Below are 72,089 nucleotides of genomic sequence, written 5' to 3' on the forward strand. Positions count from 1 at the left end.
GTCGTTACGCACGCCGACGCACTTACGCGACGACGTAATGACGAGGAAGAAGAGCGCCGGTCATACAGGGGATCCCTGAACGGAGAAGACACCGAGGAGGCAGGTAAGGTCCCTCCCGGTGTCCTGTAAGCACTAACCCGGCTGTTCGGGACCGCCATGGTGAAATCGCGGCGGTCCCGAACAGCCTGACTGCACAGCCGGGTTAGTGTCACTTTCCCTTCAGATGCGGCGGTCAGCTTTGATCGCCGCGTCTGAAGGGTTAATACAGGGCATCACCGCGATCAGTGATGTCCTGTATTAGCCGCGGGTCCTGGCCGTTGATGGCCGCAGGGACCGCCGCGATAGGGGGTGTATTCGCCGTATAAGACGCACCGACTTTTTCCACCCAGTTTTGGGGAAGAAAAAGTGCGTCTTATACAGCGAAAAATACGGTAAACAGGATCCCCCTACACGGTAAAGAAGTGTTTATTTGTTTTTACTTTTCAAACAGAATTGACTTTTAAAAATTTCTAACCAAAAAAATATGTAAAATTTTGAATATTTGGAAGCAGCACGGTGGCTCAGTGGTTAGCAATGTTGCTTTGCTGGCATCCTAGGTTACAATCCCACCAAGGACAGCATTTGAATTAAGTTTGTTCTCCCCATGTTTGCATGGGTTTTCTTCTGCATAATCCGTTTCCTCACATATTTCCAAAACATACTGACAGGTGATTTTAGCTTGTGAGCCTCAGTGGGGACAGGGACCAATTTGAATCACCCTCTCTGGCACATAATTATTCAAAGCAGAAATTTGTGGTTTAATAGTAACCAGCATACAGCAGGAGGTTTTATAGTTTCCAGTGTACAGCAGAAGGAAGTGGACTGGTAAGAGTTGTAGTAGCCAATGGACAGCAGGAAGTATAAAAAATAAGGTTTTTTAAATGTTTTTAAAAAAAATAGGTTTTTCAAATTTTTACAGGCCTAGGCCTAGCTGGAAGTAGCAGAAGCAAGGGTGAGGGCTTCTAGTAGCCAGCGCACTGCAAGAGGTTTAAAATTTAGGCTTTTCAAATTTTGCCCTCTACGCCACTACGAACATAGTTTTGCCTCTGTATTAACCACTAGTCAAACCTCACATGGAGTATTGTGTCCAATTCTGGGCACCTCTATATAGGAAGGACATGACTGAACTGGAGAGGGTTCAGAGGAGGGCGACAAAGATAATATTGGTATGGGAGGATTGCAGGACAGAGATAGGTTATCACTTGGGGTTATTTAGTTTGGAGATAAGACGTCTTAGGGGGATCTGATCACAGATATATAAATGGACAGTACAGGGATCTTTCTAGGGATCTTTTTATATCTAGGCCGGTAGCCATGACAAGGGGCATCCTCTACGTCTAGAGGAAAGAAGGTTTCACCATCATCACAGTCAGATTCTTTACTGTAAGAGCAGTGAGACTATGGAACTCTCTGCCACATGATGTTGTGAAGGAGGATTCTTTACTGTAAGAGCAGTGAGACTATGGAACTCTCTGCCACATGATGTTGTGAAGGAGGATTCTTTACTGTAAGAGCAGTGAGACTATGGAACTCTGCCACATGATGTTGTGATGTCTGACTCAATAAACAAGTTCAAGGGGCCTGGATGTTTTTCTAGAGAGTAATAAAATTACAAGTTATGGATACAGATTTGTGGGGATAAAGCGTTGATCCAGGGATTTATTCTGATGCCATATTGTGGTTGGGAAAAAATTTTCCTCTGTCATGGGGCAATTAGCATAAGCCTCATGGGGGTCTTTGCCTTCCTCTGGATCAACACAGTAGGGTTCTGGACAAGTGGTGTCAAATGACCAAATGGATACATGATTATGGGGGCATTATGATGATTATGGGGGGACAATCTTTGGACAATAGTTAAGCCTGCCTCAGGTGAGACGCCCCACACCAATTTCCAAGCATATTAGACATTTTGGTTCCCGACAGGTGAGGACAAAGGGAGGAACCACATTTTGTGATAGAAAAAAAAATACATTTTGCCAAATGATTAATTTGATGAGATAAATGCACAGAGCTGCGTAATCCTGGGCACGTACTCAGTATGTCAGATGTCAACTCAATCATCCCTCAAATGGATGACTTGGGTGCACTCGCTTTATTATTATCCTAATTCCTTACATTGCCATCTCTAATGCCAAGAACAAGATTACATTTCTGTCTGTCTACAAATGTTTAACATTTCCTTAACCCCTTAAGGACTCAGGGTCTTTCCGTTTTTGCACTTTCGTTTTTTCCTCCTTACCTTTTAAAAATCATAACCCTTTCAATTTTCCACCTAAAAATCCATATTATGGCTTATTTTTTGCGTCACCAATTCTACTTTGCAGTGACATCAGTCATTTTACCCAAAAATTCACGACGAAACGGAAAAAAAAATCATTGTGCGACAAAATCGAAGAAAAAACGCCATTTTGTAACTTTTAGGGGCTTCCATTTCTACGCAGTGCATATTTCGGTAAAAATGACACCTTATCATTATTCTGTAGGTCCATACGGTTACAATGATATCCTACTTATATAGGTTTGATTTTGTGTAAATGACCTTTATTAACACTTTTTTTTTGCAATGTTATAGGTCCCATAGGGACCTATAACACTGCACACACTGATCTCTTATACTGATCATTATTATCCCATAGGAGACTATAACACTGCACACACTGATCTCTTATACTGATCATTATTACCCCATAGGGACCTATAACACTGCACACACTGATCATTGTTATCCCATAGGGACCTATAACACTGCACACACTGATCTCCTATGCTGATCACTGGCGTGTATTAAGACGCCTGTGATCAGTGTTATCGGCGCCTGACTGCTCCTGCCTGGATCTCAGGCACGGAGCAGTCATTCGTCGATCGGACACCGAGGAGGCAGGTAAGAGCCCTCCCGGTGTCCTGCAAGCTGTTCGGGACGCCGCGATTTCACCGCGGCGGTCCCGAACAGCCCGACTGACTAGCCGGGATACTTTCACTTTCGCTTTAGAAGCGCGGCCAGCTTTGACCGCTGCTTCTAAAGGGTTAATACCGCACATCGCCGCAATCGGCGATGTGTGGTATTAGCCGCGGGTCCCGGCCGTTGATGAGCGCCGGGACCGACGCGATGTGATGCGGGGTCGCAGCGCGACCCCGCTTCATATCGCGAGAGCCGGTGCAGGACGTAAATATACGTCCTGCGTCGTTAAAGGGGTACTCTTGTGGAAAACTTTCTTTTTTTTTTATCAACTTGTGACAGAAAGTTAAACAGATTTGTAAATTACTTCTATTAAAAAATCTTAATCCTTCCAGTACTTATTAGCTGCTGAATACTACAGAGGAAATTATTTTCTTTTTGGAACACAGTGCTCTCTGCTGACATCATGAGCACAGAGCTCTCTGCTGACATCTCTGTCCATTTTAGGAACTGACCAGAGCAGCATATGTTTTCTATGGGGATTTTCTCTTGGACAGAGGTGTCAGCAAAGAGCACTGTGGTCATGATGTCAGCAGAGAGATCTGTGTTCCAAAAAGAAAAGAATTTCCTCTGTAGTATTCAGCAGCTAATATGTACTGGAAGGATTAAGATTTTTTAATAGAAGCAATTTACAAATCTGTTTAACTTTCTGGCACCGGAGTTCCCCTTTAAGGCAGCTGAATAGGTTTGATCTCTGGTAACAGTGGTGTCGATCCTTCTATCCTACACAGATCTGGTAATGGTGGTGCCGATCCTTCTATCCTACACAGGTCTGGTAATGGTGGTGCCGATCCTTCTATCCTACACAGATCTGGTGACGGTGGTGCCGATCCTTCTATCCTACACAGGTCTGGTAATGGTGGTGCCGATCCTTCTATCCTACACAGATCTGGTAATGGTGGTGCCGATCCTTCTATCCTACACAGATCTGGTGACGGTGGTGCCGATCCTTCTATCCAAGTCTGGTAATGGTGGTGCCGATCCTTCTATCCTACTGAGGTCTGGTGACGGTGGTGTTGATCTTTCTATCCTACACAGGTCTGGTGACGGGGGTGTTGATCTTTCTATCCTACACAGGTCTGGTAATGGTGGTGTTGATCCTTCTATTGTACACTGGTCTGGTGATGGGGGTGCCGATCCTTCTATCCTACACAGGTTGAGTTTTTCATATCCCTTCCTATCACCCATCTATCCCTAACCCCCTCCCTGCCTTAAATTTTTTTCTACATATTAAAAATGCATTTTTGTCTGCCTGGCAGTGTGCTCACTACCAGGCAGACTTCCCCAGAAGGCACCACGTCACTGATGCCTGCTGGGGCCGAAACTTCTGCCCGTAGTTCACCTATACAGGGCGCCTCCAGCTTAGTTCACTGTTTTAAAATCACTTTTTTTAATTAAACTATATTAGAGATATGTTGTAGTACTTAAGTACTACAACACATCAATTTTTTGTTTTCATTGTTTTCATTTTGTTACAGTGCCCATTTAAGGACTGTCCTCTGCGTCCTCAGCCACAGGGAAACGCTCGCACCTAGGGTTTGTTGGAGAGGCCTCCCTAGGTGTGAATTCCACCTCTCTACACTTAAATCTGATGGTCCAGCTCAGGGGTCCTCAAACTTTTTAAACAGGGGGCCAGTTCACGGTCCCTCAGACCATTGGAGGGCCGGACTATAGTTTAAAAAAAAAAAAAAAACTATGAACAAATTCCTATGCATACATATATCTTATTAGTGGACTACCCCTTTAAGTATGCAGCAAAGCTCCCCCCACATTAGGTAGGCAGCACAGTTCCCCCCACATTAGGGTTGGCAGTATAGTTCCCCCACATTAGGTTGGCAGTATAGTTCCCCCACATTAGGCTGGCAGTATAATTCCCCCCCCCCCCCCACATTAGGTTGGCAGTATAGTTCCCCCACATTAGGTTGGCAGTATAGTTCCCCCACATTAGGTTGTAGTTCCCCCACATTAGGTTGGCAGTATAGTTCCCCCCACATTAGGTTGGCAGTATAGTTCCCCCACATTAGGTTGTAGTTCCCCCACATTAGGTGCAGTACAGTTCCCCCACATTAGGTTGGCAGTATAGTTCCCCCCACATTAGGTTGTAGTTCCCCCACATTAGGTTGGCAGTATAGTTTCCCCCCACATTAGGTTGTAGTTCCCCCACATTAGGTTGGCAGTATAGTTCCCCCACATTTAGTTTGCAGTATAGTTCCCCCACATTAGGTTGGCAGTATAGTTCCCCCACATTAGGCTGGCAGTATGTTCCCCCACATTAGGTGCAATATTGCCCCCCACATTACGTTGGCAGTATGTTCCCCCACATTAGGTGCAGTATAGTCCCCCACATTACGTTGGCAGTATGTTCCCCCACATTAGGTGCAGTATAGTCCCCCACATTATGTTGGCAGTATGTTCCCCCACATTAGGTGCAGTATAGTCCCCCACATTAAGTTGGCAGTATGTTCCCCCACATTAGGTGCAGTATAGTCCCCCCACATTAGGTGCAATATAGTCCCCCACATTAGGCTGGCAGTATGTTCCCCCCATTACGTTGGCAGTATGTTCCCCCACATTAGGTGCAGTATAGTCCCCCCACATTAGGTGCAATATAGTCCCCCACAATAGTCTGGCAGTATAGTCCCCCATATTACGTTGGCAGTATAGTTCCCCCACATTAGGTGCAATATTGTCACCCACATTAGGCTGGCAGTATCTTCACCCACATTAGGTGCTATATAGTCCCCCACATTACGTTGGCAGTATAGTCCCCCCACATTAGGTGCAATATAGTCCCCCACATTAGGCTGGCAGTGTGTTCCCCCACAGGCATACAGCCTCCAGCGATACAGTATGGCTGGAGGCTGTATGCCTGTGTACTGCCCCACTTCAGTGTTCCGACCACTGCTCCGGCCATAGCGGGACCGGAGGTTCGGTGGTCGGAACACCGAAGCTGACGCGCCGCTGACAAACACTTACCAACTGCCAGCGTGCGTCCTTCTTCTTCCCGGCTCCTCTGCGCTCCGTTGCCATAGGCGCATGCATGGGACATCAGTGACGTCCCTGCGTATGCTAGCTCCCAGCAGTCCCCGCGTTTTTAAAGTAGACGAGGGGCTGCAGAGACTTAACAGAGGCGTCCCTGTGTTCCAAAAGCATCTTTCGGAACACAGGGATGTCCCGAGGTAAAAACACCCAGCGGGCCAGGTAAATGCGCTCTGCGGGCCGCATGTGGCCCGTGGGCCGTAGTTTGAGGACCCCTGGTCCAGCTTCTTCTTCCTTCCTAGTACATAGGTATCATCTGCCGGTGTCCCGCCTCTTGAAACCACTGTATATCTCTACGATCAATGGAGAAAGACTGGACTGTACTGTGCTATATGCAAGTTGGAGTCTCCCATAGGGAGAACTTGTCCTTCTACATTCTCCCAAACTGCACTTCTCCTTTATTGCTTGGCCTCCCATGGTTGCAACTCCATGCTCCGCAGCTTGATTGGAAAACTGGAGAAGTTCTTCGCTGGGGCCCGCACTGCAACAACCATTGTATACATATACATGTGACTAAGTTGAAATCTTTGTCTAGTACTCTGCCCGGTTTACCTTCGTTCCTCCATGATTTTGCTGATGTCTTCAGTTAAAAGCAAGCTGAAGTCTTGCCTCCACATCGTCCATACGATTGTCCCATTGATTTACTGCCTGGCACCACACCTCCCAAGGGCCGAATCTACCCCTTGTCAGTTCCTGAAACCCAGGCCCTGTCAACTTACATTCAAGAGAACCTTCAGAAGGGATTCATCAGGAAATCCTCTTCTCTTGCCAAAGCCAGGTTCTTCTTCTTGGAAAAAAGGGATGGGTCATTGTGTCCTTGCATCGACTACCGAGGACTGAATAAAATGACAGTAAAAAAATCATTATCCCCTTCCTTTAATCTTGGAATTGTTTGATTGGCTGGGAGGTGCCATGATTTTCTCCAAACTGGATCTCCGTGGTGCCTATAATTTGATCCGTATAAGAGAAGGGGATGAGTGGAAGACTGCATTTAATACTCGAGACGGACATTTTGAGTATCTTGTAATGCCATTCGGACTATGTAATGCTCCAGCAGTCTTCCAGGAGTTTGTCAATGACATTTTTCGGGACCTTCTCTACTCCTGTGTCGTGGTCTATTGGGATGACATTTTCATCTATTTGCCCAATCTTCACACTCATCGTCTCCATCACCGTCAAGTTTTACAGCGTCTCCGAGACAACCAACTCTATGCAAAACTTGAAAAGTGTACTTTTGAAAAGACCAGTCTAACGTTTCTGGGGTACATTGTTACCAGTCAAGGACTTCAAATGGATCCTAACAAATTATCCGCTGTACTGGAGTTCTCTCAACTTTCTGGTCTGAAACCGATTCAGCGCTCCCTTGGCTTTGCCAATTATTACCAGCAGTTTATTCCCCACTATTCCACCTTGGTTGCCCCATTGTGTCTCTTACCAAGAAAACTGCCAATCTGAAGGCCTGGACTCCAGAGGCCGAGGAAGCCTTCAAGCACTTAAAGTCTGCCTTCGCTTCAGCTCCGGTGTTATCAAGACTGGATCCGGAAGAGCCGTTTACTTTGGAGGAGGATGCTTCTTCAGTTGGTGCAGGAGCAGTCTTGACACAAAGACCTTCCGAGGGCAGGACTGTGACTTGCAGATTTTTCTCTAAGACTTTCTCTCCAGCGGAGAGAAATTAAACTATAGGAGATCGTGAGCTCCTGGCTATTAAGTTGGCCTTGGAAGAATGGCGACATCTCTTAGAGGGCTCTGTGCCTCCAATTACCATCTACACGGATCACAAGAATCTACTCTATCTTCAGTCTGCTCAACGTCTTAACCCTCGTCAGGCTCGCTGGTCCCTATTCTTCTCCAGGTTTAACTTTTTTATTAATTTCCGTCCAGCAGAGAAGAATCTTCGAGCTGACGCTCTATCAAGATCTTGTGAAGTACAAGACCTGGAATCATATCTTTAACATATTGTTCCTCCTGATTGTCTTATTTCCGCAGCACCAGCAAGTATTCAGCATCTGCCCCCTGGAAATACTTATGTATCTCCTCATCTGAGACTCCGAGTCTTGAAATGGGGTCATTCCTCTCTGTTGGCTGGTCATGCCGGTATCCGTAAATCCTTGAAACTAATATCCCGACAGTATTGGTGGCTCACTCTGAAATGAGATGTCACAGACTTTGTTCGTTCCTGCCCAGTCTGTGCCTGGGACAAAACACCAAGTGCCAAGCCAGCCAGTCTTTTACATCCTTTACCTTTTCCTAACCTGCCTTGGATTAACATTGCTATGGGCTTTATTACAGACCTTCCTTCTAACGGCAATACGGTCATTTGGGTAGTTGTGGACCGATTTTCTAAGATGGCTCACTCACTAAGATAGCCTGGTCTACCATCTGCTCCTCAACTTGCATAACAGTTCCTTTCCCATATCTTCTGTCTCCATGGATTACGACACATATTGTTTCTGACTGGGCAGTCCAGTTCGTTTCTAAATTCTGGAGGGCACTCTGCTCACATCTTCGAGTTAAACTGGATTTCTCCTCTGCCTATCATCCCCAATCTAATGGTCAAGTTGAGAGGCTGAATCAGGTCTTGGGAGATTACATTCGCCACTTTGTTTCTGCCCGCCAAGACGACTGGGCCGATCTACTACCCTGGGCAGAGTTTTCATACAACCATAAGGATACCGAATCCACAGGATTTTCACCTTTCTTTGTAGTCTATGGACTCCATCCTCGTCCACCTTTGCCCTTGTGTTCTCCCTCCGGTGTCCCCATGGCGGATAAACTTGTACGGAAATTCTCCTCCATCTGGAAGAAGACTCGTCTCTCCCTTCTTCGTGCCATGACCAGTATGAAATTTCAAACGGACAAGAAAAGGCATCCTCCTCCCGAATACTCACCTGGGGACAAAATGTGGTTGTCATCTAAATACATCCGCTTCAATGTACCCTGTTACAAACTGGGTCCACACTATTTGGGTCCTTACAAAGTCAAGAAACGCCTAAATCCTTATTCTCCTCATCTCCCTTCCTCCCTTCGGATCCCAAATTCTTTTCACGTCTCCCTCTTGAAACCCGTCATCTATAACCGCTTCTCAAAAAAGGACGTTTCATCTACTCCCATCTCGGGTACCTCGGATGTATATTCGGTCAAAGAAATTCTAGACTCCAAACTCATCAGAGGAAAATGTTTCTTTCTTGTAGATTGGGAGGGGTTCGGACCAGAGGAGAGGTCTTGGGAACCACAGGATAACATCTTAGATCAGGATCTTCTCAAAAGGTTCTTGAGCCGTAAAAAGAGGGGGAGACCAAAGGGGGGGGGGAGTACTGTTATACACTGCACTGCAGTGTCCCTGTGTCCCCGACCGCCGGCAGGGCCGGGATTCACATTGCGGGACGCACCCGCATACAAACGCTGGCCCGTCACTCATCTAGTCCCGCTCCTGCAGCTTCATTTAAAGGGCCAGTACACCGATAATTAGTAAATGCACCTGACAGCACATTATAAGTTGTTGCACCTCCCACACACCCCTGCCGGATCTTCAGTGCCATTTGCCTGAGAGAAAGTATTCCCATTGCCTGTTTTTCCATTCCCGTGTATCCAGACCTTTGTTTTTTTACTACGAACTTTTGCCGCCTGCCTAGACCTTCTGCTACGTTTGACTACGCTACAGTCTTATCCTTCGGTACCTTGTCTTGCCCAGTTACCTGTGTAGTCGAGCCATGTCGGGGGTAGCGACCTGGGTGTTGCCTGCCGCAGCAAGCCCAGTCTGCCTTGCGGCGGGCTCTGGTGAAAACCAGCGGCACCTTAGACTCCGCTCCCCGATATGGTCCGAGTCATCTGCCACACAGGTGGAGGATCCACTTCCAGCTTCGTGACAGCCTACATCCAGGTGCGTGACACAGGTCTTGTGACTGTGGTGCCGTTCCTTCAATCCTACACAGGTCTGGTGACTGTGGTGCCGATTCTTCTATCCTACACAGGTCTGGTGACAGTAGTGCAGATTATTCTATCCAACACAGATCTGGTGATGTGGTGCCGATCCTTCTATCTTACACAGGTCTGGTGACGGTGGTGCCGATCATTCTATCCTACATAGGTCTGGGTGACATGGTCCGGTCGGATGAAAATGTCTCCGATCATTTCCAGAATTTTAGAAGATGAATGATTTATGTGTCCAGGTTGTGAATAAATAAGAAGAATGCTTGGATGAAGAGCTAGAGGTGTAACCAAGAGGGGGAGGATTGTGACCCAGCTGTGTAGAGCTCTAGCAGGGCCACATCTGGAATAACCGAGGTCTGTTCTGGAGACCTCACCAGCAAACATGGTGGAAACTCTTATGCGCAAAACACATCAGGAAAGCTCATATAGTGCAGCATGAGTTATTATTAAAGAATAATGCAGAGGTTCTTGTGTATACCTTGTGCTTGCCTGTTTAAGCTGATGAGGCAGATGTGGGGTTTTCAGCCATACTGATCACAATTCCATCACTGAAATGATTTCCTAATGCTGCCTACATTTTCCATGAATCCTCTTGGCTTCGTAAAAAGAGGGTGTGGAGTCTGATCACTGCATCTGTTCATCTCATTAGGCGGCTGGTGCTGGAGGTCAGTTCACATTGTCACGATGCCGGCTGGCAGGTAGTGGATCCTCTGTGCCAGAGAGGGATGGCGAGGACCGCGCTAGTGGACCGGTTCTAAGCCACTACAGGTTTTCACCAGAGCCCGCCGCAAAGCGGGATGGTCTTGCTGCGGCGGTAGTGACCAGGTCGTATCCACTAGCAACGGCTCACCTCTCTGGCTGCTGAAGATGCTGAAGATAGGCGAGGTACAAGGGAGTAGGCAGAAGCAAGGTCGGACGTAGCAGAAGGTCGGGGGCAGGCGGCAAGGATCGTAGTCAGGGGCAACGGCAGGAGGTCAGGAACACGGACTAGGAACAGACAAGGGAACGCTTTCACTAGGCACAAGTGCAACAAGATCCGGCAAGGGAGTGCAGGGGAAGTGAGGTGATATAGGGAAGTGCACAGGTGAACACACTGATTGGAACCACTGCGCCAATCAGCGGCGCAGTGGCCCTTTAAATCGCAGAGACCCGGCGCGCGCGCGCCCTAGGGAGCGGGGCCGCGCGCGCCGGGACAGAACAGACGGAGAGCGAGTCAGGTAGGGGAGCCGGGGTGCGCATCGCGAGCGGGCGCTACCCGCATCGCGAATCGCATCCCGGCTGGCAGCGGAATCGCAGCGCCCCGGGTCAGAGGACGTGACCGGAGCGCTGCCGCGGGGAGAGTGAAGCGAGCGCTCCGGGGAGGAGCGGGGACCCGGAGCGCTCGGCGTAACAGTACCCCCCCCCTTGGGTCTCCCCCTCTTCTTGGGGCCAAAGAACCTGAGGAAAAAAAAACTCAATTTTTTTCCGTGATGAGGTCCGATGCAAATTAGGAGGGGTTCTGTGTGGAAACGTACGAGACAGTCCAATCTTTTATTGTAAAAACAATAGATGTAGAGGGGTCTGGCGAGACTGGTCACAGGAACGTAGAACCTGTTGATGAGAGAGGCCAAAAAAAATTTTCCTGCAGATCCGGAATCCAAGAAGAGCATAGTAGAGAAGGAGAAGGTAGAGGCAGATATCCGCACAGGCACAGTAAGGCGTGGAGAAGCAGAGTTGACATCAAGAACTGTGTCACCTTTGTGCGGAGTCAGCGTACGTCTTTCCAGGCGGGGAGGACGGATAGGACAATCCTTCAGGAAGTGTTCGGTACCGGCATAGTACAGGCAAAGATTCTCCATGCGGCGTCGTGTCCTCTCTTGAGGTGTCAAGCAAGACCGGTCAACTTGCATAGCCTCCGCGGCGGGAAGCACAGGAACAGATTGCAGAGGACCAGAGGAGAGAGGAGCCGGAGAGAAAAAACGCTTTGTGCGAACAAAGTCCATATCCAGGCGGAGCTCCAGACGCCATCCGGAAGAACGCATGTCAATGCGAGTGGCTAGATGAATGAGTTCATGTAGTTCAGCAGGAGTCTCTCGTGCGGCCAGAACATCTTTAATGTTGCTGGATAGGCCTTTTTTAAAGGTCGCGCAGAGAACCTCACTATTCCAGGACAACTCGTAAGCAAGAGCACGGAACTGAATGGCGTACTCGCCAACGGAAGAAACACCCTGGGCCAGGTTCAGCAGGGCAATCTCGGCTGAAGAAGCTCGGGCAGGTTCCTCAAAGACACTTCGAATTTCCGAGAAGAAGGAGTGTACAGAGGCAGTGACGGGGTCATTGCGGTCCCAGAGCGGTGCGGCCCATGACAGGGCTTTTCCAGACAGAAGGCAGAACACGAAAGCCACCTTAGACCTTTCAGTAGGAAACTGGTCCGACATCATCTCCAAGTGCTGGGAACATTGCGAAAGAAAGCCACGGCAATACTTAGAGTCCCCATTAAATTTGTCCGGCAAGGACAGGCGGAGGCTAGGAGTGGCCACTCGCTGCGGAGGAGGTGCAGGAGCTGGCGGAGGAGAAGATTGCTGGAGAAGTTGCGACTGAAGTTGGTGCGAAATGGTGGACATTTCCGACAGCTGACGGGTTAGAAGGGCGATCTGTCGGGCTTGCTGGGCGGCCACCGTGGTGAGGTCAGCGACAACTGACAGAGGAACTTCAGCGGGATCCATGACCGGATCTACTGTCACGATGCCGGCTGGCAGGTAGTGGATCCTCTGTGCCAGAGAGGGATGGCGAGGACCGCGCTAGTGGACCGGTTCTAAGCCACTACAGGTTTTCACCAGAGCCCGCCGCAAAGCGGGATGGTCTTGCTGCGGCGGTAGTGACCAGGTCGTATCCACTAGCAACGGCTCACCTCTCTGGCTGCTGAAGATGCTGAAGATAGGCGAGGTACAAGGGAGTAGGCAGAAGCAAGGTCGGACGTAGCAGAAGGTCGGGGGCAGGCGGCAAGGATCGTAGTCAGGGGCAACGGCAGGAGGTCAGGAACACGGACTAGGAACAGACAAGGGAACGCTTTCACTAGGCACAAGTGCAACAAGATCCGGCAAGGGAGTGCAGGGGAAGTGAGGTGATATAGGGAAGTGCACAGGTGAACACACTGATTGGAACCACTGCGCCAATCAGCGGCGCAGTGGCCCTTTAAATCGCAGAGACCCGGCGCGCGCGCGCCCTAGGGAGCGGGGCCGCGCGCGCCGGGACAGAACAGACGGAGAGCGAGTCAGGTAGGGGAGCCGGGGTGCGCATCGCGAGCGGGCGCTACCCGCATCGCGAATCGCATCCCGGCTGGCAGCGGAATCGCAGCGCCCCGGGTCAGAGGACGTGACCGGAGCGCTGCCGCGGGGAGAGTGAAGCGAGCGCTCCGGGGAGGAGCGGGGACCCGGAGCGCTCGGCGTAACACACATTATGTGCTGTCTTGATACATTTTAAAATGCATTTTTTAGAGAAATTTGGTCATGAGAGAAAAGTAATTTGACCTTTAAAGGGGTACTCCGGTGAAAACCTTTTTTCTTTTAAATCAACTGGTGGCAGAAAGTTAAACATATTTGTAAATTACTTCTATTAAAAAATCTTAATCCTTCCAGTACTTATTAGCTGCTGAATGCTACAGAGGAAATTTCTTTTTGGAACACTGATGACATCACGAGCACAGTGCTCTCTGCTGACATCTCTGTCCATTTTAGCAACTGTGCATTGCAGATGTATGCTAAGGGCAGCATGGTGGCTCAGTGGTTAGCACTGCTGCCTTGCAGTGCTGGGGACTTGGGTTCAAATCCCACTAAGGACAACAATAATTAAAGACTTATTATTATTATTATTATAATAACGTCAGCAGAGAGAAATGTGGTCGTGATGTCCTCAGAGAGCATTCCAAAAAGAAAAGAATTTCCTCTGTAGTATTCAGCAGCTAATAAGTACAGGAAGGATTAAGATTTATTAATAGAAGTAATTTACAAATATGTTTAACTTTCTGCCACCAGTTGATTTAAAAGAAAAAAGGTTTTCACCGGAGTACCCCTTTAATCACAATTGAGGAGTCTTTAGGTTATGTTTACAAATTTTTACTGCATTTGTGACTGTAATTTCCCAAAAGTGCTGTAGCAATTATACATTTATACCATGATTTCCACAATTGGGGTAAAAAAGCATATTTTTTTTGTCAAAATTTTGGGAAAAATCACGAAAAAACCCAGCAAAAATTTTTTTTTATGAAAACAGCCCCGGGGAAGGGGTATAACTACTATATACCTGATCCCATAGAGATAGCAGCAGTATAGAGATAGAGCTGGAGGGGGGTGTATAACTACTATATATCCTTATTACAAAGAGAGAGCAGCAGTATACAGATAGAGCTGGAGGGAAGGGGTATAACTAATATATATCCTGATCCCAAGAGAGAGCAGCAGTATACAGATAGAGCTGGAGAGGAGGTGTATAACTACTATATGTAACGCCTGCGCTCCGGCCAGACACGTCGGCTGTGAGCGCTCTTTGCTTATGGAGGACGTTTCCACATGCGAATCCCAGCCTGTCACTTACCTCCCTCTTCTTCTGCCTCTACGTGTCCTCACTATATTGTCATAGTGAAAGTCCTGTGTCTCTTTTACTGTGTACCTGTTCCTTGCTACCTTACCTACCCTGCACCTGTGTTTCCTGCCCTGACCTACTGTCTTCTTGCCACGTCCCGCCAGTCTCCTTTTGTGCCACCTCCCAGCTACCTGTGTGGACGAGTCGTGCCAGGGGTAGCGACCTGGGTGCGGCCTGCTGCAGCAAAGCCATCCCACTTTGCGGCGGGCTCTGGTGAAAACCAGTGGCATCTTAGACTCCGCTCCCTGGCACGGCTCACGTCATCATCCTCACAGGCCCAGAGGATCCACCACCTGCCGTGACCTGTTACAGTAAGATCCGGTCATGAATCCCGCTGGGGTGCCTTTGCCAGATGTCTCGGAGCTTTCCACAGTCGTGGCTCAGCAGTCGCAGCAGTTAGCCCATCAGGCGCAACAAGTGAATCAACTTTCAGCCATGGTGCAACAGCTTATTGCCACTCAGCAGCAGCCACCTGTTGCTAAGCCTCCTCCTGTGTCTGCAGCTTCTCCTGGGACCAAGCTTCGTTTGTCCTTGCTTTCAAAGTATGACAAGATCCCAAGCTGTGTAGAGGCTTTGTGACTCAGTGTTCTATCTATCTAGAACTCATGGCGGATCTGTTCCCGACGGAGCGTGCTAAAGTGGCGTTTGTGTTCACTCTACTGTCTGGAAAAGCTTAAGCCTGAGCTACTCCTCTCTGGGATCGTAGAGATCCGGTCTCCTTGAACCTGTCAGCCTTCCTTGCAGAATTCTACAATGCATTTGAAGAACCCACGCTAGCCTTCTCTGCCGAGACAGCTCTACCGAACCTCTGCCAAGGGAACTCCTCCGTTGGCGACTATGCGGTTAAGTTCAGTACTCTTGTCTCTGAACTTTCTTGGAATGATGAGGCCTTGTGTGCTACCTTTAAAAAAGGACTTTCCTCTCGAATCAAGGATGATCTCGCTGCACGAGATTCTTAGACTAACCTGAGCGGACTTATCCATTTAGCCACTCGAATTGATGTGCATTTTGCCGAGAGACAGGAGGAACTTTCTTTGGAAAAAGAACCTGCCCGAACACAGCGTTTACCTCGTCTGGCCACTGTGTTCCAACATCCACCCCTACTCTTTACCTTGCCTCTTGCCGAAGAGGCTATGGAGGTGGACCGATTCCACTTAACCCAGCAGGAAAAATCCAGTCGACACAAAAAAAAAAAATTGTGCTTATATTGTACCAGTCCGGAGCACTTTCTCAAAGAATGTTCTATACGTCCTCCGCATCCGGGAGAATGCTCTAAACTTGGACAAGTAGGAGTGGCTTCCCTAGATGTTAATATTACCTCTCCTCACTTGACCACCCCAGTTCAAGTATTTTCCTCTGCCAAGACATCTTTCATTGCTTCTGCTCTTTTGGACTCCGGTTCCGCTGGTAACTTAATTGGTGCCTCCCAGGTCCATAAACACTGTCTTCCAGTGTCTCGTCTTAAAAGCCTTTCTACATCTCTTCTGTAAATGGACAAAATTTTAACTGTAAGGTGCAATTTCGCACTGAACCCCTCGTCATGCACGTAGGAAATTTGCATAAGGAAAAAATTGAGGTCCATAACTACTATATATCCTGATCCCATAGATAGAGCAGCAGTATACAGATAGAGCTGGAGGGAAGGTGTATAACTACTATATATCCTGATCCCATAGAGATAACAGCAGTATACAGATAGAGCTGGGGGGAGGTGTATAACTACTATATATCCTGATCCCATAGAGATAGCAGCAGTATACAGATAGAGCTGGGGGGAGGTTTATAACCACTATATATCCTGATCCCATAGAGATAACAGCAGTATACAGATAGAGTTGGGGGCGGTGTATAACTACTATATATCCTGATCCCTAGAGATAACAGCAGTATACAGATAGAGCTGGAGGCAAGGTGTATAATTACTATATATCCTGATCCCATACAGATAGCAGCAGTATACAGATAGAGATGGAGGGGAGGTATATAACTACTATATATCCGAATCCCATAGAGATAGCAGCAGCAGTATATATAGTATAACAGTAGTATGTAGATAGAACTGGAGTTCAGAGAAAGTCAGCTGACCCAGATCTGACCACTTTCTCTGACATAATAAGCACTGTGATTATTTATTTATTTATATAGTGCCTACAGATTCCGCAGCACTTACAATTATGGGGTACAAACAAAGACAAGATCACATGACTCATGAATTAACATGGTTTTAGATTGTGCCAGAAGATTGAAAATGTTCAATCCTCCTATACAATCCACCTGCCCATAATTGTGGGAGACATTGAGCGCTGATCCCGGACGGAACAGATCCACTGGGGAAATTCTTCACTGAATATTGTCAGTGTGAACAGGTCCTAATAAGAGACCAAGCAGTAAAGGTAAGAGAGGTGCCTGAGCCCTGGTGTCCTCTATGGGATCCCATCCATCGTGTCAGGACCAGCGGTTCTCATCCCCTTCTGCCGATATCTGTACACGGAGCTTATGGCGTCCTCGGCGGGATCAGATAACATCATTCCTGAGGAGTTCAGGAGGTGTGTCCGCCCGGGTGATTGACAGCTGGTGGACGCTTGTTGTTTCTGTCCGTTTTCCTGAGTGACGCCAATAAATGTCAGCTCCCTCCATATTGATTAGGTCTGGTCACGGATAATTAAACTCTGATGATAGAGCGGACAGGATCGGCTCCTCCGCGCCACATTCCATAGTAATTATTGTTTATACAGGTAAATGAGCGAAATTAAAGCCTAAATGATGGGAACCGGCAAAACAAAAGTGTCCATTCAGGAGACTCCAGATCAGAGCTGGAGAGAAGCATCAGCTGTTCTGTGTACATAGAAAACATTAGGGCCTGCTCTGCTCCAGGGCCCCAGACCACATCCATTCAGGGCCACATCTATAGAGAGCACGAGCTCTGCCCCGACTCTTCTCTGTATCCTACGGGACCACATCTCTATATATCAGCTTGCCGGCCCTTCTCTGTATCCTCAGGGGCCACATCTCTATAGATCAGCTCTGCCCGGCCCTTCTCTGTATCCTCAGGGGCCACATCTCTATAGATCAGCGCTGCCCGGCTCTTCTCTGTATCCTCAGGGGCCACATCTATAGAACACAAACTCTGCCCTGGCTCTTCTCGGTATCCTCAGGGGCCACATCTTTATAGATCAGCTCTGCGCAGCTCTTCTCTGTATCCTCAGGGGCCACATCTATAGAACACAAACTCTGCCCTGTCTCTTTTCTGTATCATTAGGGGTCACATCTATATAAAACAAAACTTCTTCCCCGGCTCTTCTCTGTATCCTCAGGGGTCACATCAATACAGAACACAACTTCTGCCACGGCTCTTCTCTGTATCCTCAGGGGCCACATCTATAGAACACAACTTCTGCCACGGCTCTTCTCTGTATCCTCAGGGGCCACATCTATAGAACACAAACTCTGCCACGGCTCTTCTCGGTATCCTCAGGGGCCACATCTTTATAGATCAGCTCTGCACGGCTCTTCTCTGTATCCTCAGGGGCCACATCTCTATAGAACACAAGCTCTGCCCAGTCTCTTTTCTGTCTCATTAGGGGCCCCATCTCTATAGAACACAAGCCCTGCCCTGGCTCTTCTCTGTATCATTAGGGGCCCCATCTCTATAGAACACAGCTTCTGCCCTGTCTGTTTTCTGTCTCATTAGGGGCCCCATCTATATAGATCAGTTCTGCGCGGCTCTTCTCTGTATCCTTAGGGGCCCCAGCTCTATAGAACACAAGCTCTTCCCTGTCTCTTTTCTGTCTCATTAGGGGCCCCATCTCTATAGAACACAGCTTCTGCCCTGTCTGTTTTCTGTCTCATTAGGGGCCCCATCTCTATAGAACACAAGCTCTGCACTGTCTCTTTTCTGTATCATTAGGGGCCCCATCGCTATAGAACACAAGCTCTGCACTGTCTCTTTTCTGTATCATTAGGGGCCCCATCGCTATAGAACACAAGCTCTGCACTGTCTCTTTTCTGTATCATTAGGGGCCCCATCGCTATAGAACACAAGCTCTGCACTGTCTCTTTTCTGTCTCGTTAGGGGCCCCATCTCTATAGAACACAACTTCTGCCCTGTCTCTTTTCTGTCTCATTAGGGGCCCCATCTCTATAGAACACAAGCTCTGCCCTGTCTCTTTTCTGTCTCATTAGGGGCCCCATCTCTATAGAACACTTCTTCCCTGTCTCTTTTCTGTCTCATTAGGGGCTCCATCTCTATAGAACACTTCTTCCCTGTCTCTTTTCTGTCTCATTAGGGGCCCCATCGCTATAGAACACTTCTTCCCTGTCTCTTTTCTGTATCCTCAGGGGCCCCATCGCTATAGAACACAAGCTCTGCACTGTCTCTTTTCTGTCTCATTAGGGGCCCCGTCTATATAGAACACAAGCTCTGCACTGTCTCTTTTTTGTATCATTAGGGGCCCCGTCTATATAGAACAGAAGCCCTGCCCCGCTCTTCTCTGTATCCTCAGGGGCCACATCTATAGAAGACAAGCTCTGCCCTGGCTCTTCTCTATATCATCAGGTACCACATGTATAGAGAACGCAAGCTCTGCCCGGCTCTTCTCTGTATCCTCAGGGGCCACATTTATATAGAACACCATCTCTGCACCGACTCTTCTCTATATCCTCAGGGGCCACATCTATAGAGAGCACAAGCTCTGCCCCGGCTCTTCTCTGTATCCTCAGGGGCCACATATAGATAGATCAGCTCTGCCCAGCTCTTCTCTGTATCCTCAGGGGCCACATCTATATAGAACACAACTTCTGCCCCAGCTCTTCTCTATATTATAAGGAGCCACATCTATAGGGGACACCGGATTTTCTCTGTATTCTCAGGGGCCACATCTATAGGTGACATTCTCTGTATTATTAGGGGCCCCCTCTAGAGGGGACACAGCTCTTCTCTGTATTCTCAGGGGCCACATATATAGGTAACGTTCTCTGTATTATTAGGGGCCACATCTATAGGGGACACCGGCTCTTCTCTGTATTCTCAGGGGCCACATCTATAGGTAACGTTCTCTGTATTATTAGGGGCCACATCTATAGGGGACACCGGCTCTTCTCTGTATTCTAAGGGGCCACATCTATAGGTGACATTCTCTGTATTCTCAGGGGCCACATCTATAGGGGACACTCTCTGCATTATTAGGGGCCCCATCTATAGGTGACATTCTCTGTATTCTCAGGGGCCACATCTATAGGGGACACTCTCTGTATTATTAGGGGCCACATCTATAGGTGACATTCTCTGTATTCTCAGGGGCCACATCTATAGGGGACACCGACTCTTCTCTGTATTCTCAGGGGCCACATCTATAGGTGACATTCTCTGTATTCTCAGGGGCCACATCTATAGGGGACACTCTCTGTATTATTAGGGGCCCCATCTATAGGGGAAACTCTCAGTATTAGTAGGGGCCCCATCTATAGGGGACACTCTCAGTATTAGTAGGGGCCCCATCTATAGGGGACACTCTCAGTATTAGTAGGGGCCCCATCTATAGGGGACACTCTGTATTATTAGGGGCCCCATCTATAGGGGACACTCTGTATTATTAGGGGCCCCATCTATAGGGGACACTCAGTATTAGTAGGGGCCCCATCTATAGGGGACACTCTCAGTATTAGTAGGGGCCCCATCTATAGGGGACACTCTGTATTATTAGGGGCCCCATCTATAGGGGACACTCAGTATTAGTAGGGGCCCCATCTATAGGGGACATTCTCTGTATTATTAGGGGCCCCATCTATAGGGGACACTCTGTATTATTAGGGGCCCCATCTATAGGGGACATTCTCTATATTTAGGGGCCACCAGCTCCGCCCGGCTCTTCTTTCATTAGATTGGAGTTATACTTTACACCCTGCAGGTACAGGTGATCTATAATTCAGCCATATTGGGATGTCACCCCGATGCAGTGCATTGTGGGAGATGTATATCTCTTCACCTCACATCATCCTATATATGAGTAGATGTTATATCTGTACATGAGGCGTCTGAATAAACCGGAGATAATAACTGAGGAGGAATACATAATATACACCGTATATACCCGGATAACCTGAGCCCCGCCCCCTCCCGCTGCCCACACTGCCAGGACAGCTTCATCGCCCCGCCCCCGTACTTCCGGCCGCCATGTTAATGACGCACGCACAGGACGTAACGCGTACACTATGCTGTGACGTGGCGCCGCTATCCGCCATCTTGTGCCGGACAAACCAACGCCTCAGAACCGCGGAGCGGGAAGCGTCTAGAGAGGGACGGAGTACCGGGCGGGAGAACGAGAGAGGTGAGCGGAGGAGGAGGGGGGAACAACCGGGGAGAGGAGGAGGAGGGAACGACCGGGGAGAGGAGGAGGGGGGGAACGACCGGGGAGAGGAGGAGGAGGAGGGAACGACCGGGGAGAGGAGGAGGAGGAGGAGGGAACGACCGGGGAGAGGAGGAGGGGAACGACCGGGGAGAGGAGGAGGGGAACAACCGGGGAGAGGAGGAGGAGGAGGGAACGACCGGGGAGAGGAGGAGGAGGGGGGAACGACCGGGGAGAGGAGGAGGGGAACAACCGGGGAGAGGAGGAGGAGGAGGAGGAGGGAACGACCGGGGAGAGGAGGAGGGGAACAACCGGGGAGAGGAGGAGGAGGAGGAGGAGGAGGAGGGAACGACCGGGGAGAGGAGGAGGGGAACAACCGGGGAGAGGAGGAGGAGGAGGAGGAGGAGGAGGGAACGACCGGGGAGAGGAGGAGGGGGGAACAACCGGGGAGAGGAGGAGGAGGAGGGAACGACCGGGGAGAGGAGGAGGAGGGGGGAACGACCGGGGAGAGGAGGAGGAGGGGGGAACGACCGGGGAGAGGAGGAGGAGGGGGGAACGACCGGGGAGAGGAGGAGGAGGAGGAGGGGGGGAACGACCGGGGAGAGGAGGAGGAGGAGGAGGGGGGAACGACCGGGGAGAGGAGGAGGAGGAGGAGGGGGGAACGACCGGGGAGAGGAGGAGGAGGAGGAGGGGGGAACGACCGGGGAGAGGAGGAGGAGGAGGAGGGGGGAACGACCGGGGAGAGGAGGAGGAGGAGGAGGGGGGAACGACCGGGGAGAGGAGGAGGAGGAGGAGGGGGGAACGACCGGGGAGAGGAGGAGGAGGAGGAGGGGGGAACGACCGGGGAGAGGAGGAGGAGGAGGAGGGGGGAACGACCGGGGAGAGGAGGAGGAGGAGGAGGGGGGAACGACCGGGGAGAGGAGGAGGAGGAGGAGGGGGGAACGACCGGGGAGAGGAGGAGGAGGAGGAGGGGGGAACGACCGGGGAGAGGAGGAGGAGGAGGAGGGGGGAACGACCGGGGAGAGGAGGAGGAGGAGGAGGGGGGGAACGACCGGGGAGAGGAGGAGGAGGAGGAGGGGGGAACGACCGGGGAGAGGAGGAGGAGGAGGAGGGGGGAACGACCGGGGAGAGGAGGAGGAGGAGGAGGGGGGGAACGACCGGGGAGAGGAGGAGGAGGAGGAGGGGGGAACGACCGGGGAGAGGAGGAGGAGGAGGAGGGGGGAACGACCGGGGAGAGGAGGAGGAGGAGGAGGGGGGAACGACCGGGGAGAGGAGGAGGAGGAGGAGGGGGGGAACGACCGGGGAGAGGAGGAGGAGGAGGAGGGGGGAACGACCGGGGAGAGGAGGAGGAGGGGGGAACGACCGGGGAGAGGAGGAGGAGGAGGAGGGGGGGAACGACCGGGGAGAGGAGGAGGAGGGGGGGAACGACCGGGGAGAGGAGGAGGAGGAGGAGGGGGGAACGACCGGGGAGAGGAGGAGGGGGGGAACGACCGGGGAGAGGAGGAGGAGGGAACGACCGGGGAGAGGAGGAGGAGGGAACGACCGGGGAGAGGAGGAGGAGGAGGAGGGGGGAACGACCGGGGAGAGGAGGAGGAGGAGGAGGGGGGAACGACCGGGGAGAGGAGGAGGAGGAGGAGGGGGGAACGACCGGGGAGAGGAGGAGGAGGAGGAGGGGGGAACGACCGGGGAGAGGAGGAGGAGGGGGGAACGACCGGGGAGAGGAGGAGGAGGAGGAGGGGGGAACGACCGGGGAGAGGAGGAGGAGGAGGAGGGGGGAACGACCGGGGAGAGGAGGAGGAGGGGGGAACGACCGGGGAGAGGAGGAGGAGGGGGGAACGACCGGGGAGAGGAGGAGGAGGAGGAGGGGGGGAACGACCGGGGAGAGGAGGAGGAGGGGGGGAACGACCGGGGAGAGGAGGAGGAGGGGGGAACGACCGGGGAGAGGAGGAGGAGGAGGAGGGGGGAACGACCGGGGAGAGGAGGAGGGGGGAACGACCGGGGAGAGGAGGAGGAGGGAACGACCGGGGAGAGGAGGAGGAGGGAACGACCGGGGAGAGGAGGAGGAGGAGGAGGGGGGAACGACCGGGGAGAGGAGGAGGAGGAGGAGGGGGGAACGACCGGGGAGAGGAGGAGGAGGAGGAGGGGGGAACGACCGGGGAGAGGAGGAGGAGGAGGAGGGGGGAACGACCGGGGAGAGGAGGAGGAGGAGGAGGGGGGGAACGACCGGGGAGAGGAGGAGGAGGAGGAGGGGGGAACGACCGGGGAGAGGAGGAGGAGGAGGAGGGGGGGAACGACCGGGGAGAGGAGGAGGAGGAGGAGGGGGGAACGACCGGGGAGAGGAGGAGGAGGAGGAGGGGGGAACGACCGGGGAGAGGAGGAGGAGGAGGAGGAGGGGGGAACGACCGGGGAGAGGAGGAGGAGGAGGAGGAGGGGGGAACGACCGGGGAGAGGAGGAGGAGGAGGAGGAGGGGGGAACGACCGGGGAGAGGAGGAGGAGGAGGAGGGGGGAACGACCGGGGAGAGGAGGAGGAGGAGGAGGGGGGAACGACCGGGGAGAGGAGGAGGAGGAGGAGGGGGGAACGACCGGGGAGAGGAGGAGGAGGAGGAGGGGGGAACGACCGGGGAGAGGAGGAGGAGGAGGAGGGGGGAACGACCGGGGAGAGGAGGAGGAGGAGGAGGGGGGAACGACCGGGGAGAGGAGGAGGAGGAGGAGGGGGGAACGACCGGGGAGAGGAGGAGGAGGAGGAGGGGGGAACGACCGGGGAGAGGAGGAGGAGGAGGAGGGGGGAACGACCGGGGAGAGGAGGAGGAGGAGGAGGGGGGAACGACCGGGGAGAGGAGGAGGAGGAGGAGGGGGGAACGACCGGGGAGAGGAGGAGGAGGAGGAGGGGGGAACGACCGGGGAGAGGAGGAGGAGGGGGGAACGACCGGGGAGAGGAGGAGGAGGGGGGAACGACCGGGGAGAGGAGGAGGAGGAGGAGGGGGGAACGACCGGGGAGAGGAGGAGGAGGGGGGAACGACCGGGGAGAGGAGGAGGAGGGGGGAACGACCGGGGAGAGGAGGAGGAGGAGGAGGGGGGAACGACCGGGGAGAGGAGGAGGGGGGAACGACCGGGGAGAGGAGGAGGAGGGAACGACCGGGGAGAGGAGGAGGAGGGAACGACCGGGGAGAGGAGGAGGAGGAGGAGGGGGGAACGACCGGGGAGAGGAGGAGGAGGAGGAGGGGGGGAACGACCGGGGAGAGGAGGAGGAGGAGGAGGGGGGAACGACCGGGGAGAGGAGGAGGAGGAGGAGGGGGGAACGACCGGGGAGAGGAGGAGGAGGAGGAGGGGGGAACGACCGGGGAGAGGAGGAGGAGGAGGAGGGGGGGAACGACCGGGGAGAGGAGGAGGAGGAGGAGGGGGGAACGACCGGGGAGAGGAGGAGGAGGAGGAGGGGGGAACGACCGGGGAGAGGAGGAGGAGGAGGAGGGGGGAACGACCGGGGAGAGGAGGAGGAGGAGGAGGGGGGAACGACCGGGGAGAGGAGGAGGAGGAGGAGGGGGGAACGACCGGGGAGAGGAGGAGGAGGAGGAGGAGGGGGAACGACCGGGGAGAGGAGGAGGAGGAGGAGGAGGGGGGAACGACCGGGGAGAGGAGGAGGAGGAGGAGGGGGGAACGACCGGGGAGAGGAGGAGGAGGAGGAGGGGGGAACGACCGGGGAGAGGAGGAGGAGGAGGAGGGGGGAACGACCGGGGAGAGGAGGAGGAGGAGGAGGGGGGAACGACCGGGGAGAGGAGGAGGAGGAGGAGGGGGGAACGACCGGGGAGAGGAGGAGGAGGAGGAGGGGGAACGACCGGGGAGAGGAGGAGGAGGGGGGAACGACCGGGGAGAGGAGGAGGAGGAGGAGGGGGGAACGACCGGGGAGAGGAGGAGGAGGAGGAGGGGGGAACGACCGGGGAGAGGAGGAGGAGGAGGAGGGGGGAACGACCGGGGAGAGGAGGAGGAGGAGGAGGGGGGAACGACCGGGGAGAGGAGGAGGGGAACGACCGGGGAGAGGAGGAGGGGAACGACCGGGGAGAGGAGGAGGGGAACGACCGGGGAGAGGAGGAGGGGAACGACCGGGGAGAGGAGGAGGAGGAGGAGGGAACGACCGGGGAGAGGAGGAGGGAACGACCGGGGAGAGGAGGAGGGGAACGACCGGGGAGAGGAGGAGGAGGAGGAGGGAACGACCGGGGAGAGGAGGAGGGGAACAACCGGGGAGAGGAGGAGGAGGAGGGGGGAACGACCGGGGAGAGGAGGAGGAGGAGGAGGGGGGAACGACCGGGGAGAGGAGGAGGAGGAGGAGGGGGGGAACGACCGGGGAGAGGAGGAGGAGGAGGAGGAGGGGGAACGACCGGGGAGAGGAGGAGGAGGAGGAGGGGGGAACGACCGGGGAGAGGAGGAGGAGGAGGAGGGGGGGAACGACCGGGGAGAGGAGGAGGAGGAGGAGGGGGGAACGACCGGGGAGAGGAGGAGGAGGAGGAGGGGGGAACGACCGGGGAGAGGAGGAGGAGGAGGAGGGGGGAACGACCGGGGAGAGGAGGAGGAGGAGGAGGGGGGAACGACCGGGGAGAGGAGGAGGGGGGACCGACCGGGGAGAGGAGGAGGGGGGACCGACCGGGGAGAGGAGGAGGAGGAGGAGGGGGGACCGACCGGGGAGAGGAGGAGGAGGAGGAGGGGGGAACGACCGGGGAGAGGAGGAGGAGGAGGGGGGGGGGGATTGACCGGGGAGAGGAGGAGGAGGAAGAGGCTGTCCGGACATGCTGGGAGTTGAGGTTTTGCAAAGGCTGCAGGGCCGCAGTTTAGAGACCTCTGCACTAAGGGATAAGATGAAAGGGAAGCTATGATTTACCTGTCGGGGGCAGTGCATCCTCTGGAGGAGGCAGACAGAGCTTTGTTGGCATGCTGGGAGTTGAAGTCTTGCAGCATTTGGAGGGCCCCTCTCTGAGATGACTGGTGACCCCGCTGTAGACACGTTGGGTACCGAGGCCTCTGAACGTGTCGTGAGGTGTTTGTCGTGTTCCGCAGGGTCATACGGTCGGGCGGATTTATTTTTACCGTCTTTTTATTTATTTAAAGGAGATCTGTGGCAAAATGTAAGTTATTCCCTATCCACATTATAGGGGATAAGTAGTGCGTGTCTCCGGGGGCCCCTGCGGTCAGACTACTTATCACCTATCAGCTGTGGATCGGGGAGAAGTTCATTTTCAGCAGAGTTCTCCTTTAATGTTGGGCTGTTCACCTTCTGCTCCTCAGTGACCCCTTTATCCAGACCACGTGTTCTGTGAGGAGACGTGTTGGGGGTTCTGGTCCATATGACTGTACACAGGAGGCTGCAGAATTGTTGGGGGGTCTGTCCCTGGTCGGCCGGATGCTCCATGTGTGGGGTCACCTCGGGTTAGGTACCCCCAGAGCTTGGGATGTATCCTATACCGATAACTTTTTGAGTACTCGTCGTACTATGTGTGTGAGATACCGTATATACTGGAGTATAAGCCGACCCGAATATAAGCCGAGGCCCCTAATTTCACCCCAAAAACCCAGGAGAGAGAGAGAGGGAGGGGGAAAAAAAAAAAAAAAAAAAAAAAAAAAAAAAAAAAAAAAAAGTTATTGACTCGACTATAAGCCTAGGGTGGGAAACACATCCAGATCCTCATCATCACCGCCTGTCAATCACTTCTCAGTGGTCTCCAACCTGCGGACCTACAGATGTTGCAAAACTACAACTCCCAGCATGCCCGGACAGCCAACGGCTGTCCGGGCATGCTGGGAGTTGCAGTTTTGAAACCTCTGGAGGTCCGCAGGTTGGAGACCACTGCAGCCTTCGTCATCATCCAGACCTCCCTTCAGTGGGACGTTAGGGTGAGCTGGTCCGGCCCATCTATGCTGCAGGGACCGTCTGAGGGGTATGGTAAGTCGTTCTCCGCTCTGGGCCGGCCCCGGACTAGTGCAGGGGGGTGGAAATCTTATAAAAAAAACTACTTGTCCACGGGACTAAAATGGAGCAAAATCTACTTGTCCCTCCTGACGATCCTCTTGTCCGGACAATTTTCGCTTTTACGCTCTAATTTTTTCCTCCTCGCCCTATAATAGCCATAACTACCTACTATAATGATACCTACCTACTATAATGATACCTACCTACTATAATGATACCTACCTACTATAATGATATCTACCTACTATAATGATATCTACCTACTATAATGATATCTACCTACTATAATGAGACCTACCTACTATAATGAGACCTACCTACTATAATGATAACTACCTACTATAATGATAACTACCTACTATAATGATAACTACCTACTATAATGATACCTACCTACTATAATGATATCTACCTACTATAATGATATCTACCTACTATAATGATATCTACCTACTATAATGATACCTACCTACTATAATGAGACCTACCTACTATAATGATAACTACCTACTATAATGAGACCTACCTACTATAATGATACCTACCTACTATAATGAAATCTACCTACTATAATGATATCTACCTACTATAATGATACCTACCTACTATAATGAGACCTACCTACTATAATGATAACTACCTACTATAATGAAACCTACCTACTATAATGATACCTACCTACTATAATGATACCTACCTACTATAATGAGACCTACCTACTATAATGAGACCTACCTACTATAATAACTACCTACTATAATGATAACTACCTACTATAATGATAACTACCTACTATAATGATAACTACCTACTATAATGAAATCTACCTACTATAATGATATCTACCTACTATAATGATAACTACCTACTATAATGAAATCTACCTACTATAATGATATCTACCTACTATAATGATAACTACCTACTATAATGACAACTACCTACTATAATGACAACTACCTACTATAATGACAACTACCTACTATAATGACAACTACCTACTATAATGACAACTACCTACTATAATGATACCTACCTACTATAATGATACCTACCTACTATAATGATACCTACCTACTATAATGATACCTACCTACTATAATGATACCTACCTACTATAATGATAACTACCTACTATAATGATACCTACCTACTATAATGATACCTACCTACTATAATGATACCTACCTACTATAATGATAACTACCTACTATAATGATAACTACCTACTATAATGATAACTACCTACTATAATGATAACTACCTACTATAATGATAACTACCTACTATAATGATAACTACCTACTATAATGATAACTACCTACTATAATGATAACTACCTACTATGATAACTACCTACTATAATAACTACCTACCTACTATAATACCTACCTACTATAATGACACCTACCTACTATAATGACACCTTTTAATTTTTCAATAACATATTCTCTGAACATATATATGTGTGTATATATTAAAGGGAAGTGAAATTGAAATGGTAAAAAGATAATTTTGCAGATTTGGTGGTTTTTCTTTTCTGCGCCATTTACCTTGTGGTTGAGGTAACATGTTAGTTTTATACTTTAGGTGCCTGATTACAGTAATACCAGATTTGTATCGTTTTCGTCATGTTTTATTAATTCTGAAAGTTTTCTAATTTTTTTAATTGCCATTTTTTAACCCCTGTAGCTTTAATTTTTTTTTCCGCATACCAGGCTGTATGAGGGATCATGTTTTGCGCATAATCAGTTTTTTGTATCGGTACCATTTTGGCATTGATCTGACTTTTTAATCTCTCTTTAACTTTTTTTTATGGGATATTATAAAAATTGCAAATCTGTGGTTTGGTATTTTTTTACATTTACCGTACGGGATACACAATGTTATATTTTAATAGGTCGTACAATTACGCGATAACAAATATGTTTATTTTTATTATGTTTACATGTTTTTATACAGGAAAAGGGGGTGATTTAAACTTTTAACATGGAAGAGGTTAATGCAGCGGTCCTCAAACTGTGGCCCTCCAGATGTTGCAAAACTACAACTCCCAGCATGCCCGTTTAGAAGAGGTTTGCTATGGGGATTTGCTTCTAAACTGGGCATTTCCCGAGACAGGTGTCATCAGAGAGGATTTAGAGAGAAAAGAACAACCTTAACTTCAGAAGCTCATAAGTACTGAAAGGATTAAGATTTTTTTAATAGAAGTAATTTACAAATCTGTTTAACTTTCTGGAACCAGTTGATATATATTTAAAAAAAAATGTTTTTTTCCTGGAATACCCCTTTAAAAAAAAATAATAATAAAAGAAAAAAAAAACTTTTATGCCGGACCAAACCACGATTTGTTCGGCCTTAGCCACAGGTCCTGGCTATCTGAGCGCGCCGCCTGGTTCGGTTGTGTGTACAGGGCACCTCTGCAATACCTAATTCTGTACCTCCCTGTAGTGCTGGGCGGTGACCAAAAATGCATATCACAGTATTTTTGTAAGTTATGGTATTTAATGGTATAAACCCCCCCCCCCCTTGCTGAGGAACTAATCATGTGACCCCCGGGCGCTACTCTATTTCTCTAAATACCCCTGCCGACAGTTAAATGAATGAGACGTGGGCCGCGGCGCTGGGAACGATTACCGTATTTTTCGCCGTATAAGACGCACTTTTTCTTCCCCAAAACTGGGTGGAAAATTCGGTGTCTCTTATGGCGAATACACCCCCTATCGCGGCGCGATTTCACCACGGCGGTCCCGAACAGCCGGGTTAGTGCTTACAGGACACCGGGAGGGACCTTACCTGCCTCCTCGGTGTCTTCTCCGTTCAGGGATCCCCTGTATGGCCGGCGCTCTCCTTCCTTGTCATCACGTACATGCGTCGGCGTGCGTAACGACGTGATGGCGGCGACGGAGAGCAAGGATACCCGGTTGGCAGCAGAGTTGTTCCGGAGCGGCGGGGACACGGCGACAGCGATGGAGCGACATCCAGGGCAGCGGTGACTGGTCCGGAGCGGTGGGGACACGTGAGTATTACCTCCTATGCAGTGGTCTTCAATCTGCGGACCTCCAGATGTTGCAAAACTACAACTCCCAGCATGCCCGGACAACCAACAGCGGCCCGCATCTCATTAATGTAAATCGCTGCGGCCGCAACTCATTCATTTAAAGCGCTGCCACAACTCTTCTGCGGCTGATAATTCATTCGAGGGGGGAGGGGCCCGACCGGTATAGGAAACATTCACATCGTACAGAGAAAAAAACATACCGGTATTTGTTATGAACCGGTATCCCGCCCGGCACTGGCTGCCATTGCAGGCATCGTGGACATTTGCAGGAGTATCGGTATGGGGACAACCCTAACCAAAGCGATCACCTACCTGAGCCGAGATGACCTGTAGGGCGGCCGCCATATAAAGACGGGGGGGGGGGGGGGGGGGTTCTCTCCTACATGTTAGGTCCTAGGTCTCCGATCTGTGAACCTCCAGCTGTTGCCAGACTACAACTCCCATCAACAGTGCGAGCATGCTGGGAGTTGTAGTTTTGCGACAACTTGAGGTTTCACTGAATTAGGTCATCCTATATAGTATTGTAGAAGGGGCTCGATAAGTAAGTGAACCCCTGACTCCAGTCCTCGGTCCACAATGCAGCTTTTGTTTCTCATCTGGTAGATTAGACCCGAGTCTGAACAAAGGATCCGCTGATGATTGAGCCCCAGTGCCTTATGGGAGGTCATGGAAGTGCGTGATGGGAGCGGCTCTAGGGGTCTCACCGTTCATAACACCCACCAGAAGTGAGAATATTGGGGGGGGGGGGGGGGTTAGATCCCTATAGGGCAGTGTTTCCCAACCAGGGTGCCTCCAGCTATTGCAAAACTACAACTCTCAGCATGCCCGGACAGCCGAAGGCTGTCCGGGCATGCTGGGAGTTGTAGTTTTGCAACAGCTGGAGGCACCCTGGTTGGGAAACATTGCCCTATAGGATGTCCTGTGCGCCCATAGTTAGAGCAGAATGTCCCCACTTTTCTTATAGATCTTTGCTGGGTCTTGTGTGTGTTTTTATTTTTTTATTTTTTCTCCTCTTCCTCCGTTTCATAGGATTCAGTTTAAAGGGGTACTCCGCTGGAAAACATTTTCTTTTAAATCAACTGGTGCCAGAAAGTTTAAACAGATTTGCAAATTACTTCTATTAAAAAAAAATTATAATAATCTTTACCTTTCCAGTACTTATAAGCAGCTGTATACTATAGAGGAAATTATTTTCTTTAAAAAAGAAAATCCCAATCCTTCCAGTAATTATCAGCTGCTGTATAAAACACAGGAAGTTCTTTTCTTTTTGAATTTCCTTTCTGCCTGACCACAGTGCTCTCTGCTGACACCTCTGTCCATGTCAGGAACTGTCCAGAGCATGAGCAAATCCCCCATAGAAAACCTCTCCTGCTCTGGACAGTTCCTGACACGGACAGAGGTGTCAGCAGAGAGCAGAAAGGAAATTCAAAAAGAAAATAACTTCCTGTGTTTTATACATCAGCTAAGTACTGGAAGGATTAAGATTATTATTTTTTTTTTAATAGAAGTAATTTGCAAATCTGTTTAAAGGAGTACTCTGGCGCGCACTTTTTCCCCTTTATCCCGTCCGGGCTGCAAAATAAAAGAAAACGCACTTTCTTTTACCTGCCAACGAGCCCCCGGAGCTCCGGTTGAGGTGTTCGGTCCCCGGGCTGTATTCTTCTTACTTCCTGTTAGCCCGGCACGTCACACGGAGCTTCAGCCTATCACCAGCCGCAGTGATGTCCCGCCTCCGCTGGTGATAGGCTGAAGCTCCGTGTGACGTGCCGGGCTAACAGGAAGTAAGAAGAATACAGCCCGGGGACCGAACGCCTGTACCGGAGCTCCGGGGGGCTCGTTTTTTTTTATTTTGCAGCCCGGACGGGATAAAGGGGGGAAAAAAGTGCGCGCCGGAGTACTCCTTTAACTTTCTGGCACCAGTTGATTTGAAAGAATATCATATTTTCCAGTGGAGGCCATGACGTTCCTCTCGTTCTCATCAGGTTATGGAGAATACTTTGTGTGGATCATTTTAGTAGTAAAGAAAACAGATGATCCAGCACTTGGCACTTTATGCGGCTTTATTTACATCCTCAAGAATTAAAGTATCCCAACGTAACGTCACGGCTCCGAATCTTGACGCATTATAAGTGCACAACGCTCTTTTAGGCCTCGTGATTCTCCGGTATCTCACCCCCTGTCCTGTAGTAAATTTTTCACTTCTTTTTGGCACCTGAAAAGTTTTTAAGCATCTGACTGGGGGAGGGGAAAACTGTGCGCTCCCGTACCCAAGCCGGATCCGCGCCAGACTCCATTGACTTTAACCCCTTAACGATGCAGGACGTAAATGTACGTCCTGGTGCGGTGGTACTTAACACGCCGGGACGTACATTTACGTCCTGTACCTGACCGCGGGCATCGGACCGGTGCGCGTGTCATGCGCGGCAGGTCGCGGCTATCGGCAGCCAGGGACCCGCCGGTAATGGCACACATGTGCCATTAACCCCTCAGATGTTGTGATCAATACAGTGCAGTCACTAAAATGGATAATCGGATCGCCCGCAGCGCAGCGGCATGGCGGCCGGAGGTCCCCTCCCCTGCCTCCTGCCCTGGTCTGAGATTGAGCAGAAGATTGCAGAAAATACTGATCAGTGCTATGCCCTATGCACAGCAGTGAACAGTATTAGCAATCAAGTGATTGCTATAAATAGTTCCCAATGGGGACATAGTGTGTTTAAAAGATTGTCCCTTTTTCCCGTTTTACCCCCAAAAAGTGTAAAAAATAAAATATATATATTTGGTATCTCATTGTGCGTAAATATCCGAACAATTAAAATATAATGTTGTTGATCCTGTACGGTGAACGTAAAAAAACAAGTGGAAAATTGCTTCTTTTTTGTAACATTTTATTAAAAAAAAAAAAATTATAAAAAAAATGTATTAAGTTTTATATATGCAAATTTGGTATCAATAAAAAGTACAGATCACGGTGCAAAAAAATGAGCCCTCATACCGCCGCTTATACGGAAAAGTAAATTATAGGTCAGCAAAATATAGGGATTTTAAACGTACTAATTCGGTTAAAAAGTGCAGTTATTTTTTATTAAAGCGGTACAATATTAGAAAAGTAGGTAATCATGGGGATAATTTCAATAGTTTTGACCCACAGAATAAAGAACACACGTCATTTTTACCTTAAATTGTACAGCGTGAAAACGAAACCTTCCAAAATTTGCTAAATTGCGGTTTTCTTTTCAATTTCCCCACACAAATGGTATTTTATTGATTTACATTTTATGGTAAAATTAGTGATGTTGTTACAAAGGACAACTGGTCACACAAAAAACAAGCCCTCGTACAAGTCTGTGGATGAAAATGTAAAGGTTATGATGGTAAGAAGGCGAGGAGGAAAAACGAAAACGTAAAAAGAAAATTAGCTGGGGCCTAAAGGGTCTAAAGGGGTACTCCGCTGCTCAGCGTTTGGAACAAACTGTTCTGAATGCTGGAGCCGGCGCCGGGAGCTCGTGATGTCATAGCCCCGCCCCCTCAATGCAATTCTATGTGTCACGCCCCCTCCCATAGACTTGCATTGAGGGGGGCGTTGTGTGACGTCATGAGGGGGGCGGGGCTATGACGTCACGAGATCCTGGCTCCAGCGTTTGAAACAGTTGAGCAGCAGAGTACCTTTAAGTGGTTAATGAGCCGACCGGAGTCAATCGGTGACTCTGATCGGCTCATTTCTCCCAGTATCCTGTTTTGTGACCGGACCTAAAATCGTAGTTTACTATTTTTGTATTGGTGGTATTCATGTGATTCTGTCCCCACAAAGCATATATTCAGTGTCCACTCACTTATATTGATATAATGTATCCAACACCAGCATCCGTTTTGGTCTGGTTACATTTTCACACATAATTATAACAAATTTATTTGTTTATTTTTTACAAATTCACATTAACTTTAGGCTGCTTTCACACTATAAAAATACCTCCGTTATAAACGCCATTTATAAAAACCCTGGAAATTGTCTGTTAGAAAATCCCATTATAATCTATGGGAATTTTCCAATAGCCGTTTTAACCCATTATCACCCGTTTTTAATAACTGCCGTTATATTGTGATGGACGAATGAACAGAAGGAATAGTGTGTTACTATCGCCCGTCACAAAATAACGTCCGTTATTAATAATGGGTTAATACGGCTATTGGAAAAATCTCAGATTATAAAAGGATTTTTTTAACGTCCGAATTCCAGGGTTTTTATTACGGGCGTCTATAATGTGGAGGTATTTTTTGTGTGAAATAAGCCTAAAATTGTGTAGAAAGATCAAGATACTTTAAGGAGTAGTCCAGTTTTTTTTTAATTTTTTTTATATAAATTTTTTTACTGGGTTCGCCGTAAATTTTGTGGTGAAATGATGAACGTCATTACAAAGTACAATTGGTGGCCCTCATATGAGTCTGTGCAAAATTGAAAGTGTTATGATTTTTAGAAGGCGCTGAGGGAAAAACAAAAGTGAGAAAACCCCCATGGTCCTTAAAGGGGTACTCCGGCGCTTAGACATCTTATCCCCTATCCAAAGGATAGGGGATAAGATGCCTGATTGCGGGGGTCCCGCCGCTGGGGACCCCCGTGATATTGCACGCAGCACCCCAGTTTAAATCAGTCCCTGGAGCACGTTTGCTCCGGGTCTGATTACCGGCGACCACGGGGCCATCGGCGTGTGGCGTCACGCTCCGCCCCTCAATGCAAGCCTATGGGAGGGGGCGTGACAGCTGTCTCGCCCCCTCCCATAGGCTTGCATTGAGGGGCGGCGGCGTGATGTCACATGCCGATGGCCCCGTGATCCGCAATGGTAAATAGTGCTGGGCGGTATACTGGTTCATACCGAATACCGGTATGTTTTTTTTTTTTCTGTACTATATGAATTTTTCCTATACCGCAATATCGGTCAGGTCCCCCCTTCGAACGTAGTGGCTGTCCCCACATCAGGGAACTAATAATGTGACCCGCAGGCGCTGCTCAAGACCCCATGATCAGACATGTCATCCCTTATCCTTTGGATAGGAGATAACATGTCTAGCAGCGGAGTACCCCTTTAATAACGAATACAGGTCTGTTTGTTTATCAATAAAATGGACAGAAATGTGTGAAAACATTCTGCTATATGTCTGATACAATATTATATTTAATGTATCCGCTTCAGCAATACATCCAGATGTAGAAACTTGTGACGTGAACGCTGCCTTAGCAAGTAGGTCGCCCTGCAGTTTGTGTCATGGCGGTACGGCTTTAGATACACAGGACTTGCTTTTCGCACATGAATATCTACCGCCTGCTGTTGGGGGTCATTGAGCTAGTGGGGGGCCTCATCCTCTCTGATGGTTTCCTGCACACACTAGAGAAAACCAATGTAATGTACAAATGCTACACGCTATGTGAGTATCTTAATCCTTCCAGTACTTATCAGCTGCTGAAATAGAGTTGTTCTTTTCTGTCTAACCACACTGCTCACTGCTGCCACCTCTGTCCATATCAGGAACTGTCCAGAGCAGGAGAGGTTTGCTATGAGGATTGGCTCCTACTCTGGACAGTTTTTAACGGAGATGTCAGCAGAGAGCACTGTGGTCAGACAGAAAAGAACTAAACTTCAGCAGCTGATTAATACTGGAAGGATTAAGATTTTTTAATCGAAGTAATTAACAAATCTGTTTAACTTTCTGGAGCCAGTTTATATGAAAAAATAGTTCTTTACCAGAAGAATACCCCTTTTAACATTGCTGTGCCTGTCCTGGACACCTACAATGTGCGCTAGCTCGCAATAATATATTGTAATTAGTTAGGCCCCACCCCCTTTTGCACCAGGTCATGCCCACTTTATAAAAATAAGTGTGACTGGTGTCGAAGGGCAAAAAAAGTCAATTTTTGGTGCAAACAGGATTATGCAAAAAATTATACGACGTGGGCGCATAATAAATCCCCCGTGTGTTCTGACCTGTTGAGCCTGTGACGACTTCATCTTATATTAACTTTACTGATTTGTTCCTTTCACAGACTTTTCTTGCCATATCTGACACCTTCACGTTTCCAACATGGGGAATATGTTTGCAAACCTGTTCAAAGGCCTTTTCGGCAAGAAAGAGATGAGGATCCTCATGGTGGGGTTGGACGCTGCCGGTAAAACCACTATATTATACAAGCTGAAGCTGGGAGAGATTGTGACTACAATCCCCACAATAGGTAAGTGCCCGTACATCTACCATTAATGTATGTCAGCAGTTCCCAAACAGGGTGCCTCCAGCTGTTGCAAAACTACCACTCCCATCATGCCCGGAGTGCATTTGGCTGTCTGGGTATGCTGGGAGTGGCTGCGGGTCTTTTGGGGCTGCGTGGCCAGTAAAGCATTCAGTGTGTGCTGAGTGACGATCCCTCCCGGCTCTTCTGTGTGGCGTCAGGGACGTCATTCATCATTCCCTGCAGCTGCAGTGGGTAAAAGTGACTGATGCAGCGCAGAAGAGGAGCAGGCAGGGATCGTCACGCCGTATACATTCAACCCAGTCGAGGTCAAATAAAATAGCAGGGGAAGAAAATCAGGGTGAAGGACAATCATAAGACACAGATAATCTGGGGGGGGGGGGGGGTTAATGATGAGGGGGATCACTAAGGGGAAATGAGGCACAGGGGATCACTAAGGGGAAATGAGGCACAGGGGGGATCACTAAGGGGAAATGAGGCACAGGGGGGATCACTAAGGGGAAATGAGGCACAGGGGGGATCACTAAGGGGAAATGAGGCACAGGGGATCACTAAGGGGAAATGAGGCACAGGGGGGATCACTAAGGGGAAATGAGGCACAGGGGGATCACTAAGGGGAAATGAGGCACAGGGGGGATCACTAAGGGGAAATGAGGCACAGGGGGGATCACTAAGGGGAAATGAGGCACAGGGGGATCACTAAGGGGAAATGAGGCACAGGGGGGATCACTAAGGGGAAATGAGGCACAGGGGGGATCACTAAGGGGAAATGAGGCACAGGGGGGATCACTAAGGGGAAATGAGGCACATGGGGGGGATCACTAAGGGTAAATGAGGCACAGGGGGGGATCACAAATCATAGGCACGAGGTAAATGATGAGCCACAGGGGGATGGGGGGCGAGTTGTAGCACAGGGGTTGATAAAGGGTAAGGAATGATGAGGCACAAGGGGGGGGGCAGACTGAGGAGCAGGAAAATTGTGGCAAATGGGGGGAATGATGTCACATTAAGTTCAGATTTTCAAAGTAATTTAATTTACATTTATTTACTCAAATTTTCCTGTTAAAATGAGGGTGCATGTTATACACCAGTGAGTGTTATACGCCGAGAGAGAGAGCGATTATATAAATTAAATAAAATTATATAATTTTTTTATTTATATAAATATAAAAATATATATATATTTTCATATATATATATATATATATATATATATATATATTTTTTTTTTTTTTTTTATATAAATGAAAAAACAAAGAATATATTTTAATATAAATTTAAATGTGTGTGTATATTATGTTCCAATGTAGACCCTGACATGCTCTTCTCTTCCAGGTTTTAATGTAGAGACTGTAGAATATAAGAACATTAGCTTCACAGTATGGGACGTGGGCGGTCAGGACAAGATCAGACCCCTCTGGCGTCACTACTTCCAGAACACACAAGGTGGGTGACCCCTCAGGCGCCAGGTGTATGTGCCGCAGGTCGCGAACGTCTGACGGACACAGCGTTTATCTGAAATCTTTGACAAATCTTGTTGTTAACAAATTATTGGTTGGAGTTGGAGAGAACACTGAATGTGTTGGGCACTAAGGAATCCAGGGTCAACTTTGACAGCAAATTTTAGTTTTGGTCATCCGGATTATTTTAGCTTTAGTCGGCTTCATCTACAGTAAACTTATTACTTATTAGAATACAATACAGGTTTATTAAAAGTATAATGCAAATTCTAGAAAATGAAAGCTAAATGGCTATGAACCTGTTATTCATTATGGTGTTGAATGAGCGGCCGCAGGATAAGGTTTAAATATCCCGGATTCTCTCGTAGAGTTCCCCTGAAACCGACACGATCAGGAGTCTTTATGACGTCACGATACTCCGACCCCTGTATCGTGATTCATCAGCGCGGAGCAATCTTCACTCTGTGCAGCTGATGACAAGCGGGTACTGCAGAAGAGATTGCAGCAGATTCCAGCAGCGGGACCCCCGCAATCAGACATCTTATCCCCTATCCTCTGGCAACTTTTCCTTTGCGCAGGTTTTGATAAATCTCCCCCAATGAGTTTTGTAAACTATAGACGTCGTCTATATATATCTATGCTTAGTTGTAGTTTTGCAACAGCTGGAGGCACCCTAGTTGGGAAACACTGTTGTATATTCTGGCTTCGTTTGTTGATGCACTTCCAGGGGCCTTGGTTAGCAGATACACTGGTTGTTGCTCTGAATTTATCAAATTATGTTGGCACTATTGTCCTTCGATGACCAGCTTGCATACAAAGAGTTTCACCCTTTTTTTGGCGCTATCCTGGGGCATCCTGTCATTTGTGCAAATTTAGGAAGTGCCTTGCGCAACATAATACATTTTTGTTCGGAAACTAGAAAAACCTTACACTTGTGCAGCACGTTTCACATTTTGCAGAAGCTTGAAATAAGACGTCACGCCCGGCCCCTGCGTGACGTCTCGCCCGCCCCCTCGTGACAGCGGTCGCGCCCCCTTCCCATAGACTTTCGTTGAGGGGGCAGGCGAGACGTCACGAGGGGCCAGGCATGACATCACGCCCGGCGACTGCAAACACGGAAGCCCGCACACAGCGTTGGGAGTAATGAACTTCCAGATGCTGTGAGTGGAGCTCCGAACTGCAGGGCAGCGCACAACCCCTTTAAAGGAGATCTCTGGGACGGGAGGGATTGTTCAGTAACCTTCCTATTCTACCTGTAATAAAGAAGGAAATAAACATCTACTTACCTCCCCCCGCTTCCCCGGTGCCTCTGTCCTGCTGTGGTCTCCGGTGCGCTCCTCTTCCTGGTTCCCTGTGGTCAATATGTCACTTGACATTTTGGCTGCGGCAATGTCCCACCCCGGCCAGTGATTGGCTGATTGCCAATGGGACATATTGAGCCCCCGGGGAACAGTTGGAGGTAAGATGTATGTGTGTTCAAATGGGCAGAATGGGAAAGTTACTGTGCACCCCTCCTATCCCGGAGTTCTCCTTTTAAAGGGGTACTCCGCCCCTAGACATCTTATCCCCTATACAAAGCATAGGCGATAGGATGTCTGATTGGGCGTTTGTTTAGAACATCGGGTGCAGCGTCGGAATCTCGTGACATCACGGTCGCGGCCTGCTCGTGACGCCACGTCCCCTCAATTGCAAGTGTATAGGAGGGGGCGTGACAGACGTCACGCCCCTTCCCATAGACTTGCATTAAGGGGGAGTGGCTGTGATGTCACGAGCCTCCGCATCGCCAGTCATCCAGCACAGAGCAAAGTTCGTTTCGTGCACTGGATGACTGGGGTGCCGCAGCAGAGATCGCAACGGGATTCCAGCGATTAGATATCTTGTCCACTATCATTTTGGATAGGGGTTAAGATGTCTAGGGGCGGAGTACCCTTTTAAAGGGGTTCTCCGGTGCTTACACATCTTTTCCCCTATCCAAAGGATAGGGGATAAGATGCCTGATCGTGGGAGTCCCGCAGCTGGGGACGCCCGCGATCATCCACGCAGCACCCCGTTTGTAATCAGTCCCCCGAGCGTGTTTGCTCTGGGTCTGACTACAGGGCCGGCGGCGTGTGACGTCATGCCTCCGCCCCCGTGTGACGTCATGCCTCCGCCCCCGTGTGACGTCATGCCTCCGCCCCCGTGTGACGTCATGCCTCCGCCCCCGTGTGACGTCATGCCTCCGCCCCCGTGTGACGTCACGCTCCGCCCCTCAATGCAAGCCTACGGGAGATTTATCAAAACCTGTGCAGAGGAATAGGGGTGTGATTGACCATAACAACCAATCACATCGCTTCTTACATTTTTACAGGCCTGTGAATAATGAAAGCAGCGATCTGGTTGCTATGGGCAACTGCACCGCTCTCCTTACACAGGTTTTGATAAATCTCCCCATTTCCTCAGTTTTTCTGGCGTTGGGGACGTCATTGGGCTGATATGTCGCATTGTCCCTGATTTTCTAAGTCTTGTGTAGGTTTCTTTGTGGGTTTTAATTCCCTACAATTTTTTTCCACGGTATTTACTAAGGTTTCCTACATTTTGCTTTTTTTACACCTGATCTGTAGGGTTTTCCTCGGCTCAAATCCACCACATTTTCTGTAGAAACCTTAGTAAATATGTTGTTTTTTTTGTGCGAAAATGTTGGGAACACGCCCCTTTTCGGTGACCGCACCCCCTTCCCCAACAGTCACGCCCTTTCAGTTATTCTTTGTAAAATGGAGAGTTAAAGGGGTACTACCGTGCTGAAAACTTATCCCCTATCTAAAGGATAGGGGATAAGTTGTCTGATCGCGTGGGGTCCCTCCGCTGGGGACCCCCGCAATCTCACATGCAGCACCCCGCTCTCATCATGCCGATCACGGGGCCGGAGTATCGGGATGTCACGGCTCCGCCCCATGAGACGTCCCGGCTCCGCCCCCTCAATGTAAGTCTATGGCAGGGGGCGAGACATCACGATCACCGGCCCCGTCATCAGACCTGGAGTGGATGTTCGCTCCTGGGCCTGATGAGAGCGGGGTGCTGCGTGCGAGATCGCGGAGGGTCCCCAGCGGCGGGACCCCACGCGATCAGGCAACTTATCCCCTATCCTTTAAATAGGGGATAAGTTGTCAGCACGGTAGTACCCCTTTAATGGGGTTTTTACAATTCTGGCACAGGCAGAATTTCTGGCGCACAACCCAACAAAACATGTCTGGTTTGCAATATGAGGGCCATTGTGTTCTGATGTTGTTCTTGTTCCTCAGGGCTGATCTTCGTGGTGGACAGCAATGACCGGGAGCGAGTGAACGAGGCCAGAGAGGAGCTGATGAGGATGTTGGCGGAGGACGAGCTGCGAGATGCCGTCTTATTGGTCTTCGCTAACAAACAGGTGGGTACCAGCGGCACTGAGCGCTCTGTATTTCATACATGGCCGACTGTAATAATAATCCAACTTTATTTTCCCGCCTCCAGGATCTGCCCAACGCTATGAACGCAGCCGAATTAACAGACAAGTTAGGACTTCACTCCCTCCGCCATAGAAACTGGTTCATTCAGGCCACCTGTGCCACTAGTGGAGATGGGCTCTATGAAGGACTCGACTGGTTGTCCAATCAGCTCCGGAACCAGAAATGAAACAACCCATCATCTTCATATATTATATATATATATATATATAAATATTTTTTTTTTCTTCCTCCTGGGGTTTTTTTTCGTCCTCTTCATGCCCTTCTACTATTCCTTCCTCTCCGCTTCTCTCTAATGTGGCAAACTGTTCTCCTTTGCGGTATTGAGTGCCGGAACCACGTTCCATATTTTTTTTTTTTTTTGGCAGTATGTATCATGCCATGCTGTACATGTGGCGATGAAGAGCCTGATAACATTTCGGTGTCTTATTTAATGTAAATAGTTATTTTTTCTTTATTTCTTTCCAATGAGGCAGTTACCGGTTCTCCTATGCAATATTACTCTACGTATTTCTTGTTATTTTTTTTCTTTAATCGTCATCAGAATGATACCATGTGTAGTACTGGAAGAGAACTTAGAGAATCCAGGTTTCGGTATTCAGTATGAAATTGCTCGTTTTTTCAAGTACTTTTTAGTACTTTTTGTCGGATACCTCACAAGCTGACGGCGGGCGGAGATCATCCCAGTTGCTGCTGCTGGGGGCTCTGGTTTGTTGCCCTGGGGACGACCCTCAGACAGTCCTCGGGTTTCATTGACTTGATACTCTTTAGCGTCGCACACAATAGGGTTATGCTTGATGCTGTTATATTATTATGTTTTTCTCGCATGGTTATACGGCAGGTTCCAGTACTTGCGATGCTGCTGGTTCCGTCCGCTTTCCGTTTTTGCTCCGAGTGATAACCGAAAAGACGACACAAGTAGACGGCTCTCCTGTTGGGGACGACACTGGAGCTTTACAGTAGGGTTTTCTGGAGGTTTGCATGATTTGCTGCACAGTTTAACTCGTACGTCCTCTTCTTGGATGTTTTTTTTTTAATCTGTTTTCTCGCTAACCTTGGATCTACTTGAAATTTGTGGCCGTTCTGTGGCTTTTGTACGGTATCCAGCGCCCGGTTTACTTGCTGATCCTCCCTTCGTTGCCATGTCATGCGCTCATGGCTGCACTTTAGTGAATGTACATCATGGCTGCCTCCCCTAGTTGTGTCAGGTTTGTTACGGGAAGGGCAGATATTGGGTGTCTGTGTCCAACCCTACAACGTAGTTACATAGAGAAGTGGTGCCCACTAAATGCTAGGTTTTGGACCACCAGTTAGAAATAAGGGGGCACACTCAGAGGAGCTTACCTCTATAGGGTAGTGGTTCCCAACCAGGGTGCCTCCAGCTGTTGCAAAACTACTACTCCCAGCATGCCCGGACAGCCTTCGGCTGTCCGGGCATGCTGGAAGTTGTAGTTTTGCAACAGCTGGAGGCACCCTGGTTGGGAAAACAATGTTGTAGGGTGCTATGTAGGCTCAGTTAGAGATTCCCAGAGGACCCTTGGATCATATATGTATCAGAGCATCCTGTGCTGGCGTCTAGAAGATGTTGGGTTTCCATTGTGCTCCGAAGGACGTGAGTTTCAGCCGCGTTCCGCCTTGCGCACCCCATTCGGCGTCAGTGCCCGATGCAGTCATTCCATAGAAGAGCGCAGACCTTTTTCCCCCTCCTGTCCGGAAGCATTCCCCGGCGGCATGCCTCTTGCTGCAAGGCTCAGATTTGCCCATTTTCATAATTGAAATCTTTTTTTTTTTTCATATTTTATTTTATTTTTCTTCCTCTTTACTCTGATCAAACACTGAAAAGCTGGAGCTGTTGGATCTCTGAGCGTACGGCGCCGTCTGGTTCATCTAGTGATGTGGAACCTTTTATCGCTTTCAGTAAACGAATCGTATTCGATAATGTTTTGTAAACTCGTTTTCATTTTGACAAATGAGCACTGTAATTAAAGCTGGTAGAATAAAATCCATCTATTTCACACTGCTGAGTATGGGAGCCTTCTATGTGTTTAGCATGATACCCCACCCCCCCCCCCCCCCCAAAAAAAAAGTGCAATCTCACTACATTGCGTGGAGGTTCCTGTAAGCGCCTGACTGAAAATGGCCGCACGGGTAAATGACAGAGCTTATAGCTGCATTGTGTGAGGTGTGGCCTTGTGTGTAAGAAGCGGGGATACTTACCACAATACTGACAAGGAAAATCGACAAGATGTTCATCAATACGATTTCCGCCTTTAGATGAGTAGTTTACTGATTATTTAAACAGTACCTGGTATATTCCTCAAAAAAACAAAATGTTACCCTTATCCTGATTATGTTCATATAGTTTTTGTCTAGCACCTATGTTTCTTTCACAAATACCTTCTATCTGTTGCTCACTTGGTTTGTCATCCAGGGCTTTGGAGGGGGCGTGTCCTCACTCCCCATTACTCCTCCATGAGTCTTCTGTGATGATTCTTTAAATCAATGCCGGTTGCTCTGTAACCCCCTCCTCATCTCATACTGCAGTCTGATAGGACAGGAGTGAGCACAGAGATGTTAGTCTCACTCTCCCTTTCTGGACTTTGTCCCTGTCTGTGCTTTAGCTGGGATAAAGGTGATGCTGATGCCGGACCAGATTATGTTCTGAATGGAATATGGCCTTATAGATGGAAAGTTGAAAGAGTTATGGCTCTTAAAGTGAAAAATGAAAGTTAGCTGTGTCCTCAAGGGTTAAATACATATAGGTAATCAACACCGGAAATGAGAAGAGATTTATATAGGAGAAAAAACGTGTACAAGAGGACTGACATATAGAGGTGTCTGCAGTAATATTAGGAAGTATTTACTTTACTGAGGGAGTAGTGGATACATGGAATAGCCTTCCTGCAGAAGTGATAGCTGCAACTACAGTGAGGAATTTAAGCATGGGGTAGGTATAAGGCTATCCTTTTTATAAAAGATAGGTATAAGGCTATGCTTCATATAAGATAGGGATAAGGCTATCCTTCATATAAGATAGAGATAGGTATAAGGCTATCCTTCATATAAGATAGAGATAGGTATAAGGCTATCCTTCTATATAAGATAGAGATAGGTATAAGGCTATCCCTCATATACGATAGAGATAGGTATAAGGCTATCCTTCATATAAGATAGAGATAGGGATAAGGCTATCCTTCATATAAGATAGGGATAGGTATAAGGCTATCCTTCATATAAGATAGAGATAGGGATAAGGCTATCCTTCATATAAGATAGAGATAGGTATAAGGCTATCCTTCATATAAGATAGAGATAGGGATAAGGCTATCCTTCATATAAGATAGATATAGGTATAAGGCTATCCTTCATTTAGGACGAGACCGGTGCCTATTGATAGGATTCAGATTATTGGGCAGACTAGATGGGCCAAATGGTTCTTATCTGCCGACACATTCTATGTTTTTATCACAACCATTTATATACCAAAAATCCCTGAAGAGGTAACAATCATATGCAAGAAAACCTAAATAGACAAGGAATAATGTGTATATGAATAAAAAAAAAGTAAGATTTTGAGAAATTTATACATAAAATACTGTACCATATGTGGTCATCCAGGAAAGCTGCTCCAGCAGGACGGTTAAGTGGAGGTACAATAAGTGATGTATAAGATCCGGCAACTTCATCTAAACTTCTATCATAGGCAAAGTGCAAGTGAGGTAAAGACTGATTCATACATACACTGCTTAAATAAAGGGAACCCTAAGATAACACATCCTAGATCTGAATGAACTAATCGTATGAAATCCTTTCCTCTTTACATAGCTGAAAGCGCTGACAATAAAAATCACCAAAAATTATCAATGGGAACGAAATGTATCAACCCCTGGAGGTCTGGATATGGAGTCACTCAAAATCACAGTGGAAAACCCCACTACAGGCTGATCCCACTTTATGTAATGTCCTTAATACAAGTCCCAATGAGGCTCAGTAGTGTGTGTGGCCGCCACGTGCCCGTATGACCTCCCCGCCTGGGCATGCTCCTGATGAGGTGGAGGATGGTCTCCTGAGGGATGTCCTCCCAGACCTGGACTAAAGCATCCGCCAACTCCTGGACAGTCTGTGGTGGATGGAGCGAGACGTCCCAGATGTGCTCAATCAGATTCAGGGGAACGGGCGGCCAGTCCATAGCATCAATGCCTTCCTCTTGTAGGAACTGCTGACACACTCCAGCCACATGAGGTCTAGCATTGTCTTGTATTAGGAGGAACCCAACCGCACCAGCATATGGTCTCACAAGGGGTCTGAGGGTCTCGGTACCTAATGGCAGTCAGGCTACCTCTGGCAAGCACATGGAGGGCTGTGCGGCCCCCAAAGAAATGCCACCCCACACCATTACTGACCCACCACCAAACTGGTCATGCTGGAGGATGTTGCAGGCAGCAGAACGTTCTCCGCGGCGTCTCCAGACTCTGTCACACGTGCTCAGTGTGAACCTGCTTTCATCTGTGAAGAGCACAGGGCGCCAGTGGTGAATTTGCCAATCTTGGTGTTCTCTGGCAAATGTCCTGCACGGTGTTGGGCTGTAAGCACAACCCCCACCTGTGGACGTCGGGCCCTCATACCACCCTCATGGAGTCTGTTTCTGACCGTTTGAGTGGACACCTGCACATTTGTGTCCTGCTGGAGGTCATTTTGCAGGGCTCTGGCAGTGCTCCTCCTGCTCCTCCTCGCACAAAGGCAGAGGTAGCGGTCCTGCTGGGTTGTTGCCCTCCTATGGCCTCCTCCACGTCTCCTGATGTACTGGCCTGTCTCCTGGTAGCGCCTCCATGCTCTGGACACTATGCTGAGAGACACAGAAAACCTTCTTGCCACAGCTCGCATTGATGTGCCATCCTGGATGAGCTGCACTAGCTGAGCCTCTTGTGTGGGTTGTAGACTCTGTCTCATGCTACCACTAGAGTGAAAGCACCGCCAGCATTCAAAAGTGACCAAAACATCAGCCAGGAAGCATAGGAACTGAGAAGTGGTGTGTGGTCACCACCTGCAGAACCACTCCTTTATTGGGGATGTCTTGCTAATTGCCTATAATTTCCACCTGTTGTCTGTTCCATGTGAAATTGATTGTCAATCAGTGTTCTTCCTGAGTGGACAGTGGGATCTCACACAAGTGTCTCTGACTTGGAGTTACATTGTGGTGTTTAACCCCTTAAGGACTCAGGGTTTTTCCGTTTTTGCACTTTCGTTGTTTTTCCTCCTTACCTTTTAAAAATCATAACCCTTTCAATTTTCCACCTAAAAATCCATATGATGCTTATTTTTTGCATCCCCAATTCTACTTTACAGGGACATCAGTCATTTTACCCAAAAATCCACGGCGAAACGGAAAAAAAAAATCATTGTGCGACAAAATCGAAGGAAAAAACGCCATTTTGTAAATTTTGGGGGCTTCCGTTTCTACGCAGTGCATATTTCGGAAAAAATGACACCTCTTTATCCTGTAGGTCCATACGATTAAAATGATCCCCTACTTATATAGGTTTGATTTTGTCGCACTTCTGAAAAAAATCATAACTACATGCAGGAAAATTTATACGTTAAAAATTGTCATCTTCTGACCCCTATAACTTTTTTGTGTACTGGGAAACCATCCCTGCTCTGGACCTCTGATATGGAGAGAATGAGAAATATATGTGCACCATAGTGGGGGCTTTCAGGGGCCCAATATCAGCAGTGACAGCCCATACATTGTCATCAATTACATACAGAAATGCTGCAGTTTGGATGCCTCATCTGTCCACAGAAGCTTTTATAACACTAGAGATTCTGCTCCTAACCAGAACTTCTATCCTTGCTGTAGATATGGATTCTGTGGTAAAGTTATGTTCACACTGGAAATTTTGTGCTATGTCCACCCGGAACATAGACGGCAGTGCGTTTACAAGCAGATTCTGCCTAAAGATGTCAAGTCTTGGCAGAGTCCAAAATCAGGGCTTCTGCTGCAGATGTTTCTGCCGTGTGCACAGTGCTTCATTATCCTCCTTGAAAACTAGGGATGTCCCGATACCGCTATCGGGACCGATACTGGACATTTGAACAAGTACTTGCACTCGTGCAAATGTCCCCGATACCCAATCCCATACTCGCCGGCGGGACCCCGCCAGCAATGATCATGGAGGTGCTGAACTATGCAGCGCACCCAGCAGCTGAGCGTGCGTCATAGCCGGGACCTGTGGCTAAAGCCGAACCGATTGCGGTGATGTCTGACATTAACCTTTAAGATGCCGCGATCAAAGTTGATCACGGCATCTAAAAGTCTGAAGTAAACCGGTTAGCTCAGGGATGCTGTTCGGGATCACCGAGGTAAAATTGCGCAGTAATGTGGAGGTTGGGGATATAATGTGGACACGAGGCGCAGTAATGTGGAGGTTGGGGGGATATAGTGTGGACATGAGGCGCAGTAATGTGGAGGTTGGGGGGATATAATGCAGACATGAGGTGCAGTAATGTGGAGGTTGGGGGGGATATAATGTGGACATGAGGCGCAGTAATGTGGAGGTTGGGGGGATATAATGCAGACATGAGGTGCAGTAATGTGGAGGTTGGGGGGATATAATGCGGACATGAGGCGCAGTAATGTGGAGGTTGGGGGGATATAATGCGGACATGAGGCGCAGTAATGTGGAGGTTGGGGGGATATAATGCGGACATGAGGCGCAGTAATGTGGAGGTTGGGGGGGTATAATGTGGACATGAGGCACAGTAATGTGGAGGTTTGGGGATATAATGTGGACATGAGGCGCAGTAATGTGGAGGTTGGGGGGATATAATGTGGACACGAGGCACAGTAATGTAGAGGTTGGGGATATAATGTGGAGGTTGGGGATATAATGTGGACATGAGGCGCAGTAATGTGGAGGTTGGGGGGATATAATGTGGACATGAGGCGCAGTAATGTGGAGGTTGGGGGGATATAATGTGGACATGAGGCGCAGTAATGTGGAGGTTGGGGGGATATAATGTGGACATGAGGCGCAGTAATGTGGAGGTTGGGGGGATATAATGTGGACATGAGGCGCAGTAAGGTGAAGGTTGGGGGGATATAATGTGGACATGAGGCGCAGTAATGTGGAGGTTGGAGGATATAATGTGGACATGAGGCGCAGTAATGTGGAGGTTTGGGGATATAATGTGGACATGAGGCGCAGTAATGTGGAGGTTGGGGGGATATAATGTGGACATGAGGCGCAGTAATGTGGAGGTTGGGGATATAATGTGGACATGAGGCGCAGTAATGTGGAGGTTGGGGGGATATAATGTGGACATGAGGCGCAGTAATGTGGAGGTTGGGGATATAATGTGGACATGAGGCGCAGTAATGTGGAGGTTGGGGGGATATAATGTGGACATGAGGCGCAGTAATGTGGAGGTTGGGGGGATATAATGTGGACATGAGGCGCAGTAATGTGGAGGTTGGGGGGATATAATGCGGACATGAGGCGCAGTAATGTGGAGGTTGGGGGGATATAATGCGGACATGAGGCACAGTAATGTGGAGGTTGGGGGGGTATAATGTGGACATGAGGCGCACTAATGTGGAGGTTGGGGGGATATAATGTGGACATGAGGCGCAGTAATGTGGAGGTTTGGGGATATAATGTGGACATGAGGCGCAGTAATGTGGAGGTTGGGGGGATATAATGTGGACACGAGGCACAGTAATGTAGAGGTTGGGGATATAATGTGGAGGTTGGGGATATAATGTGGACATGAGGCGCAGTAATGTGGAGGTTGGGGGGATATAATGTGGACATGAGGCGCAGTAATGTGGAGGTTGGGGGGATATAATGTGGACATGAGGCGCAGTAATGTGGAGGTTGGGGGGATATAATGTGGACATGAGGCGCAGTAATGTGGAGGTTGGGGGGATATAATGTGGACATGAGGCGCAGTAAGGTGAAGGTTGGGGGGATATAATGTGGACATGAGGCGCAGTAATGTGGAGGTTGGAGGATATAATGTGGACATGAGGCGCAGTAATGTGGAGGTTTGGGGATATAATGTGGACATGAGGCGCAGTAATGTGGAGGTTGGGGGGATATAATGTGGACATGAGGCGCAGTAATGTGGAGGTTGGGGGGTATAATGTGGACATGAGGCGCAGTAATGTGGAGGTTGGGGGGATATAATGTGGACATGAGGCGCAGTAATGTGGAGGTTGGGGGGATATAATGTGGACATGAGGCGCAGTAATGTGGAGGTTGGGGGGATATAATGTGGACATGAGGCGCAGTAATGTGGAGGTTGGGGGATATAATGTGGACATGAGGCGCAGTAATGTGGAGGTTGGGGGATATAATGTGGACATGAGGCGCAGTAATGTGGAGGTTGGGGGGATATAATGTGGACATGAGGCGCAGTAATGTGGAGGTTGGGGATATAATGTAGACATGAGGTGCAGTAATGTGGAGGTTGGGGGGGATATAATGCGGACATGAGGCGCAGTAATGTGGAGGTTGGGGGGGATATAATGTGGACATGAGGCGCAGTAATGTGGAGGTTGGGGGATATAATGTGGACATGAGGCGCAGTAATGTGGAGGTTAGGGGGATATAATGTAGACATGAGGCGCAGTAATGTGGAGGTTGGGGGATATAATGTAGACATGAGGCGCAGTAATGTGGAGGTTGGGGGGGATATAATGTGGACATGAGGCGCAGTAATGTGGAGGTGGGGATATAATGTGGAGGTTGGGGATATAATGTGGACATGAGGCGCAGTAATGTGGAGGTTGGGGGGATATAATGTGGACACGAGGCGCAGTAATGTGGAGGTTGGGGGATATAATGTGGACATGAGGCGCAGTAATGTGGAGGTTGGGGGGATATAATGTGGACATGAGGCGCAGTAATGTGGAGGTTGAGGGATATAATGTGGACATGAGGCGCAGTAATGTGGAGGTTGGGGGATATAATGTGGACATGAGGCGCAGTAATGTGGAGGTTGGGGGGATATAATGTGGACATGAGGCGCAGTAATGTGGAGGTTGGGGATATAATGTGGACATGAGGCGCAGTAATGTGGAGGTTGGGGGGGATATAATGTGGACATGAGGCGCAGTAATGTGGAGGTTGGGGGGGATATAATGTGGACATGAGGCGCAGTAATGTGGAGGTTGGGGGATATAATGTAGACATGAGGCGCAGTAATGTGGAGGTTGGGGGGATATAATGTGGACATGAGGCGCAGTAATGTGGAGGTTGGGGGGATATAATGCGGACATGAGGCGCAGTAATGTGGACACGAGGCGCAGTAATGTGGAGGTTGGGGGTTATACTGTGGACACGAGGCACAGTAATGTGGAGGTTGGGGGGATATAATGTGGACATGAGGCGCAGTAATGTGGAGGTTGGGGGATATAATGTGGACACGAGGCGCAGTAATGTGGAGGTTGGGGGGATATAGTGTGGACATGAGGCGCAGTAATGTGGAGGTTGGGGGGATATAATGCGGACATGAGGCGCAGTAATGTGGAGGTTGGGGGATATAATGTGGACACGAGGCGCAGTAATGTGGAGGTTGGGGGGATATAATGTGGACATGAGGCGCAGTAATGTGGACACGAGGCGCAGTAATGTGGAGGTTGGGGGTTATACTGTGGACACGAGGCACAGTAATGTGGAGGTTGGGGGGATATAATGCGGACATGAGGCGCAGTAATGTGGAGGTTGGGGGATATAATGCGGACATGAGGAGCAGTAATGTGGAGGTTGGGGGGGATATAATGTGGACATGAGGCGCAGTAATGTGGAGGTTGGGGGGATATAATGTGGACATGAGGTGCAGTAATGTGGAGGTTGGGGATATAATGTGGACACGAGGCGCAGTAATGTGGAGGTTGGGGGGATATAATGCAGACATGAGGTGCAGTAATGTGGAGGTTGGGGGGATATAATGCGGACATGAGGCGCAGTAATGTGGAGGTTGGGGGGATATAATGTGGACATGAGGCGCAGTAATGTGGAGGTTGGGGGATATAATGTGGACATGAGGCGCAGTAATGTGGAGGTTGGGGGGATATAATGCGGACATGAGGCGCAGTAATGTGGAGGTTGGGGGGATATAATGCGGACATGAGGCGCAGTAATGTGGAGGTTGGGGGGATATAATGTGGACATGAGGCGCAGTAATGTGGAGGTTGGGGGGATATAATGCGGACATGAGGCGCAGTAATGTGGAGGTTGGGGGGATATAATGTGGACATGAGGCGCAGTAATGTGGAGGTTGGGGGATATAATGCGGACATGAGGCGCAGTAATGTGGAGGTTGGGGGATATAATGTGGACATGAGGCGCAGTAATGTGGAGGTTGGGGGGATATAATGCGGACATGAGGCGCAGTAATGTGGAGGTTGGGGATATAATGTGGACATGAGGCGCAGTAATGTGGAGGTTGTGGGGGATATAATGTAGACATGAGGTGCAGTAATGTGGAGGTTGGGGGGATATAATGTGGACATGAGGCGCAGTAATGTGGAGGTTGGGGGGATATAATGTAGACATGAGGCGCAGTAATGTGGAGGTTGGGGGATATAATGTGGACATGAGGCGCAGTAATGTGGAGGTTGGGGGATATAATGTGGACATGAGGCGCAGTAATGTGGAGGTTGGGGGATATAATGTGGACATGAGGCGCAGTAATGTGGAGGTTGTGGGGGATATAATGTAGACATGAGGCGCAGTAATGTGGAGGTTGGGGGATATAATGTGGAGGTTGGGGGGATATAATGTGGACATGAGGCGCAGTAATGTGGAGGTTGGGGGGATATAATGTGGACATGAGGCGCAGTAATGTGGAGGTTGGGGGGATATAATGTGGACATGAGGCGCAGTAATGTGGAGGTTGGGGATATAATGTGGACATGAGGCGCAGTAATGTGGAGGTTGGGGGATATAATGTGGACATGAGGCGCAGTAATGTGGAGGTTGGGGGGATATAATGTGGACATGAGGCGCAGTAATGTGGAGGTTGGGGATATAATGTGGAGGTTGGGGGATATAATGTGGACACGAGGCGCAGTAATGTGGAGGTTGGGGGATATAATGTGGACACGAGGCGCAGTAATGTGGAGGTTGGGGATATAATGTGGACATGAGGCGCAGTAATGTGGAGGTTGTGGGGGATATAATGTAGACATGAGGTGCAGTAATGTGGAGGTTGGGGGGATATAATGTGGACATGAGGCGCAGTAATGTGGAGGTTGGGGGGATATAATGTAGACATGAGGCGCAGTAATGTGGAGGTTGGGGGATATAATGTGGACATGAGGCGCAGTAATGTGGAGGTTGGGGGATATAATGTGGACATGAGGCGCAGTAATGTGGAGGTTGGGGGATATAATGTGGACATGAGGCGCAGTAATGTGGAGGTTGTGGGGGATATAATGTAGACATGAGGCGCAGTAATGTGGAGGTTGGGGGATATAATGTGGAGGTTGGGGGGATATAATGTGGACATGAGGCACAGTAATGTGGAGGTTGGGGGGATATAATGTGGACATGAGGCGCAGTAATGTGGAGGTTGGGGGGATATAGTGTGGACATGAGGCGCAGTAATGTGGAGGTTGGGGGATATAATGTGGACATGAGGCGCAGTAATGTGGAGGTTGGGGGATATAATGTGGACATGAGGCGCAGTAATGTGGAGGTTGGGGGGATATAATGTGGACATGAGGCGCAGTAATGTGGAGGTTGGGGGATATAATGTGGACACGAGGCGCAGTAATGTGGAGGTTGGGGGATATAATGTGGACACGAGGCGCAGTAATGTGGAGGTTGGGGATATAATGTGGAGGTTGGGGGGATATAATGTGGACACGAGGCGCAGTAATGTGGAGGTTGGGGATATAATGTGGAGGTTGGGGGGATATAATGTGGACATGAGGCGCAGTAATGTGGAGGTTGGGGGATATAATGTGGACACGAGGCGCAGTAATGTGGAGGTTGGGGGATATAATGTGGACACGAGGCGCAGTAATGTGGAGGTTGGGGGATATAATGTGGACACGAGGCGCAGTAATGTGGAGGTTGGGGGATATAATGTGGACACGAGGCGCAGTAATGTGGAGGTTGGGGGATATAATGTGGACATGAGGCGCAGTAATGTGGAGGTTGGGGATATAATGTGGACACGAGGCGCAGTAATGTGGAGGTTGGGGGGATATAATGTGGACACGAGGCGCAGTAATGTGGAGGTTGGAGGATATAATGCGGACACGAGGCGCAGTAATGTGGAGGTTGGGGGGATATAATGCGGACACGAGGCGCAGTAATGTGGAGGTTGGGGGATATAATGTGGACACGAGGCGCAGTAATGTGGAGGTTGGGGGATATAATGTGGACATGAGGCGCAGTAATGTGGAGGTTGGGGGATATAATGTGGACATGAGGCGCAGTAATGTGGAGGTTGGGGGGATATAATGTGGACATGAGGCGCAGTAATGTGGAGGTTGGGGGATATAATGTGGACATGAGGCGCAGTAATGTGGAGGTTGGGGGGATATAATGTGGACATGAGGCGCAGTAATGTGGAGGTTGGGGGATATAATGTGGACATGAGGCGCAGTAATGTGGAGGTTGGGGGGATATAATGTGGACATGAGGCGCAGTAATGTGGAGGTTGGGGGGATATAATGTGGACATGAGGCGCAGTAATGTGGAGGTTGGGGGGATATAATGTGGACATGAGGCGCAGTAATGTGGAGGTTGGGGATATAATGTGGACATGAGGCGCAGTAATGTGGAGGTTGGGGGGATATAATGTGGACATGAGGCGCAGTAATGTGGAGGTTGGGGGGATATAATGCGGACATGAGGCGCAGTAATGTGGAGGTTGGGGGATATAATGTGGACACGAGGCGCAGTAATGTGGAGGTTGGGGGGATATAATGTGGACATGAGGCGCAGTAATGTGGAGGTTGGGGGTTATACTGTGGACACGAGGCACAGTAATGTGGAGGTTGGGGGGATATAATGCGGACATGAGGCGCAGTAATGTGGAGGTTGGGGGATATAATGCGGACATGAGGCGCAGTAATGTGGAGGTTGGGGGATATAATGTGGACACGAGGCGCAGTAATGTGGAGGTTGGGGGGATATAATGTGGACATGAGGCGCAGTAATGTGGAGGTTGGGGGGATATAATGCGGACATGAGGCGCAGTAATGTGGAGGTTGGGGGGATATAATGTGGACATGAGGCGCAGTAATGTGGAGGTTGGGGGGATATAATGTGGACATGAGGCGCAGTAATGTGGAGGTTGGGGATATAATGTGGACACGAGGCGCAGTAATGTGGAGGTTGGGGGGATATAATGCGGACATGAGGCGCAGTAATGTGGAGGTTGGGGGGATATAATGTGGACATGAGGCGCAGTAATGTGGAGGTTGGGGGATATAATGAGGACATGAGGCGCAGTAATGTGGAGGTTGGGGGGATATAATGCGGACATGAGGCGCAGTAATGTGGAGGTTGGGGGGATATAATGCGGACATGAGGCGCAGTAATGTGGAGGTTGGGGGGATATAATGCGGACATGAGGCGCAGTAATGTGGAGGTTGGAGGGATATAATGCGGACATGAGGCGCAGTAATGTGGAGGTTGGGGGATATAATGTGGACATGAGGCGCAGTAATGTGGAGGTTGTGGGGGATATAATGTAGACATGAGGTGCAGTAATGTGGAGGTTGGGGGGATATAATGTGGACATGAGGCGCAGTAATGTGGAGGTTGGGGGATATAATGTGGACATGAGGCGCAGTAATGTGGAGGTTGGGGGATATAATGTGGACATGAGGCGCAGTAATGTGGAGGTTGGGGGATATAATGTGGACATGAGGCGCAGTAATGTGGAGGTTGTGGGGGATATAATGTAGACATGAGGCGCAGTAATGTGGAGGTTGGGGGATATAATGTGGACATGAGGCGCAGTAATGTGGAGGTTGGGGGGATATAATGTGGACATGAGGCGCAGTAATGTGGAGGTTGGGGGGGTATAATGTGGACATGAGGCGCAGTAATGTGGAGGTTGGGGATATAATGTGGACACGAGGCGCAGTAATGTGGAGGTTGTGGGGGATATAATGTGGACACGAGGCGCAGTAATGTGGAGGTTGGGGGGATATAATGTAGACATGAGGCGCAGTAATGTGGAGGTTGGGGGGGATATAATGTGGACATGAGGCGCAGTAATGTGGAGGTTGGGGGGATATAATGTGGACATGAGGCGCAGTAATGTGGAGGTTGGGGGGATATAATGTGGACATGAGGCGCAGTAATGTGGAGGTTGGGGGGATATAATGTGGACATGAGGCGCAGTAATGTGGAGGTTGGGGGGATATAATGTGGACATGAGGCGCAGTAATGTGGAGGTTGGGGATATAATGTGGACATGAGGCGCAGTAATGTGGAGGTTGGGGGATATAATTTGGACATGAGGCGCAGTAATGTGGAGGTTGGGGGATATAATGTGGACATGAGGCGCAGTAATGTGGAGGTTGGGGGATATAATGTGGACATGAGGCGCAGTAATGTGGAGGTTGAGGGATATAATGTGGACATGAGGCGCAGTAATGTGGAGGTTGGGGGGATATAATGCGGACATGAGGCGCAGTAATGTGGAGGTTGGGGGGATATAATGCGGACATGAGGCGCAGTAATGTGGAGGTTGGGGGGGATATAATGTGGACATGAGGCGCAGTAATGTGGAGGTTGGGGGATATAATGTGGACATGAGGCGCAGTAATGTGGAGGTTGGGGATATAATGTAGACATGAGGCGCAGTAATGTGGAGGTTGGGGGATATAGTGTGGACATGAGGCGCAGTAATGTGGAGGTTGGGGGGATATAATGTGGACATGAGGCGCAGTAATGTGGAGGTTGGGGGGGGTATAATGTGGACATGAGGCGCAGTAATGTGGAGGTTGGGGGATATAATGTGGACATGAGGCGCAGTAATGTGGAGGTTGGGGGGATATAATGTGGACATGAGGTGCAGTAATGTGGAGGTTGGGGGGGTATAATGTGGACATGAGGCGCAGTAATGTGGAGGTTGGGGGGGTATAATGTGGACATGAGGCGCAGTAATGTGGAGGTTGGGGGGATATAATGTGGACATGAGGCGCAGTAATGTGGAGGTTGGGGGGATATAATGTGGACATGAGGCGCAGTAAGGTGGAGGTTGGGGGATATAATGTGGACATGAGGCGCAGTAATGTGGAGGTTGGGGGGATATAATGTGGACATGAGGCGCAGTAATGTGGAGGTTGGGGGGATATAATGTGGACATGAGGCGCAGTAATGTGGAGGTTGGGGATATAATGTAGACATGAGGCGCAGTAATGTGGAGGTTGGGGGATATAATGTGGACATGAGGCGCAGTAATGTGGAGGTTGGGGGGGGGTATAATGTAGACATGAGGCGCAGTAATGTGGAGGTTGGGGATATAATGTGGACATGAGGCGCAGTAATGTGGAGGTTGGGGGGATATAATGTGGACATGAGGCGCAGTAATGTGGAGGTTGGGGGGATATAATGTGGACATGAGGCGCAGTAAGGTGGAGGTTGGGGGATATAATGTGGACATGAGGCGCAGTAATGTGGAGGTTGGGGGATATAATGTGGACATGAGGCGCAGTAATGTGGAAGTTGGAGGATATAATGTGGACACGAGGCGCAGTAATGTGGAGGTTGGGGGATATAATGTGGACACGAGGCGCAGTAATGTGGAGGTTGGGGGGATATAATGTGGACATGAGGCGCAGTAATGTGGAGGTTTGGGGATATAATGTGGACATGAGGCGCAGTAATGTGGAGGTTGTGGGGATATAATGTGGACACGAGGCGCAGTAATGTGGAGGTTGGGGGGGATATAATGCGGACATGAGGCGCAGTAATGTGGAGGTTGGGGGGATATAATGTGGACATGAGGCGCAGTAATGTGGAGGTTGGGGGGATATAATGTGGACATGAGGCGCAGTAATGTGGAGGTTGGGGGGATATAATGTGGACATGAGGCGCAGTAATGTGGAGGTTGGAGGATATAATGTGGACATGAGGCGCAGTAATGTGGAGGTTGGGGGGATATAATGTGGACATGAGGCGCAGTAATGTGGAGGTTGGGGGGATATAATGCGTACATGAGGCGCAGTAATGTGGAGGTTGGGGGATATAATGTGGACATGAGGCGCAGTAATGTGGAGGTTGGGGGATATAATGTGGACATGAGGCGCAGTAATGTGGAGGTTGGGGGATATAATGTGGACATGAGGCGCAGTAATGTGGAGGTTGGGGGATATAATGTGGACATGAGGCGCAGTAATGTGGAGGTTGGGGGATATAATGTGGACACGAGGCGCAGTAATGTGGAGGTTGGGGATATAATGTGGAGGTTGGGGATATAATGTGGACATGAGGCGCAGTAATGTGGAGGTTGGGGGGATATAATGTGGACATGAGGCGCAGTAATGTGGAGGTTGGGGATATAATGTGGACATGAGGCGCAGTAATGTGGAGGTTGGGGGGATATAATGTGGACATGAGGCGCAGTAATGTGGAGGTTGGGGGATATAATGTGGACATGAGGCGCAGTAATGTGGAGGTTGGGAGTTATACTGTGGACATGAGGCGCAGTAATGTGGAGGTTGGGGATATAATGTGGACATGAGGCGCAGTAATGTGGAGGTTGGGGGATATAATGTGGACATGAGGCGCAGTAATGTGGAGGTTGGGGGATATAATGTGGACACGTGGCGCAGTAATGTGGAGGTTGGGGGATATAGTGTGGACATGAGGCGCAGTAATGTGGAGGTTGGGGGATATAATGTGGACATGAGGCGCAGTAATGTGGAGGTTGGGGGGGATATAATGTGGACATGAGGCGTAGTAATGTGGAGGTTGGGGGGATATAGTGTGGACATGAGGCGCAGTAATGTGGAGGTTGGGGATATAATGTGGACATGAGGCGCAGTAATGTGGAGGTTGGGGGGATATAATGTGGACATGAGGCGCAGTAATGTGGAGGTTGGGGGGGATATAATGTGGACATGAGGCGTAGTAATGTGGAGGTTGGGGATATAATGTGGACATGAGGCGCAGTAATGTGGAGGTTGGGGGGATATAATGTGGACATGAGGTGCAGTAATGTGGAGGTTGGGGGGATATAATGCGGACATGAGGTGCAGTAATGTGGAGGTTGGGGGGATATAATGCGGACATGAGGCGCAGTAATGTGGAGGTTGGGGGGATATAATGTGGACATGAGGCGCAGTAATGTGGAGGTTGGGGGGATATAATGTGGACACGAGGCGCAGTAATGTGGAGGTTGGGGGATATAATGTGGACATGAGGCGCAGTAATGTGGAGGTTGGGGGATATAATGTGGACATGAGGCGCAGTAATGTGGAGGTTGGGGGGATATAATGCGGACATGAGGCGCAGTAATGTGGAGGTTGGGGGGATATAATGCGGACATGAGGCGCAGTAATGTGGAGGTTGGGGGATATAATGTGGACATGAGGCGCAGAAATGTGGAGGTTGGGGGGGTATAGTGTGGACATGAGGTGCAGTAATGTGGAGGTTGGGGGGGTATAATGTGGACATGAGGCGCAGTAATGTGGAGGTTGGGGGGGTATAATGTGGACATGAGGCGCAGTAATGTGGAGGTTGGGGGGATATAATGTGGACATGAGGCGCAGTAATGTGGAGGTTTGGGGATATAATGTGGACATGAGGCGCAGTAATGTGGAGGTTGGGGGATATAATGTAGACATGAGGCGCAGTAATGTGGAGGTTGGAGGATATAATGTGGACATGAGGCGCAGTAATGTGGAGGTTGGGGATATAATGTGGAGGTTGGGGATATAATGTGGACATGAGGCGCAGTAATGTGGAGGTTGGGGATATAATGTAGACATGAGGCGCAGTAATGTGGAGGTTGGGGGGATATAATGTGGACATGAGGCGCAGTAATGTGGAGGTTGGGGGGATATAATGTGGACATGAGGCGCAGTAATGTGGAGGTTGGGGATATAATGTGGACACGAGGCGCAGTAATGTGGAGGATGGGGGGATATAATGTGGACATGAGGCGCAGTAATGTGGAGGTTGGGGATATAATGTGGACATGAGGCGCAGTAATGTGGAGGTTGGGGGGATATAATGTGGACATGAGGCGCAGTAATGTGGAGGTTGGGGGGATATAATGTGGACATGAGGCGCAGTAATGTGGAGGTTGGGGATATAATGTAGACATGAGGCGCAGTAATGTGGAGGTTGGGGGGATATAATGCAGACATGAGGCGCAGTAATGTGGAGGTTGGGGATATAATGTAGACATGAGGCGCAGTAATGTGGAGGTTGGGGGATATAATGTGGACATGAGGCGCAGTAATGTGGAGGTTGGGGGATATAATGTGGACATGAGGCGCAGTAATGTGGAGGTTGGGGGGATATAATGTGGACATGAGGCGCAGTAATGTGGAGGTTGGGGGGATATAATGCAGACATGAGGCGCAGTAATGTGGAGGTTGGGGATATAATGTAGACATGAGGCGCAGTAATGTGGAGGTTGGGGATATAATGTGGACATGAGGCGCAGTAATGTGGAGGTTGGGGATATAATGTGGACATGAGGCGCAGTAATGTGGAGGTTGGGGGATATAATTTGGACATGAGGCGCAGTAATGTGGAGGTTGGGGATATAATGTGGACATGAGGCGCAGTAATGTGGAGGTTGGGGGATATAATGTGGACATGAGGCGCAGTAATGTGGAGGTTGAGGGATATAATGTGGACATGAGGCGCAGTAATGTGGAGGTTGGGGATATAATGTGGACATGAGGCGCAGTAATGTGGAGGTTGGGGGATATAATGTGGACATGAGGCGCAGTAATGTGGAGGTTGGGGGGATATAATGTGGACATGAGGCGCAGTAATGTGGAGGTTGGGGGATATAATGTGGACATGAGGCGCAGTAATGTGGAGGTTGGGGGGATATAATGTGGACATGAGGAGCAGTAATGTGGAGGTTGGGGGATATAATGTGGACATGAGGCGCAGTAATGTGGAGGTTGGGGGGATATAATGTGGACATGAGGCGCAGTAATGTGGAGGTTGGGGGGATATAATGTGGACATGAGGCGCAGTAATGTGGAGGTTGGGGGTTATAATGTGGACACGAGGCGCAGTAATGTGGAGGTTGGGGGGATATAATGTGGACATGAGGCGCAGTAATGTGGAGGTTGGGGGATATAATGTGGACATGAGGCGCAGTAATGTGGAGGTTGGGGGATATAATGTGGACATGAGGCGCAGTAATGTGGAGGTTGGGGGGATATAATGTGGACATGAGGCGCAGTAATGTGGAGGTTGGGGGGATATAATGTGGACATGAGGCGCAGTAATGTGGAGGTTGGGGGGATATAATGTGGACATGAGGCGCAGTAATGTGGAGGTTGGGGGGATATAATGTGGACATGAGGCGCAGTAATGTGGAGGTTGGGGGGATATAATGTGGACATGAGGCGCAGTAATGTGGAGGTTGGGGGATATAATGTGGACATGAGGCGCAGTAATGTGGAGGTTGGGGGGATATAATGTGGACATGAGGCGCAGTAATGTAGAGGTTGGGGGGATATAATGCAGACATGAGGCGCAGTAATGTGGAGGTTGGGGGGATATAATGCAGACACGAGGCGCAGTAATGTGGAGGTTGGGGGGATATAATGCGGACACGAGGTGCAGTAATGTGGAGGTTGGGGGGATATAATGCGGACACGAGGCGCAGTAATGTGGAGGTTGGGGGGATATAATGCGGACACGAGGCGCAGTAATGTGGAGGTTGGGGGGATATAATGCGGACATGAGGCGCAGTAATGTGGAGGTTGGGGGGGATATAATGTGGACATGAGGCGCAGTAATGTGGAGGTTGGGGGATATAATGTGGACATGAGGCGCAGTAATGTGGAGGTTGGGGATATAATGTAGACATGAGGCGCAGTAATGTGGAGGTTGGGGGATATAGTGTGGACATGAGGCGCAGTAATGTGGAGGTTGGGGGGATATAATGTGGACATGAGGCGCAGTAATGTGGAGGTTGGGGGGGGTATAATGTGGACATGAGGCGCAGTAATGTGGAGGTTGGGGGATATAATGTGGACATGAGGCGCAGTAATGTGGAGGTTGGGGGGATATAATGTGGACATGAGGCGCAGTAATGTGGAGGTTGGGGGGATATAATGTGGACATGAGGCGCAGTAATGTGGAGGTTGGGGGGATATAATGTGGACATGAGGCGCAGTAATGTGGAGGTTGGGGGGATATAATGTGGACATGAGGCGCAGTAATGTGGAGGTTGGGGGGATATAATGTGGACATGAGGCGCAGTAATGTGGAGGTTGGGGGGATATAATGTGGACATGAGGCGCAGTAATGTGGAGGTTGGGGGATATAATGTGGACATGAGGCGCAGTAATGTGGAGGTTGGGGGGATATAATGTGGACATGAGGCGCAGTAATGTGGAGGTTGGGGGGATATAATGTGGACATGAGGCGCAGTAAGGTGGAGGTTGGGGGATATAATGTGGACATGAGGCGCAGTAATGTGGAGGTTGGGGGGATATAATGTGGACATGAGGCGCAGTAATGTGGAGGTTGGGGGGATATAATGTGGACATGAGGCGCAGTAATGTGGAGGTTGGGGATATAATGTAGACATGAGGCGCAGTAATGTGGAGGTTGGGGGATATAATGTGGACATGAGGCGCAGTAATGTGGAGGTTGGGGGGGGGTATAATGTAGACATGAGGCGCAGTAATGTGGAGGTTGGGGATATAATGTGGACATGAGGCGCAGTAATGTGGAGGTTGGGGGGATATAATGTGGACATGAGGCGCAGTAATGTGGAGGTTGGGGGGATATAATGTGGACATGAGGCGCAGTAAGGTGGAGGTTGGGGGATATAATGTGGACATGAGGCGCAGTAATGTGGAGGTTGGGGGATATAATGTGGACACGAGGCGCAGTAATGTGGAGGTTGGGGGATATAATGTGGACACGAGGCGCAGTAATGTGGAGGTTGGGGGGATATAATGTGGACATGAGGCGCAGTAATGTGGAGGTTTGGGGATATAATGTGGACATGAGGCGCAGTAATGTGGAGGTTGTGGGGATATAATGTGGACACGAGGCGCAGTAATGTGGAGGTTGGGGGGGATATAATGCGGACATGAGGCGCAGTAATGTGGAGGTTGGGGGGATATAATGTGGACATGAGGCGCAGTAATGTGGAGGTTGGGGGGATATAATGTGGACATGAGGCGCAGTAATGTGGAGGTTGGGGGGATATAATGTGGACATGAGGCGCAGTAATGTGGAGGTTGGAGGATATAATGTGGACATGAGGCGCAGTAATGTGGAGGTTGGGGGGATATAATGTGGACATGAGGCGCAGTAATGTGGAGGTTGGGGGGATATAATGCGTACATGAGGCGCAGTAATGTGGAGGTTGGGGGATATAATGTGGACATGAGGCGCAGTAATGTGGAGGTTGGGGGATATAATGTGGACATGAGGCGCAGTAATGTGGAGGTTGGGGGATATAATGTGGACATGAGGCGCAGTAATGTGGAGGTTGGGGGATATAATGTGGACATGAGGCGCAGTAATGTGGAGGTTGGGGGATATAATGTGGACACGAGGCGCAGTAATGTGGAGGTTGGGGATATAATGTGGAGGTTGGGGATATAATGTGGACATGAGGCGCAGTAATGTGGAGGTTGGGGGGATATAATGTGGACATGAGGCGCAGTAATGTGGAGGTTGGGGATATAATGTGGACATGAGGCGCAGTAATGTGGAGGTTGGGGGGATATAATGTGGACATGAGGCGCAGTAATGTGGAGGTTGGGGGATATAATGTGGACATGAGGCGCAGTAATGTGGAGGTTGGGAGTTATACTGTGGACATGAGGCGCAGTAATGTGGAGGTTGGGGATATAATGTGGACATGAGGCGCAGTAATGTGGAGGTTGGGGGATATAATGTGGACATGAGGCGCAGTAATGTGGAGGTTGGGGGATATAATGTGGACACGTGGCGCAGTAATGTGGAGGTTGGGGGATATAGTGTGGACATGAGGCGCAGTAATGTGGAGGTTGGGGGATATAATGTGGACATGAGGCGCAGTAATGTGGAGGTTGGGGGGGATATAATGTGGACATGAGGCGTAGTAATGTGGAGGTTGGGGGGATATAGTGTGGACATGAGGCGCAGTAATGTGGAGGTTGGGGATATAATGTGGACATGAGGCGCAGTAATGTGGAGGTTGGGGGGATATAATGTGGACATGAGGCGCAGTAATGTGGAGGTTGGGGGGGATATAATGTGGACATGAGGCGTAGTAATGTGGAGGTTGGGGATATAATGTGGACATGAGGCGCAGTAATGTGGAGGTTGGGGGGATATAATGTGGACATGAGGTGCAGTAATGTGGAGGTTGGGGGGATATAATGCGGACATGAGGTGCAGTAATGTGGAGGTTGGGGGGATATAATGCGGACATGAGGCGCAGTAATGTGGAGGTTGGGGGGATATAATGTGGACATGAGGCGCAGTAATGTGGAGGTTGGGGGGATATAATGTGGACATGAGGCGCAGTAATGTGGAGGTTGGGGGATATAATGTGGACATGAGGCGCAGTAATGTGGAGGTTGGGGGGATATAATGCGGACATGAGGCGCAGTAATGTGGAGGTTGGGGGGATATAATGCGGACATGAGGCGCAGTAATGTGGAGGTTGGGGGATATAATGTGGACATGAGGCGCAGAAATGTGGAGGTTGGGGGGGTATAGTGTGGACATGAGGTGCAGTAATGTGGAGGTTGGGGGGGTATAATGTGGACATGAGGCGCAGTAATGTGGAGGTTGGGGGGGTATAATGTGGACATGAGGCGCAGTAATGTGGAGGTTGGGGGGATATAATGTGGACATGAGGCGCAGTAATGTGGAGGTTTGGGGATATAATGTGGACATGAGGCGCAGTAATGTGGAGGTTGGGGGATATAATGTAGACATGAGGCGCAGTAATGTGGAGGTTGGAGGATATAATGTGGACATGAGGCGCAGTAATGTGGAGGTTGGGGATATAATGTGGACATGAGGCGCAGTAATGTGGAGGTTGGGGATATAATGTAGACATGAGGCGCAGTAATGTGGAGGTTGGGGGGATATAATGTGGACACGAGGTGCAGTAATGTGGAGGTTGGGGGGATATAATGTGGACATGAGGCGCAGTAATGTGGAGGTTGGGGGGATATAATGTGGACATGAGGCGCAGTAATGTGGAGGTTGGGGATATAATGTGGACACGAGGCGCAGTAATGTGGAGGATGGGGGGATATAATGTGGACATGAGGCGCAGTAATGTGGAAGTTGGGGATATAATGTGGACATGAGGCGCAGTAATGTGGAGGTTGGGGGGATATAATGTGGACATGAGGCGCAGTAATGTGGAGGTTGGGGATATAATGTAGACATGAGGCGCAGTAATGTGGAGGTTGGGGATATAATGTAGACATGAGGCGCAGTAATGTGGAGGTTGGGGATATAATGTGGACATGAGGCGCAGTAATGTGGAGGTTGGGGGGATATAATGCAGACATGAGGCGCAGTAATGTGGAGGTTGGGGATATAATGTAGACATGAGGCGCAGTAATGTGGAGGTTGGGGGATATAATGTGGACATGAGGCGCAGTAATGTGGAGGTTGGGGGGATATAATGTGGACATGAGGCGCAGTAATGTGGAGGTTGGGGATATAATGTGGACATGAGGCGCAGTAATGTGGAGGTTGGGGGGATATAATGTGGACATGAGGCGCAGTAATGTGGAGGTTGGGGGGATATAATGTGGATATGAGGCGCAGTAATGTGGAGGTTGGGGGATATAATGTGGACATGAGGCGCAGTAATGTGGAGGTTGGGGGGGGTATAATGTAGACATGAGGCGCAGTAATGTGGAGGTTGGGGGATATAATGTGGACATGAGGCGCAGTAATGTGGAGGTTGGGGGGATATAATGTGGACATGAGGCGCAGTAATGTGGAGGTTGGGGATATAATGTGGACATGAGGCGCAGTAATGTGGAGGTTGGGGGGATATAATGTGGACATGAGGCGCAGTAATGTGGAGGTTGGGGGGGATATAATGTGGACATGAGGCGCAGTAATGTGGAGGTTGGGGGGGATATAATGTGGACATGAGGCGCAGTAATGTGGAGGTTGGGGGGATATAATGTGGACATGAGGCGCAGTAATGTGGAGGTTGGGGGGATATAATGTGGACATGAGGCGCAGTAATGTGGAGGTTGGGGGGGATATAATGTGGACATGAGGCGCAGTAATGTGGAGGTTGGGGGGGATATAATGTGGACATGAGGCGCAGTAATGTGGAGGTTGGGGGATATAATGTGGACATGAGGTGCAGTAATGTGGAGGTTGGGGGGATATAATGTGGACATGAGGCGCAGTAATGTGGAGGTTGGGGGGGATATAATGTGGACATGAGGCGCAGTAATGTGGAGGTTGGGGGGGATATAATGTGGACATGAGGCGCAGTAATGTGGAGGTTGGGGGGATATAATGTGGACACGAGGCGCAGTAATGTGGAGGTTGGGGGATATAATGTGGACATGAGGCGCAGTAATGTGGAGGTTGGGGGGGATATAATGCGGACATGAGGCGCAGTAATGTGGAGGTTGGGGGATATAATGTGGACATGAGGCGCAGTAATGTGGAGGTTGGGGGATATAATGTGGACATGAGGCGCAGTAATGTGGAGGTTGGGGGGATATAATGTGGACATGAGGCGCAGTAATGTGGAGGTTGGGGGGGGTATAATGTAGACATGAGGCGCAGTAATGTGGAGGTTGGGGGGGTATAATGTAGACATGAGGCGCAGTAATGTGGAGGTTGGGGGATATAATGTGGACATGAGGCGCAGTAATGTGGAGGTTGGGGGATATAATGTGGACATGAGGCGCAGTAATGTGGAGGTTGGGGGGATATAATGTGGACATGAGGCGCAGTAATGTGGAGGTTGGGGGGATATAATGTGGACACGAGGCGCAGTAATGTGGAGGTTGGGGGGGGGTATAATGTAGACATGAGGCGCAGTAATGTGGAGGTTGGGGATATAATGTGGACATGAGGCGCAGTAATGTGGAGGTTGGGGGGGATATAATGTGGACATGAGGCGCAGTAATGTGGAGGTTGGGGAGATATAATGTGGACATGAGGCGCAGTAAGGTGGAGGTTGGGGGATATAATGTGGACATGAGGCGCAGTAATGTGGAGGTTGGGGGATATAATGTGGACATGAGGCGCAGTAATGTGGAAGTTGGAGGATATAATGTGGACACGAGGCGCAGTAATGTGGAGGTTGGGGGATATAATGTGGACACGAGGCGCAGTAATGTGGAGGTTGGGGGGATATAATGTGGACATGAGGCGCAGTAATGTGGAGGTTTGGGGATATAATGTGGACATGAGGCGCAGTAATGTGGAGGTTGTGGGGATATAATGTGGACACGAGGCGCAGTAATGTGGAGGTTGGGGGGGATATAATGCGGACATGAGGCGCAGTAATGTGGAGGTTGGGGGGATATAATGTGGACATGAGGCGCAGTAATGTGGAGGTTGGGGGGATATAATGTGGACATGAGGCGCAGTAATGTGGAGGTTGGGGGGATATAATGTGGACATGAGGCGCAGTAATGTGGAGGTTGGAGGATATAATGTGGACATGAGGCGCAGTAATGTGGAGGTTGGGGGGATATAATGTGGACATGAGGCGCAGTAATGTGGAGGTTGGGGGGATATAATGCGTACATGAGGCGCAGTAATGTGGAGGTTGGGGGATATAATGTGGACATGAGGCGCAGTAATGTGGAGGTTGGGGGATATAATGTGGACATGAGGCGCAGTAATGTGGAGGTTGGGGGATATAATGTGGACATGAGGCGCAGTAATGTGGAGGTTGGGGGATATAATGTGGACATGAGGCGCAGTAATGTGGAGGTTGGGGGATATAATGTGGACACGAGGCGCAGTAATGTGGAGGTTGGGGATATAATGTGGAGGTTGGGGATATAATGTGGACATGAGGCGCAGTAATGTGGAGGTTGGGGGGATATAATGTGGACATGAGGCGCAGTAATGTGGAGGTTGGGGATATAATGTGGACATGAGGCGCAGTAATGTGGAGGTTGGGGGGATATAATGTGGACATGAGGCGCAGTAATGTGGAGGTTGGGGGATATAATGTGGACATGAGGCGCAGTAATGTGGAGGTTGGGAGTTATACTGTGGACATGAGGCGCAGTAATGTGGAGGTTGGGGGATATAATGTGGACATGAGGCGCAGTAATGTGGAGGTTGGGGGATATAATGTGGACATGAGGCGCAGTAATGTGGAGGTTGGGGGATATAATGTGGACACGTGGCGCAGTAATGTGGAGGTTGGGGGGATATAGTGTGGACATGAGGCGCAGTAATGTGGAGGTTGGGGGATATAATGTGGACATGAGGCGCAGTAATGTGGAGGTTGGGGGGGATATAATGTGGACATGAGGCGTAGTAATGTGGAGGTTGGGGGGATATAGTGTGGACATGAGGCGCAGTAATGTGGAGGTTGTGGGGGATATAATGTAGACATGAGGCGCAGTAATGTGGAGGTTGTGGGGGATATAATGTAGACATGAGGCGCAGTAATGTGGAGGTTGGGGATATAATGTGGACATGAGGCGCAGTAATGTGGAGGTTGGGGGGATATAATGTGGACATGAGGCGCAGTAATGTGGAGGTTGGGGGGGATATAATGTGGACATGAGGCGTAGTAATGTGGAGGTTGGGGATATAATGTGGACATGAGGCGCAGTAATGTGGAGGTTGGGGGGATATAATGTGGACATGAGGTGCAGTAATGTGGAGGTTGGGGGGATATAATGCGGACATGAGGTGCAGTAATGTGGAGGTTGGGGGGATATAATGCGGACATGAGGCGCAGTAATGTGGAGGTTGGGGGGATATAATGTGGACATGAGGCGCAGTAATGTGGAGGTTGGGGGGATATAATGTGGACACGAGGCGCAGTAATGTGGAGGTTGGGGGATATAATGTGGACATGAGGCGCAGTAATGTGGAGGTTGGGGGATATAATGTGGACATGAGGCGCAGTAATGTGGAGGTTGGGGGGATATAATGCGGACATGAGGCGCAGTAATGTGGAGGTTGGGGGGATATAATGCGGACATGAGGCGCAGTAATGTGGAGGTTGGGGGATATAATGTGGACATGAGGCGCAGAAATGTGGAGGTTGGGGGGGTATAGTGTGGACATGAGGTGCAGTAATGTGGAGGTTGGGGGGGTATAATGTGGACATGAGGCGCAGTAATGTGGAGGTTGGGGGGGTATAATGTGGACATGAGGCGCAGTAATGTGGAGGTTGGGGGGATATAATGTGGACATGAGGCGCAGTAATGTGGAGGTTTGGGATATAATGTGGACATGAGGCGCAGTAATGTGGAGGTTGGGGGATATAATGTAGACATGAGGCGCAGTAATGTGGAGGTTGGAGGATATAATGTGGACATGAGGCGCAGTAATGTGGAGGTTGGGGATATAATGTGGAGGTTGGGGATATAATGTGGACATGAGGCGCAGTAATGTGGAGGTTGGGGATATAATGTAGACATGAGGCGCAGTAATGTGGAGGTTGGGGGGATATAATGTGGACATGAGGCGCAGTAATGTGGAGGTTGGGGGGATATAATGTGGACATGAGGCGCAGTAATGTGGAGGTTGGGGATATAATGTGGACACGAGGCGCAGTAATGTGGAGGATGGGGGGATATAATGTGGACATGAGGCGCAGTAATGTGGAGGTTGGGGATATAATGTGGACATGAGGCGCAGTAATGTGGAGGTTGGGGGGATATAATGTGGACATGAGGCGCAGTAATGTGGAGGTTGGGGGGGATATAATGTGGACATGAGGCGCAGTAATGTGGAGGTTGGGGATATAATGTAGACATGAGGCGCAGTAATGTGGAGGTTGGGGATATAATGTGGACATGAGGCGCAGTAATGTGGAGGTTGGGGGATATAATGTGGACATGAGGCGCAGTAATGTGGAGGTTGGGGGGATATAATGTGGACATGAGGCGCAGTAATGTGGAGGTTGGGGGATATAATGTAGACATGAGGCGCAGTAATGTGGAGGTTGGGGGATATAATGTGGACATGAGGCGCAGTAATGTGGAGGTTGGGGATATAATGTGGACATGAGGCGCAGTAATGTGGAGGTTGGGGATATAATGTGGACATGAGGCGCAGTAATGTGGAGGTTGGGGGGATATAATTTGGACATGAGGCGCAGTAATGTGGAGGTTGGGGATATAATGTGGACATGAGGCGCAGTAATGTGGAGGTTGGGGGATATAATGTGGACATGAGGCGCAGTAATGTGGAGGTTGAGGGATATAATGTGGACATGAGGCGCAGTAATGTGGAGGTTGGGGGATATAATGTGGACATGAGGCGCAGTAATGTGGAGGTTGGGGGATATAATGTGGACATGAGGCGCAGTAATGTGGAGGTTGGGGGGATATAATGTGGACATGAGGCGCAGTAATGTGGAGGTTGGGGGATATAATGTGGACATGAGGCGCAGTAATGTGGAGGTTGGGGGGATATAATGTGGACATGAGGAGCAGTAATGTGGAGGTTGGGGGATATAATGTGGACATGAGGCGCAGTAATGTGGAGGTTGGGGGGATATAATGTGGACATGAGGCGCAGTAATGTGGAGGTTGGGGGGATATAATGTGGACATGAGGCGCAGTAATGTGGAGGTTGGGGGTTATAATGTGGACACGAGGCGCAGTAATGTGGAGGTTGGGGGGATATAATGTGGACATGAGGCGCAGTAATGTGGAGGTTGGGGGATATAATGTGGACATGAGGCGCAGTAATGTGGAGGTTGGGGGATATAATGTGGACATGAGGCGCAGTAATGTGGAGGTTGGGGGGATATAATGTGGACATGAGGCGCAGTAATGTGGAGGTTGGGGGGATATAATGTGGACATGAGGCGCAGTAATGTGGAGGTTGGGGGGATATAATGTGGACATGAGGCGCAGTAATGTGGAGGTTGGGGGGATATAATGTGGACATGAGGCGCAGTAATGTGGAGGTTGGGGGGATATAATGTGGACATGAGGCGCAGTAATGTGGAGGTTGGGGGATATAATGTGGACATGAGGCGCAGTAATGTGGAGGTTGGGGGGATATAATGTGGACATGAGGCGCAGTAATGTAGAGGTTGGGGGGATATAATGCAGACATGAGGCGCAGTAATGTGGAGGTTGGGGGGGATATAATGCAGACACGAGGCGCAGTAATGTGGAGGTTGGGGGGGATATAATGCGGACACGAGGTGCAGTAATGTGGAGGTTGGGGGGATATAATGCGGACACGAGGCGCAGTAATGTGGAGGTTGGGGGGATATAATGCGGACACGAGGCGCAGTAATGTGGAGGTTGGGGGGATATAATGCGGACATGAGGCGCAGTAATGTGGAGGTTGGGGGGGATATAATGTGGACATGAGGCGCAGTAATGTGGAGGTTGGGGGGATATAATGTGGACATGAGGCGCAGTAATGTGGAGGTTGGGGATATAATGTAGACATGAGGCGCAGTAATGTGGAGGTTGGGGGATATAGTGTGGACATGAGGCGCAGTAATGTGGAGGTTGGGGGGATATAATGTGGACATGAGGCGCAGTAATGTGGAGGTTGGGGGGGGTATAATGTGGACATGAGGCGCAGTAATGTGGAGGTTGGGGGATATAATGTGGACATGAGGCGCAGTAATGTGGAGGTTGGGGGGATATAATGTGGACATGAGGTGCAGTAATGTGGAGGTTGGGGGGGTATAATGTGGACATGAGGCGCAGTAATGTGGAGGTTGGGGGGGTATAATGTGGACATGAGGCGCAGTAATGTGGAGGTTGGGGGGATATAATGTGGACATGAGGCGCAGTAATGTGGAGGTTGGGGGGATATAATGTGGACATGAGGCGCAGTAAGGTGGAGGTTGGGGGATATAATGTGGACATGAGGCGCAGTAATGTGGAGGTTGGGGGGATATAATGTGGACATGAGGCGCAGTAATGTGGAGGTTGGGGGGATATAATGTGGACATGAGGCGCAGTAATGTGGAGGTTGGGGATATAATGTAGACATGAGGCGCAGTAATGTGGAGGTTGGGGGATATAATGTGGACATGAGGCGCAGTAATGTGGAGGTTGGGGGGGGGTATAATGTAGACATGAGGCGCAGTAATGTGGAGGTTGGGGATATAATGTGGACATGAGGCGCAGTAATGTGGAGGTTGGGGGGATATAATGTGGACATGAGGCGCAGTAATGTGGAGGTTGGGGGGATATAATGTGGACATGAGGCGCAGTAAGGTGGAGGTTGGGGGATATAATGTGGACATGAGGCGCAGTAATGTGGAGGTTGGGGGATATAATGTGGACACGAGGCGCAGTAATGTGGAGGTTGGGGGATATAATGTGGACACGAGGCGCAGTAATGTGGAGGTTGGGGGGATATAATGTGGACATGAGGCGCAGTAATGTGGAGGTTTGGGGATATAATGTGGACATGAGGCGCAGTAATGTGGAGGTTGTGGGGATATAATGTGGACACGAGGCGCAGTAATGTGGAGGTTGGGGGGGATATAATGCGGACATGAGGCGCAGTAATGTGGAGGTTGGGGGGATATAATGTGGACATGAGGCGCAGTAATGTGGAGGTTGGGGGGATATAATGTGGACATGAGGCGCAGTAATGT

The 72,089-nt window shown here is 49.7% G+C and overlaps 1 protein-coding gene across 2 annotated transcripts; it reads left to right on the plus strand.

Moving 5' to 3' along the window:
- The first annotated feature begins 20,766 nt into the window (after positions 1 to 20,766).
- On the plus strand, positions 20,767 to 43,137 carry ARF1 (ADP ribosylation factor 1). Of its 2 annotated transcripts, XR_008843753.1 has the most exons (6): positions 20,767 to 20,910; positions 35,981 to 36,166; positions 37,517 to 37,627; positions 40,920 to 41,044; positions 41,128 to 42,479; positions 42,590 to 43,137. XR_008843753.1 is itself a non-coding variant. In XM_056518708.1 (5 exons), the coding sequence occupies exons 2-5, from the start codon at positions 36,019 to 36,021 to the stop codon at positions 41,287 to 41,289; spliced, it is 546 nt and encodes a 181-aa protein (XP_056374683.1). In that variant the 5' UTR covers positions 20,767 to 20,910; positions 35,981 to 36,018; the 3' UTR covers positions 41,290 to 43,137. The 2 variants fall into 2 exon arrangements, 1 of the variants encoding a protein (XP_056374683.1); XM_056518708.1 differs by having other exon boundaries at positions 41,128 to 43,137.
- Positions 43,138 to 72,089: the final 28,952 nt, after the last annotated feature.

Source organism: Hyla sarda, chromosome 5, assembly GCF_029499605.1.
Source record: "Hyla sarda isolate aHylSar1 chromosome 5, aHylSar1.hap1, whole genome shotgun sequence".
Taxonomy (NCBI): domain Eukaryota; kingdom Metazoa; phylum Chordata; class Amphibia; order Anura; family Hylidae; genus Hyla; species Hyla sarda.

Coding starts and splice junctions, on each gene's coding strand:
- ARF1 (XM_056518708.1), top strand. CDS start 36,019: ATGGGGAATATGTTTGCAAACCTGTTCAAAGGCCTTTTCGGCAAGAAA. Junction 37,628..40,919: donor CTACTTCCAGAACACACAAG/GTGGGTGACCCC, acceptor CTTGTTCCTCAG/GGCTGATCTTCGTGGTGGAC. Junction 41,045..41,127: donor TGGTCTTCGCTAACAAACAG/GTGGGTACCAGC, acceptor TCCCGCCTCCAG/GATCTGCCCAACGCTATGAA.